This window comes from Schistocerca gregaria, chromosome 5 (genome assembly GCF_023897955.1).
Source record: "Schistocerca gregaria isolate iqSchGreg1 chromosome 5, iqSchGreg1.2, whole genome shotgun sequence".
Lineage (NCBI taxonomy): Eukaryota > Metazoa > Arthropoda > Insecta > Orthoptera > Acrididae > Schistocerca > Schistocerca gregaria.
This window is the reverse complement of record NC_064924.1, coordinates 321,360,669-321,432,757: the sequence shown is the minus strand read 5'-3', so window position 1 is coordinate 321,432,757 and position 72,089 is coordinate 321,360,669. Positions and strand designations below refer to the sequence as shown.

At 43.6% G+C, this 72,089-nt stretch overlaps 1 protein-coding gene across 1 annotated transcript; it reads right to left on the bottom strand.

Moving 5' to 3' along the window:
- Nucleotides 1–20,505: 20,505 nt before the first annotated feature.
- Nucleotides 20,506–55,937, bottom strand: LOC126273329 (survival motor neuron protein-like). Its single transcript, XM_049976876.1, has 2 exons — nucleotides 55,823–55,937; nucleotides 20,506–20,756 (listed from the first exon to the last, which is right to left on the bottom strand). Exons 1-2 carry the CDS (start codon nucleotides 55,935–55,937, stop codon nucleotides 20,506–20,508), a joined length of 366 nt encoding a protein of 121 aa, XP_049832833.1.
- Between the last annotated feature and the right edge of the window lie 16,152 nt (nucleotides 55,938–72,089).

The window sequence follows — 72,089 nt, the reverse complement described above, 5'->3', positions numbered from 1 at the left end:
CCAGTGTGGTATCCTAGGCTAAGGGTCGACATATGTAACGTCCCCTTCGAAAAATTTATACATGACTGTGCTTAAACTGACACACAAAATTTTTTTAGCGCAACGCAATCTGACTTTCAAAAATCCTTACAAAAGAATGGCCCTGGCAAACATTAACCTACACGTTTCACAATTCACTTACCTCACAAAAATCTTAGTTACTCGAACTACTGCAATACAGCGAGCACCACTACTGCCAGCTAAATAAAAGATTCAAACTACGGAAGGCACTAACTACTGATAGGTATAGTTAACAAATGAAAGATTTTAATAGAGAACAAACAATGTATTTACCTTAATAGTCATAATATATATTGCAGTTCATGACATCCAGTCTTACAAATTTCTAAACTAAGCCATCTCTCTCCCCATGTCCACCACTGCTGGCGGCTCACCTCCAACTGCGCAACGCTACGCGCTGTTAACATCCAGGCGCCCGACACTACAATGGCGAGTATTACAACAATGCCAACCAGCCAGTGACTGCACACAACACAGCCAGTGATTTTTCATACAGAGCGCTATGTGTCGTTACCAATAAAAAAAACCTAAACAGCCTATTTACAACATGCATTTGCATGGAAATCTAGTCACATGGAATAATCTTCTGTGGTAGCTCAGCTTTAAGAAAGAAAGTCTTCGTTGCCCGAAAGCGCACTGTAGGAATAACATGTAGTGGTCTATTTTCTAGTAAGGGTACATTCAATTATCTTATGCCTTGAAGAAGCATCGAGAGAGGGATATAGGGCTCATAAGAGTATAGACGATATCAGACGAGTCTTGAACCGCTGGGGGTGCGGAGCGTCAGATCGATATATCTCGTTTCCCCTTGGTGCTTCATGTGAGTACACGATACGTGTCGAAATAGCAGCGAGGAGACGAAAGTCCTGCGAAGCGGACAGCTGAGTGCGACACGGATGTGGCGGCACGTCCGGCCGTAAATTACGGACACTGGTGGACGCGCGAGGCGGCGTTCCTCTCCTCTGGTCGCGGTCGCGGTGTAATTGGCGCGTGTTCACGTGGGACGGCAATTACACGGCCGTACGTGCGCCGCCCTTGTTTGGTGCTCGTGATTTGGCTGCAATCTCATTATTCGGCGCTAGTTGCGCGCCACCTCTCGCTAGCGAGAGACAGTCATTTGGCCAAGGATTGTGTTGCCTGATTAACACTGCACATTCCGCGCCAGACGTGTGCAATGGAAACGGTGTTAATCATGGGCTAAACTGCAGCCTCCCGAATAATGGAGCAGACTGTGTCGCTGACAGCGGCCGTGTGTCCGACTGATGTCCGGTACTGTACCACGAGCACACTTCTTAAAGTTCTCGAGCTGAAATTAGCGGATGGCTCACGTGCGTAAACAGGCGAGTTCGTACAGAGTTGTTTTGTAGAAGGATAGGTCGGAACTCAGGATATTTTGGCTTACTCTTAACCAAACCCTGAAGATGGAGATAGGATTACGTGGGTGCACAAAGTCGGCTCCCTTAGCACCCGCAGAAAATGTGATGGGACGATTTCGATGAAAACAGCTGAAAATCAGTAAGGAACTACACCGTAAAAAAATGAAAAATTGACCAGATGCGAGTAGTACTCGCGCATTCAGGGTTCCGTACAAATTTACTTATTTAAATGGACGGTTCATCCACTCCGGGCTCGAGGTTTTCGATTATTATTTCCTGTAATCAATCGATACCGGGCAGATGTCAGCCCCAGCGATTCCAAAACTTCCGAGAATGTTTTAATTTCAACTTCGAAACTGGATGAAAAACGACGAAAGAAAATTCTTTCATGTGATATAATAACAAACGAACAATTTTTAGATTTTTTCTTTTGGTTTTGATCTATGAATCTTTCTTCCCGCCGAATTTCATAATTCTAGGAAAACGAGATACGGCAGCGCGGTTCCTTCCGTCCCTTTACGACGAACGTGCACCTACCTGTGAACATTGTCTCAGCTGATCATCAGTAGGGAAGCCGAGCGAAACCTACTGTACTTCGACGTGAACCAGGCTGCAATTAAAATCACTAATCTACTTTTCGGGAGAATGTTTTTGCACGAAATGAAAGGTTGGAAATTTTGTCCACAATTAATATATTCTGAAACTTAAGTGAACAAGTATGAATGCCAAGCCAGTGATAGTCTTAACACAGTCACTCAAAATACTTTTCACTCACGTTAGCACGTTTATGGTGTTGCATTTCCCAAAAACGTAATAGCTACAAAAATACGGAATTTTTTTTTATTTTATTTTATTTTATTTTTTTTTTTTTTTGATTGAGAATGCTCGACAAATATTAAGTCTGTCGGTACCTAATTCAGTCACAGTTTTTAGCCACCGACCTGCTCAATACGCCACTTAACGTCACTTCACGACACTTTTGATGCATAAAACACTGCTGGATCCGGCCACTTATCATTTCCATCGGAACTACTACTACACACGTCCGAACAGTTTCATGGCTAGGCTCCGATTCCTCTTTAGAATACTTCAAGTCTTCTCTACCAGCAGAGGAAGGCGCACGAAGAATATTGCTTTACCATTAGTCAGTTTACTCAACAGCCAATAGCAAAACTACGATCTCCCGCGTCAGCCAGCTCTTTTCATCAATAACCAATCGCAAAATAGTAAGCTTAACGACTGCACTTTTTACCGACGTAATTATCTAATGTGATGAGGTTTTCTTTATGCATAAAGTTACTTTGGTTATTTATACTTGCATTAACTTTCCCTTTACCATAAACTTACTTTACAAATCTATTCTACAAAAATCACCTTTGTCCACATCCATACTTCTTGGAAATGTACCCACACGAAATACCACTACATAACTCGTTGAACAATTATCTTCATATTAAACTCAAACCACACTCACGCATCATTCATACTGCTAAAAAACATTTATAACATTTTATATACACAAAGAGACGACATAATAACACTTTATGAAAATACTACAAGAGTTTATGAAAAACATTCTATTACTTTAGTGCACTCCAGTGGGCACAATCGAAACTAAATCACAGTCTCCAATCCAATACTGTCCTCTATCGGCTGATACATAAACTAAGTGCCGTCCAGTCTCGAGTCACCATCGGTCACTATCCAGCTCTGAGACACATCTCCCACTTAACCGCCTCCAAGGCAGGATCGGTATGATTATTGCATTTGCCAGTATCAAAATATGTGCCATAAACGACCTTATCTTTTGATTACATCAATTTAGAAGCTAACATTTATTATAGTACCAAGGGACCATAGACCCTGACTTGATACGTCTATCCGTTTCTCAGAAAATGGGGACTTAACAGATGGCCAAGCAGACAGGCACAAACTTGCAAATAGAAAAAAAATCTTCTGGTATAATTACACATTCACAAGTTTTGATATTTTTTCTTGTATTGTTGTGTCAAACCACCTTGCCAAATATAATGATTCTACATCAACGGGAAGAACAGTACAAGTTATTGTTTACTAGTTTGCAAGGGTCAAAATATGAACACATATGGCCGTTTATTTTCATTGGATTAGAGCCTTCACATTTTTACATCGCCAAGGGGCGTCTACTTGTCACTGAGAAAAACGGTATGAACAGTCAGACAGACATGTGATAAGGGTCCTGTTTTTACGGATTGACATACGGATACCTAAAATTAAGAATTTTTTAAAATATGCTTCGCTCACAAACACACACACACACACACACACACACACACACACACACACACACAGAGAGAGAGAGAGAGAGAGAGAGAGAGAGAGAGAGAGAGAGAGAGAGAGTAAACCTTCTTCTTACGTCATTTCTTGAAAGAGAAGCTGAAGGTATAGATGCAATAAAAAAGTGATTAAGAATCATGTCAGAAATATGTAGCTACACATGTTTGACATCCGTGTGCATGAATGTCTCTACTTGTAAAATTTGACGAGAGGGGTCATCAGATAGCTACCATAAAAACCAATATAAAATGTAGGAATTAACAGCAATGTGATCAAATTTTGAAGTGGTTGGTGCGACGGAATGAATAAGAAAAAGTTATTATGATATGTAACATTTGTTTCAGTATAATATGAAACACAATATTATAAATTATAACTGGTCCTGGCCTTTAATAACTAACCTCAGTTTTTATGGTTCGCACCAGAAGAGTCACTCATAAGAAATAGCTCTCTTCACAAGTAGCTTCACTCTGTTCTTTGCATATATTTTTGTGGATTTGTGGAATGTTCGACCACTTTTTCTGTCTACTCCTTCAGGGCACATTAAGCTCTTCTTTATGGTGATCTATTTTCCGTAATTCTACCCTGCTGGCGACGCATGCAGGGGCTTGTAGAACTTCCTTCTCTCCTTATGAGAAAAATTATCATTTTGTCAGATCTGTCTTCCATGAAGGTTTGAAGCTGCTCTTAAAATAACCACAAGACATTTGTTACTGTTTCATCTGATCATAAGACAAAAGATATCTTTTTGATTGCCACTTTCAAGTTAGTTTACGTGCTTCTGTCCAGAAAACCATCTCCTAATTTACTCTCTTTTTGTGCTTCGTCTACATTATGTGTAAAAAATAAAACAGACTTAGGTAATTATGCCACTTAGAAACTAAACTTATGCTCATCTGTAAGTATTTTTGTAATGACCAATGTACTTAGCTTCAAAAGAATACTCGATTGTAGGTGTTATAGTACTTGGGAAATCTCAACATGGAGTATGTGCAAAACTGATAACTGATCATCAATAACATTAAGTGTGAGGTCATCCACATGAGTGCTTCAAGGAATCCGTTAAAATTCGGTTACACGGTAAATCAGTCAATCTAAAGGCGGTAAATTAAATTTAATACCTAGTAATTACAATTACGAACAACTGAAATTGGAAGGAAAACGTAGAACATGTTGTGGGGAAGGTTAACCAAAGACTGCATTTTATTGGCAAGACACTTAAAAAATGTAACAGATCTACTAAAGAGACTGTCTTCACAACGCTAGTCAGTACCCTTTTAGAAATTGCGGCGTAGTGTGGGATCTTTACCAAACAGAAGTGACGGAGTACATCGAAAATGTTCAAAGAAGGGCAGCACATTTTGTATCGTCGTGAAGTAGGGGAGAGAGCGTCATTGAAATGATACAGGATTTGTGGTGGACATCACTAAAAGAAAAGCGTTTTTCGCTGTGGCGGAAACTTCTCATGAAATTTCAGTCACCATCTTTCTCCTCTGAATGAGAAAATACTTTGTTGATGCCTTCCTACATAGGGAGAAATGATTACCACAATAAAATAAGGTAAATCAGAGCTCGGGCGGAAAGATATACGCGTTTGTTTTATCCGCGCTATACGAGATTGGACTAATAGAAACTTGTGAAGGTGGTTCCATGAACCCTCTGCCAGGCACTTAGATGTGATCTGCAGAGTATCCACGTAGATATTATCAGTAACTTGCTGCTTTAATGTGTCACTCATTTCAACAACAAATTAATTGGCGGCATTACGACTAATTTGCTAAGGGATCAGAAAGACCGCTTTCATGCGTTGCCCCTGTTGGATTACAAAATACGTCAAGTAACGTAACTGACATACAAAAATAATGTCTTGTTCTACAGAAAGACGACTGTATTCCCTTTGATTACACAGGACATTCATAAATTAAGCTAATTTGAGACAATTTCATGAGAAATTGAAAGATTACTGAGTTTAATTTCCTTATTAGGAACCCAAGGATTAATGAAATTACAATTCTTCAAAAAATACAGGGTGATTCAAAAAGAATACCACAACTTTAAAAATGTGTATTTTATTAAAGAAACATAATATAACCTTCTGTTATACATCAGTACAAAGAGTATTTAAAAAGGTTTTTTTTCACTCAAAAACAAGTTCAGAGATGTTCAATATGGCCCCCTCCAGACACTCGAGCAATATCAACCCGATACTCCAACTCGTTCCACACTCTCTGTAGCATATCAGGCGTAACAGTTTGGATAGCTGCTGTTATTTCTCGTTTCAAATCATCAATGGTGGCTGGGAGAGGTGGCCGAAACACCATAAGAAAAAATCGCAAGGGGTAAGATCAGGGCTTCTTGGAGGCCAGTGATGAAGTGCTCTGTCACGGGCTGCCTGGCGGCCGATCCATCGCCTCGGGTAGTTGATGTACAGGTAGTTATGGACAGATAAGTGCCAATGTGGTGGCGCTCCATCCTACTGAAATATGAATTGTTGTGCTTCTTGTTCTAGCTGAGGGAACAGCCAATTCTCTAACATCTCCAGATACTGTAGTCCAGTTACAGTAGCACCTTCGAAGAAAAAGGGACCAAAAACTTTATTGGCTGAAATGGCACAGAAAACGTTCACCTTAGGCGACTCACGTTCATACTGAGTTGTTTCCGCGGATTCTCAGTGCCCCATATACAGACATTGTGACGGTTGACTTTCCCGTTAGTGTGGAAAGTTGCTTCATCACTAAACACAATCTTTGAAACGAAAGATTCATCTGTTTCCATTTGAGCAACGATAAAATCATATAAATCGATTCTTTTAATCTTATCAGCTGCAGACAGTGCTTGAACCAATTTCAGACGATAAGGTTTCATAACTAACCTTTTTCGTAGGACTCTCCATACAGTTGATTGTGGAGTTTGCTGCTCTCTGCGAGTCGATTTTCCTGGGCTGCGAACAAATGCTTTCTGGATGCGTGCTACATTTTCATCACTCGTTCTTGGCCGTCCAGAACTTTTCCCTTTGCACAAACACCAATTCTCTGTAAACTGTTTATACCAACGTTTAATACACCACCTATCAGGAGGTTTAACACCATACTTCGTTCGAAATGCACGCTGAACAACTGTCGTCGATTCACTTCTGCCGTTCTCAATAACACAAAAAGCTCTCTGTTGAGCGGTCGCCATCTTAGCATCAACTGACGCTGACGCCTAGTCAACAGCGCCTCAAACGAACAAATGTACAACTAAATGAAACTTTATAGCTCCCTTAATTCGCCGACAGATAGTGCTTAGCTCTGCCTTTTGTCGTTGCAGAGTTTTAAATTCCTAAAGTTGTGGTATTCTTTTTGAATCACCCTGTATTACAAAATTTTTACTCCAGCCTTGACGTAAAACACAAAAACTTGCCTCGTCCATTTCTAAAAGGGAATTCTTTGCCTCGTTTCTCACCAACTCATGTTAAATATCCGTTTCTGAAGCAGGCGAGTAGCGGAGTTGTATGCAGGTAGGGATGGAGTGCAATGCATTTTGTGCAATTGTCGCAGCATGGGGAGCTGCCGCCGTGTGTGAAGTGGCAGCCCACCAGCGCGGGCACAGCAGATGGCAATGTGACTGATCCGAGACGCCCCAGTAGACAGTTTGTCTGATACCATTCAAAATTTTGTGTACGAATCTCCGGCCGACCCGTACTCCATAAATCCGCATTGAAGCAGGGATCATACAATGGATCGATAAAACTGGACCAGGCGAGTTCTATCAGCTCCCTAAGGCCTGTGACTAACGCATTTCGAAACGTTTAGTGCTCTGAGACAGCTTGGTTTGAAATCATTCAGGTTTGGTAACTAAGTTTCCATCAGAGAACTCACCGATTCTTTAAAGTTTACAATGGTGTCCCCGAATCTTAATTCAGGTACATAACAAGTAGAGTGCGAACCGTTAAATGAACAAATGCAGACATGTCACTGGAAAGTCTACGTCCTTTTCTATTTTACTCATTCATGTAGCATCCTAACTGTCAGTTGCAAACAGTAGTGCTGGTAGAGGAAGTGGAAATACAATAGTCGACCACAAACATAACACTGGACAGGGTTACACGATGCTGACGTAATGCTGTTAACAGCAATTGCAAACATGTCTCTCTAAAAAAAGTTATAAAATGGGAACGAATATTTTCAGCATAACTACTCCATCGGGTGACAGATTTGTCTAGTTATATATTTAAAACCCGTACAGTGATATCCCAATAGCAGACACTATTAGCAATATTAAAACTAACTTTTTTAAACAAGAAATTATGAACTGTGAGGAAATTGCTGAACTTATTTAACTCCCGGACAGAACCTTACATTTGAATAGCTGTTCATTTGGTGACACGACTTGAATATAGAGTGATGACCTAGCCATGGGAAATATTCTTGCTGGCACTATAGCTGGTATTTTGTCAGTCATCTGGAAACCTTATTTTGTAAAAACAACCCACAAAAACTTAATAAAGCGATCTTCTGTAAACGCTATGTAGGTGAAAATTATTATTATACACTCCAGGAAATTGAAATCAGAACACTGTGAATTCATTGTCCCAGGAAGGTGAAACTTTATTGACACATTCCTGGGGTCAGATACATCACATGATCACACTGACAGAACCACAGGCACATAGACAAAGGCAACAGAGCATGCACAATGTCGGCACTAGTACAGTGTATATCCACCTTTCGCAGCAATGCAGGCTGCTATTCTCCCATGGAGACGATCGTAGAGATGCTGGATGTAGTCCTGTGGAACGGCTTGCCATGCCATTTCCTCCTGGCGCCTCAGTTGGACCAGCGTTCGTGCTGGACGTGCAGACCGCGTGAGACGACGCTTCATCCAGTCCCAAACATGCTCAATGGGGGACAGATCCGGAGATCTTGCTGGCCAGGGTAGTTGACTTACACCTTCTAGAGCACGGTGGATGGCACGGGATACATGCGGACGTGCATTGTCCTGTTGTAACAGCAAGTTCCCTTGCCGGTCTAGGAATGGTAGAACGATGGGTTCGATGACGGTTTGGATGTACCGTGCACTGTTCAGTGTCCCCTCGACGATCACCAGAGGTGTACGGCCAGTGTAGGAGATCGCTCCCCACACCAAGATGCCGGGTGTTGGCCCTGTGTGCCTCGGTCGTATGCAGTCCTGATTGTGGCGCCAAACACGCATACGACCATCATTGGCACCAAGGCAGAAGCGGCTCTCATCGCTGAAGACGACACGTCTCCATTCGTCCCTCCATTCACGCCTGTCGCGACACCACTGGAGGCGGGCTGCACGATGTTGGGGCGTGAGCGGAAGACGGCCTAACGGTGTGCGGGACCGTAGCCCAGCTTCATGGAGACGGTTGCGAATGGTCCTCGCCGATACCCCAGGAGCAACAGTGTCCCTAATTTGCTGGGAAGTGGCGGTGCGGTCCCCTACGGCACTGCGTAGGATCCTACGGTCTTGGCGTGCATCCGTGCGTCGCTGCGGTCCGGTCCCAGGTCGACGGGCACGTGCACTTTCCGCCGACCACTGGCGACAACATCGATGTACTGTGGAGACCTCACGCCCCACGTGTTGAGCAATTCGGCGGTACATCCACCCGGCCTCCCGCATGCCCACTATACGCCCTCGCTCAAAGTCCGTCAACTGCACATACGGTTCACGTCCACGCTGTCGCGGCATGCTACCAGTGTTAAAGACTGCGATGGAGCTCCGTATGCCACGGCAAACTGGCTGACACTGACGGCGGCGGTGCACAAATGCTGCGCAGCTAGCGCCATTCGACGGCCAACACTGCGGTTCCTGGTGTGTCCGCTGTGCCGTGCGTGTGATCATTGCTTGTACAGCCCTCTCGCAGTGTCCGGAGCAAGTATGGTGGGTCTGACACACCGGTGTAATTGTGTTCTATTTTCCATTTCCAGGAGTGTATGACTGTCGTGAGCACTCCTTTGAGTAACATACATCCAAACGTGATTTCAGAACTGAATACGACAGTCAGTGGACTTAATATTTTTAGACCTGGAATTGTTACTCTTATATCGTTTCATTTCATTACTTTCAAGTAACAGTAGTTTTGATATCGATAGCTATGTTATCAATAGTCATTTCGTACTTTTCATTGATATATTTCGCCTGGTGAAGGAAAAGCTGGACACTTATTTATTTTGTTTTGCATGTCACATTCCCTAACTCCTTTTCTCATTCTCCATCCTTATATGAGAAATTGTATGACAGTGAGTGTAGGTTGAATTTAGCGGGATAGACACTTTGTCTAAAGTAATGTAGAGGTAATACCAACTTAATCTGATGGGCAAGTTCAGCGGAGGGAAGGAAGCACCAAAGGTAACTTAACTGACAGAGTACGAGTCGTCAGGTTGGACGCAGGGGTGGTCGTCGTACTTTCACCACCGAAGTTTGAACGTGACAGTGGTTGTCGGGGATCACTCTACGGCCCTGTCCATAAGGACCTGGAGGGATGAGCGATCGCAGCTGGGTGCAGCTCTTCATATCTGGGTAACTAAGAAAGGCATCAGAATGTATTATTTCGTCATGGGGAACGCGAATCATGTGAGTTTTAAGCTTAATTCTGACAGTGAAAGTTTTAATTTCAGATTAATTACCACGATTTTGCTGGAATACGTGATAGGAGTACGGACTTACTCGTGAGTGGACGTGGAGTGTGAACCTTCAGTTAACACAGTTATTTCATTTGCTACAAGCATTTATTTGTTGTACATTTCTGCAAACTTTTTTCTGTTGCTGTAGCAGTACATTTTTGGTACGCTAGATAAACAGTTTTACCCCTTTCCTTTGTATGATGTGCTAGGTTTCAGTTGTTCCTTGCCTGCTAAAGTGTGGTTAAACTATAATGTAATGTCTTTCCAATAGTGTTATAAACTCAATTAAAAGCAGTAGTCACAACTATAGTTTTTTGTGCGGTATTTTTATTCAGTGTTCATTGTTTCTATCACTATTGTGACTGAGCACATGTTGGCGCATTCCGCATTACTTGAGCCTCTTTTGTGTGGGATTATGTTTTATTGTTTCCACATTTCATTAAAAGTAACGTAAAATGAAAATGCAAATCAGCAGTTTTGTGGGGGAATATTAGTTTATTTGTGCAGTTTTCTTTGTTTGTTGTGTTCAACTATACAGCACGTGGGTGACCTCTCTTACATTATATAGCATCTACTGTTCTCAGTTTGATGTTAATGCCCATGTAAACTTAATTAAGAGAATACGACCTATGTCAGAGAGATTTTCTGTGTAAATTTTAATCGTTTTTATAGTTTTTTTGTGCCTGGTGTATGACCACATGTTGTTTTTCTCACATTACACGAAAGCTAAGGTCACCTTCTCCAATCCTGTGTACAGGATTGTAGTGTCGATCCATATCCTTTGAGATATAATTACAATCAGTGATTCATTTACGCAGGAAGCTTAGGAATTTTTGAAAATGATACGAGTTTGTTCAACCATTCCACCCAGCTCCAATCTTCCCGAAATTGTGTACTATTTTAATAATTTTTCTGCTTTAAATTGATCTTTCATATCAAATTATGCCTCGATTTTCGTGGTAATATCAGCAGTAATACTTGTTCCACTGCCTAGATTTGGCAGTGTACTCACTAAGTTGCTCCAACGTTAATAACTACTGTATTGTTTACTGCAGAAAGTAAATTCAGTACTTTTTGCTTAAGTAGAGGTTTAACTTTACTGCTAGTGAATCAGACATTTAATTAAAATGCATGCACATGGTGATTTTGCAGAGATTAACTCATCAATTTCAAGTTGATCTCGGTCCACTTCCTATGCTGTTCTAACTGCATGTGGACGTAATTGAATTGGGGTGTACAGTGCAGTTGAGTGAATTGTTCATTTTTCTTTCCATTATTGTCCATCTGAAGGAACGTGTGACCACAATCATGTACTGTGTGGGACCATTACTGGTAAATTCTGCAGTTGTATCGTCAAGGTAATTCATAATGTGTAGGATATGTTGCACAGCAAGCATTATAAATTTTATAATTACTGTTTTGCCACTTTTAGGATAAATAATGACCTGAGTCGGAACAAGGCCCCGGGAGTAGACAACATTCCGTTAGAACTACTGACGGCCTTGGGAGAGCCAGTCGCGACAAAACTCAACCATCTGGTGAGCAAGATGCATGAAACAGGCAAAATACCCACAGACTTCATGAAAGATATAAATATTCCTATCCCAAAGAAAGCAGGGGTTGACAGATGTAAAAATTACCGAACTATCAGTTTAATAAGTCACAGCTGCAAAATACTAACGCGAATTGTTTACAGACAATGGAAATACTGATAGAAGCCGGCCTCGGGGAAGATCAGTTTGGATTCCGTAGACATGTTGGAACACGTGAAGCAATACTGACCCTACGACTCATCTTAGAAGAAAGATTAAGGAAAGGCAAACTTACGTTTCTAGCATTTGTAGACTTAGAGAAACTTTTGACAGTGTTGATTGGAATACTCTCTATCAAATTTTAAAGGTGGCAGGGGTGAAATACAGGGAGCGAAAGGCTATTTACAATTTGTACAGAAATCAGTTGGCAGTTATAACAGTTGAGGAGCATGAAAGGGAAGCAGCGGTTGGGAAAGGAGTGATACAGGGTTGTAGCCTCTCCCCGATGTTATTCAATCTGTATATTGAGCAAGTAGTAAAGCAAACAAAAGAAAAATTCGGAGTAGGTATTAAAATCCATGGAGAAGAAATAAAAACTTTGAGGTTCGCCAACGACATTGTACTTCTGTCAGAGACAGCAAAGGACTTGGAAGAGCCATTGAACGGAATGGACAGTGTCTGGAAGGGAGGATATAAGATGAACATCAACAAAAGCAAAACGAGGATAATGGAATGTAGTCGAATTGAATCGGGTGATGCTGACGGAATTAGATTAGGAAATGAGACACTTAAAGTAGTAAAGGAGTTTGCTATTTGGGGAGCAATATAACTGATGACGGTCGAAGTAGAGAGGATATAAAATGTAGACTAGCAGTGGCAAGGATAGCGTTTCTGAAGAAGAGAAATTTGTTAACATCGAGTATAGATTTAAATGACACGAAGTCGTTTCTGAAAGTATTTGTATGGAGCGTAGCCATGTATGGAAGTGAAACGTGGACGATAAATAGATTAGACAAGAAGAGAATAGAAGCTTTCGAAATGTGGTGCAACAGAAGAATGCTGAAGATTAGATGGGTAGATCACATAACTAATGTAGAGGTATTGAATAGAATTGGGGAGAAGAGGAATTTGTGGCACAAGTTGACAAGAAGAACGGACCGGTTGCTAGGACATGATCTGACGCATCAAGGGATCACAAATTTAGCAGTGGAGGGCAGCGAGGAGGGTGAAAATCGTAGAGGGAGACCAAGAGATGAATACACTAAGCAGATTCAGAAGGATGTAGGTTGCAGTAAGTACTGGGAGATGAAGAAGCTTGCACAGGACAGAGTAGCATGGAGAGCTGCATGAAACCAGTCTCTGGACTGAAGACCACAACGACAACAATATGATAAATAAATGCAAATTGTCTGCAAACTAAATTTCATCGATTGCTCAACCCATACCCCTTTGTCCACTCCTAATAAATCTAATTTCACCTCAGAATGTAAACTATTGGCACAATTAATGAATTAACAGTTGCAACAGAGTTCAATAAATAAGATAATTAAGGAACCTATGCCAGTCCCAATGACACGATTACAAGCTCCTGCTACATTTACATGGTGCTCCATGTTAACTTGTTCCGCACGTAATTAAATTGTTTAGCACATTTGGTAAAATATCGATGTTCACCTCCGTTCATAATGGCTTCCCAAGTGTTTGCCTAAAACAACTGAAGTCGAGTTTTTAACCCTGAGGTAAAACGTGTACCGAGACTAGAAGCGAGCCTAAAATAAATATAGAAGAACCAGGTGATAATATTACAACCTGACCTTTTATCATAATATTGCGAAACCTTTTTTGCTATTTTTAGGAAACCAGCATCGGTAGATGTCATCAGCAACGCTAATTCGTGTCACGTGACAATAAAAGCAAGCCTTTTTCCTGGTAATGCATAATGGAATAGTAAAATTACCTCTGAAACCAAGTCAGGGACTTTAAAGAAAATTGTAATCACAAATGATTATCCCACGATAATTTTTGATGCCTTTTTCGAACAATACAATCAAAAAATCCTCATTTTCCTCAACATCCTTCTGTAAAAAGATTTATGTGTGGACACTAACTGGCAGATCCAACGAACTATTTAGAAATACTGAAAAATACATTGTTTTTGTGACCACAAGTATGTTTTTTAATAAACTGAGGCATACTACTGGGAATGCTAATAAACATTACTGTGGCTCAGCTGTATATATATATTTCCTGGGTATGATTGTGAGACCGGGGCGTCACGTCAATACGCGTTTCAAAGAGCACATTTCAGGTGCCTCGCTTAGCACGTCAGTTTTCGGACAACACCTCACAAACTGTAATCATTCAGAATGTGACATTCTTCATATCACTTGCTGTTTAACGCTTTGTAAGAGCTGGAAATACTTGTTCGCTATAAGAGTAACCCATCAGTTCTTATAAATGAAGTGCGAAACATGAATGTGAAAAAGCTTTTTTCGATATTTTTAAAGGTACTATTTGAAAGAAGAATAGCGGCTTTCTTGTCTCATTTCCTAGCACATCACTCTATATCTTTGCTTTGTAACACTTTCTTGCTGTTGATGTTTATTATACAGTGAATATTTACCAGATTCATTGACCTTAACTTCCTGTTTCATACGTTCATGGAATTTTTATTTCCATACATATTTTGAATTTATGTAAATTTTAATGACAACGTTGGAAGATGGTGACGGACTTCTACCACTCTCAGTAATCTGAAATTCTGACTTTTCATGCTTTCCTACAAAATTTTAAATTGTTGATGTCTTTGCTCAGGTTTAATTTCAAGTATTTTAGGCGTTTGAGAGTTCGGGCAATATGTGTGCATCCACACAGAAGGAGAAGGACATGGCTGGTATTGCCAGAACTATATACTTACGTGTCCGAACGTACAGACGCCATACCCATGTGAGTATATAGTTCTGGCAATACCGGCCATGCCCTTCTCCTTCTGTGCGGATGCACACATATTGCCCGAACTCTTACGGGACTTGGTAGAATGTCTTCCACGAGTAATGAGTGTGTTGGGGTGGGACACTACGAAAGTAGTGTATGGACGTACAAGGTGAGAATGTGGGTCTCGCTGGAGGCAGTCGCATAATCCTCTTGTGCCGTCGGTGGCTCAGATGACTAGAGCGTCTGCCATGTAAGCAGGAGATCCCGGGTTCGAGTCCCGGTCGGAGCACACATTTTCACCTGACCCTGTTGATATATATCAACGCACGTCAGCAGCTGAAGGTGTTAATATAATTCCAATTTCGTTCGAAATGGCTGCAGGGCATCAGTGGTGTCTGTGCGTTCCGACATGTCCGAACGAACAGGCACCACATTCATGTGAGTGTAATAACAGATGTTAACAGCTCCTGCTGAAGATAGCCACACAAACAAATGAATTAATTTTATCTTCACTTATTAGCGAGACATTTTTAACAATTAAATCCTGTCTATGTCCTCCAGGACGTCTGCGTCCCTCTCGCCTTCGGTTGAACCCCAATAGCGCCCGGTACACCCGCTGCCGCGTCGGCAGAGCGGCACTGGCGCACCTTGCCCAACTCGACTGTCGATCATGAAACAAATACAAATCAAACATTTTCATCACATTAAATCATATCAAATCTGTAATATCAAAATTACACAATATATCCCCTCTTGCTTGGCGTCGCTCTTCGGAACATATCAGTGTTTGTCACGATATATCGAAAACACTACAAAACTCAGCATGCGTCGTGGTGCCGATGACAACCTATCGACACCCTGCGGCAAATACAGTCTGCGGTGCCTCACTTATTCATACTTGCGGTTCATTCTGATAACCACCCGCCACCATAAAAAGCAATATATTGCGTCCTCCTGGTACATCTTTGTTCCCATCAGCCATCTTGATGACGTCTCTATGGAAACAGCGTCACTGAAGGTACCAACCATTGCCACGAAGCGACGACCGATCACCATTATTACACCCCATCACACTGGCTCCCTTAATTTGAAATGTTCTTAAAGCTCACGATTATTATCATCGAATTGATGTATTTATTTGTAATCTACTTTTCGTATAATGTTACACAAAATTCCAGAATGAGCTTTTGAGTCTGCAGCGGAGTGTGCGCTGATATGAAACTTCCTGGCAGATTACAACTGTGTGCCCGACCGAGACTCGAATTCGGGACCTTTGCCTTTCGCGGGCAAGTGCTCTACCATTTTTATTTTTTTTATTTTTGTTTGTTTGTAATCTCATTTTGTTCGTTATTGTTCGTTTCAATTGTTCGTGGCGGACGTCACCTGACGCCCATTGAAGTTCGTTATTGATCCATTCACTCAGTTTTTTTATTACAGAGGGCAGCTAACCCTCTGACCGAACTCGCTGAGCTACCGTGCCGGCTCCATCTGAGCTATCGAAGCACGACTCACGCCCGGTACTCACAGCTTTATTTCTGCCAGTATCTCGTCTCCCACCTTCCAAACTTAGGAAGGTGGGAGACGAGATACTGGCAGAAGTAAAGCTGTGAGTACCGGGCGTGAGTCGGGCTTCGATAGCTCAGATGGTAGAGCACTTGCCCGCGAAAGGCCAAGGTCCCGAGTTCGAGTCTCGGTCGGGCACACAGTTTTAATCTACCAGGAAGTTTCTTATACAAAATTGTTTACCATTTTCTTTCATACTTTATTCGCTCACTGGAACACATCTTACGTAAGTCACTGCCCTCTGGCTACGACACACTATTTAACCTGTGCCATATTAGCCATCCTCGGCAGTGAACAACTGTCATATCACGGTACTGTTCTCTGCACAGTAGGCTGCAACACATGGCTAAATGCTACGGTATTTTAACTCTTGTTGGTTTTCCTTTACCTTCTTTTTTCGTACACTATATTATTTCCTGACTTCCCTATTTTACATGCACACTTCACATATTTACAGTGTGGAGGATCTGAAGATGGCCAGCATGAAGTTTAAAACTGATCACTATCTTTGAATAAATATTTATTGTGATATTGTCTGTTATATTAATTTATAAATTCACTGTTAAACGCAGAGGAGAGAGGGCATGGGTGGAAAGAGTACCTTGAAAGCCTCTATGAGTGGGAAGAACTTGCGTGATGACTTGATAGAAGAACAGATAGGATTTTGCAGGGAAGAGATAGGGGATCCAGTGTTAGAGCCAGAATTTAATAGAGATTTGGGGCACTTAAAAGCAAGTAAAGCAGAAAGGATGGATAACATTCCACCAGAACTTCTACAATCATTGGAGAAAACGGCAACAAAACGACTATTCACGTTTGTGTCTACTATACGTAATTGGCGATATAACATCTGGCTTTAGGATAAACATCATTCACCCAATCACCAACATTTTAAGAGTCGACAAGTTCAAGAAATATACCACTATTCCCAAGATTAATAGAGCCGAAAGTCCAATAATTATCGCACGGCCAGATTAACACCACTTGCATCCAATTTGTTCACTAGAATAAGATACAGATGAGAGGAAAAGAAAAATGAAGATCTGTTAGATGATAAGCAGTTTGGCTTTTGGAAAGATTAAGGCACCAGAGAGGCAGTTCTGATGTTGCGCTTGATAATGAAAGGAAGATTAGAGAAAAATCAAGACACGTACGTAGGACTTGTACACCTGTAAAAAGCGTTCGCCAACCTCAAACGGTACAAGAATTCTGAGGAAAATAGGGGCAAGGTACCAGGAAAGACAGGAAACATACAATATGTACAAGAACCTTGAGGGAACAAGAAGAGTGGAGGCCATGAACGAAGTGTACGGATTAAAAATGGTGTAGTCCCTCGCTCCTACAGTTCAATCTATACATCAAAGAAGCAAAGAAGTGAAAGAAAGGTTCAAGGGTAGAATTAAAATTCTGGATGAAAGAATATCAATGACAAGGTTAGACGATGACATTATTACCCTCAGTGAAAGTCAACAAGGATTACAGGATCTGTTGAATAGCATGAACGGTCGAATGAGTACAGAATATGGATTAAGTGTAAATCGAAGAAAGACGGAAGTAATGAGAAGACGTGCAAATGAGAACAGAGAGAATCTTAGCGCCAGGTTTGGTGATTACGAAGTAGGTGAATTTAAGGATTCTGCTAGCAAGGTAACAAAACAATCCATGACGGACGAGGTGAGGAACAGGTAAAAAGCAGACTAGCTCTGGCAAAAAGGGAATTCCTCGTCAAGAGAGGTCTACTAGTATCAAATATAGACTTTAGTTTGAGAAAAAATTCTAAACATGGACGTTTGGCGCGTATATAGTAGTGAAACGTAGGCTGTGGAAAAACCGGAACAGACGAGAACCGAAGCATTGGATACTACAGAAGAATGTTAATAATTAGGTGAACTGATAAGGTAAGGAATGAGGAGAGACTCCACAGAACTGGAGAGGAAAGAAATATTTGGAAACACTGAAAAGAAGAAGGGTCAAGACGGCAGATCACCTGTTAAGGCATTGTACCAGAACTAATAAGTGGAAGGGCTAGGAGGAAGTGGGTCAGACATTCTGTGAACAATTTCTATTTATTACAATTATGAACACAACAAAGAATATAATATCCCAAGATCGTCAGTAAGGGAAATCGTTAATATAATCCTGGACGCAATAAATTATAATACTACTAATAATGACACCGATTTTCGAACAGCTGATTCCAATGACTTAGGTCAGTTGAAAGTATAATTGAATGAGTTGAACGCCCGAGTTAGTATATAGATAAATGATTTAGAGAATGTACCACTTTCAATCACGAGAAATTTAACACTCCATTCATGAACAAGGACAACGGCCTTGCCGCATTGATAATGCCGGTTCCCGCCAGACCGTCGAAGTTAAGCGCTGTCGGGCTGAGCACTTGGACGGATGTCCATCCTGTCTGCCGAGCGCTGTTGGCAAGCGGTGTGCACTCAGCCCTTGTGAGGCAAACTGAGGAGCTACTTGATTGAGAAGTAGCGGCTCCGGTCTCGGAAACTGACATACGGCCGAGAGAACAGTGAGCTAACCACACGTCCCTCCATACGCTCATCCAGTGACGCCTGTGTACTGAGGATGACAAGGCGGCCGGTCGGTACCGTTGGGCCTTCCAAGGCCTGTACGGGAGGTTTTTTAATTATTCATGAACAAGACTTCCACAAAAGTTCTATACCCAAGGCAGCCCACATTGCGTGTCCGTTTGGTAAATAAATTCGCATGCATCAAATAGCACCGGTACAATAACCAGCTCCCGCTAAAGAACATCGGTGAAGTCTTTCAGCAGCGCCCAAAAGGTTCCATTACCATCACGAAGTCTTTCTCACCCACTTTACACATAGTTTAATGGCAGCAGCACTGACAGCGAAACCCATCAAAATGTTAAAAAGACGCGACGACCGGCGTGCTGCAAGGAAGGCAAGCCGGCTCAGTGACCCGGAGAGGGACAGCTGAATCACAAGAGAGGTCGCCATGTGGCGGGCAAGGACCGGCTGCCAGCAGACCGCGCCACTGCAAGTCCCGACGAGTCGGCGCTGGAATTCAAGCCGCCGCAACTGTTGACGACTTAATATCACCACAGACATCATGGAATAGCCTACGTGGTATTAGAGGCAGCTGTAGAGGGTAGAAACGGCAAAGGAAGTCAGAGACTGGAATATATCCAGCAAACAAGTGAGGACGTAGGTATCCTGAGATGATGAGGTTGGCAGAGGCGAGGAATTCGTGGTACTCCACATGAAACCAGTCATAACACTGATCGCTCAAAAAAGGCAGAGTTTGTAATAATTTGTATTAATTACTGCACAAAACAAGTACAACTTTTTAAGAGTTTCATTTTTATTTTGATAAAAGACAAAAACACACTTAAAATTACAGAAGAATATTAGAACCACACTGTGTTTGTCTACATAACTCTGGAAAAATTTGAATATCGCAGTTCAAATAAATGGCTCTGAGGACTATGGGACTTAACTGCTGAGGTCATCAGTCCCCTAGAACTTAGATCTACTTAAACCTAACTAACCTATGGACATCACACACATTCATGCCCGAGGCAGGATTCGAACCGGCGACTGTAGCGATCGCGCGGTTCCAGACTGTAGCGCCTAGAACCGATCGGCCACTCCAGCTGGCTAATAACTCAGTTCTTCCAGTTTCTGTAGTAATGCGTTCAATGAATTCGGGTAGTCACTGAGGTATCTTCAGTACACTCCAAGCTAAAATTATTGTCTTTAATATTGCATTTCCTATAAGCCCTCGTACTGTCACCAACTATGCAGGGGCGATATGACAGCATAGTCTGAAGTAATCCACCTTTGTATATCAAGAAGCTAATAGTATGAACGTTGCATGTGGTTTTTTATTGATTCTGCTGCTAGAAATGACTACTTATTTGAGAAATCTGATCTTTTCCTCTGTGTCACTCGATAATTGGATTCCTACGGCAATGCGCGAAGCAACAGATAAGAACAAGTACCATTCCCAGGTTCAGAAGGGGTCAAAAGACGGCGACGCAGCATTCCAAACGTATACGCCCGTCATACGAAGAGTCTCTGGGAGCAGTAAGGTGGGCAGGAGAGGCTAGTGACTGGGCCGGAACTCCGGCGGAAACTGGTATCCTGTGTCATGTGAGGGGTCGGCCGACGGTAGAAAGGGCGAGAGGGCGGGCAGGGAGGGAGGAAGGGAGGCAGGTCTGTGGCACGAAAGCAGAGCGGGTCGGGCAGGGGGTGGTGGAGGCAGGAATGCCAGCCAGCAGTCTGGGGCCGTGGAACGCGCGCCCACCTCCGTCCGCCAGCCGCGGGCTCCGGCGCTAAACGGCGCAGGGGAGAGTCCTGAGGGAAAAAGACCGCGAAAAGTAGAAGAGAGAAAAAAATCAGAGGAAAGGCGAGCACATGTATTGGATTCCGGAGATTCGCCTCTCTAACCAACGGGCTGCATATGTGCTGCGTTTCGTTCCACGTAGGATTTGAAAACCTTTATTCTTTGCGGTTGATTACGCAAACTTGAGATGATATATGACTCTAGGGTTATGTGGGATCTTCGCTGCTCGGTCCACAAATCATTACATGATTTACAGAATACAGACGAAAATTTGAAAACTTAAGTAACTAAAAATATTAAATAATTCTTAGATATATGATTTGCGATAATGTTGTTGGGCTGCTCTGGTTGTTGTTGTCGTATCGGTCCCCAGATTGGTTTAATGCAGTTGTTCACGCCAGTCTATGCTGTACAAACCTCTTGATCTGTGCAGAACTACTCCAACTTACATTCATTTGACCTGCTTGCTTTAGTACTTACTTTAATGGTGGTGGAGGTAAATTCCTGTGGAACCAAACTGCTGAGGTCATCGGTCCCTAACTACTTAATCTAACTTAAACTAGAATAAAAGTTTCAATCTACAGCGGAGTGTGCACTGCTATGAAACTTCCTGGCAGATTAAAACTGTGTGTCGGACCGAGACTCGAACTCGAGACCTTTGCCTTTCGCGCGCAAGTGGTCTACCAACTGAGCTACCCAAGCACGACTCACGCACCGTCCTAACAACTTTGATTCCGTCAGTCCCTCATCTCCTGCCTTCCATACTTCACAGAAGCTATCCTGCGAACCTTGTCTCCTGCGAAAGGCAAAGGTCCCGAATTCGAGGATCGGTGCGGCACACAGTTTTAATCTGCCAGGAAGTAACTTAAACTAACTTACCCCAAGTACAACTCACACACTCATGTCGAAGGGAGGACTCGAACCTCCGACAGGAGAAGCCGCACGAGCTGTGGCAAGGCTCCCCTGACATCACGGCTTGCTTTAGTATATCCTTGGTCATCCTACACTATTTTTAGCCCCACAACTTTTTCCATAAAGCATGGCACTTTCAAAATCAATTAGCATGTAACCCATCAACAATCCATTCTGTTAGTTAGGTTGTGGTGTAAGGTGTCAGGCAAATCCAACACCTTCCATGAAAACCCTGACATGATAAGCAAATAAGTAGTATGTCACATAGTTCCTAATAAATCGTGACATTAAATTAACCAAAGTAATACGTGTAACGAGTGAGCAAATGGAATACCACAGACTAACACAAGAATGCCTAAATGCATGTCGTACCTTCCCACCGTGAGACCGACGCAGTTCCGAGGGGAGAAACGAGAACAGGAGCCGAGAGCAGAACCGTGTTAAGCTAGAAGGCCCTACGATAAGGGACGGACTGGACACCCACGTCGGCAGCCTACCTCTAAGACTACCACCCGCACGTTTTAGCGTGATACTTTTTCGCGCCCTGTTACGTCAAGGACCACCCCCCAGCCCATGTTAAAAGCTAGAGCCCTCCAGAAAAACAGTATAGATCTTACGATAACACAAAAAGGGCCACTACCACCCGCAAGCTTTAGCGTGAGACTTTTTCGCGTCTCAGGTACGTCAAGGACCACCCCCCAACCCATGTTAAAAGATAGAGCCCTCCAGAAGAACAGTATAGATCTTACAATAACGCTAAAAGGACCACACCAGCTGCAGGTTTTAGCGTGAGACTTTTTAGCGTCTCTGCTACGTTGCAAACTTTTAAAACATTGCCCCACCACGAAAAGTATAACGTTTCTCATTGGATAGACAGAATTTTTGTAGGCGGAGCTTAAGGTTAACGTTCAGACCCTGATTGGTCAGATGAAAACACAGCCAGATAGCTTTTTTAAATCTACTTCGGTAAATTGTAGTCAGGAGAAGTTAGGAGAGTTAGTTCCGAGACGGCGAGCTGGATGGCTGCTGCGCCGGCCGCTGTCGCCCTGACGCTGCCTGAACACCGACAAGGTAATGAACGCGCGCGATGCCTCATTTTTGAGCGCATCAGGCTTCACTCAGAACTGCAGAAGTCTCATCTGTTACACCCCTTTTTTGCGTAATACTAGTGTCGATCGTTAATTAAAACTCGTGGTGTTCACATTTGTCACTTGAAGAACAGATCTGAAACGCGATGATTTTTCTTTTATATAGTTATTGAGAAGCCACATCAGCCACTGTAATTTACGACAGGTTAGATAAGTAATTAAAGATACCTGAGGGTCAATGTAGACCATTTTGATAGTTTTCTCTTTTGTGAAACTTAATTTAAACCTAGATTATAGATGTGATATGGCATAGGTCATCCTTCGATCCATTGTAGAACTTGGAAAACCACTCAGGGAATATTCGTTCACATTTTTGTTGAACGCAGTTGGTTTTTACAATCCTGTATTGAAACATTTCCTTTTATCAATATTGCAATTTATAAACGATGTTTTGTGAATAGAATAAAATTATCAATGGTAAACTTAACTGCTTTTTCTTCGTTATTTTACCAGCTAACTAAAAATAGGAAAGCCTTGAACCCTTTCCACTATATTTAGTTAGTATTAAGATTCTTTTACAGGGAGAGCAGTGGAGCAGACGCTGAGATCATTTAGTATTTGGTTATATCATCGCTAATCTCACTGAACTCTTCTGAATTCTACATGTCATGTGTGGTCTGGCGTCTCCTTACCAGCAACAGGTCCCAGGTTGAAACTAGTTAATTCCCTAAAAAACATGCTCAGAGCGTCGTTGCGTGAATGTGGTAGGGAGACACGATATGGAACAACCAGACACCACCATGAATGTTTAGAGTGGAATATACGGGAAAAGTAAGGTCCGCTCAGGAGCAAAATGGAAAACATGGAGACAATTCGATGAAGCTTTGCACGTATGTGTTGGACACATCGAGCGCGTCAAGTCAGTCTTTCAGTTCTGAACGCATAGAGAGCATGGAAAGATGCCTAGAAAATAGCGTGTCCCGCCAAGAATGGCGCCCTGGTGAGAGATTTCACCTTATGCCATACAACCTGCAAAACATAACTGTCATGCGTTTCCTCCTTTCTGACAAATTTGGACCGCACTCTGCAGGAATAATGAAGATGTTCCTGCAGCATTTTCGATGGGAAGCGTTCGGTTGGTTGGTTGTTTTGGGGAAGGAGACGAGACAGCGAGGTCATCGGTCTCATCAGATTAGGGAAGGACGGAAAAGGAAGTCGGCCGTGCCCTTTGAAAGGAACCATTCCGGCATTTGCCTGGAGCGATTTAGGGACATCACGGAAAACCTAAATCAGGATGGCCGGACGCGGTATTGAACCGTCGTCCTCCCGAATGCGAATCCAGTGTCTAACCACTGCGCCACCTTGCTCGGTGGGAAGCGGTCGAACACCCACTATACAGCCCATAATTGGCTCTCCCTGAGTTCCCATCTCTGCTCACTTGATTCGCTGCCCATGAAGACAACATTTTGGCACGGATATGAGCTGCAGACAGAGTAGAGAATTGGCGGAATGCATTGTGGCTTCCTTCTATCACGAGGGAATTGGGAAGCTGGTTCAACGCTACGAGAAATGTCTAAGTCGGAGCAACGACTGTATAGAGAAATGTGCAGCTAACCGTTGCAAATAAAACATTCATTATTTTCACAGCCCTCGTATTTCTTAAATCTCAGCAGATCAATAGACGTTTATGGGAAGAGCGGTGGGGCTAAAAATAGTGGAAGATGACCGAGGGTATACTAAAGCCTTCAGTATTCTTCTGTATCGCCACATTTCAAAAAATTCTTCATGTCTAAACCGTATCTTGTCCGCGTTTCACTTCTGCACACTCTAGACGAATACCTACAGAAAACAAGACACACTAGACAAATACCTACAGAAAACCTTGAAATTATGCTCAATGTTGTCAAATTACCGTCTTTCGAAACTCTTTTTTTATACAAGGCGTTCGAAAATTCCTGTTACAAACTTCTGGGACTCGTAGAGGAGAATGAGTTCATAATATTTTGAACAGTAACCCAAGACCAGAAACGTACTGTGTAGCACACAACAGTTTTAAAATATGTTTTCTAGGCAGGTGTGCAACACAGTAGTTACAGAAGGGGGGAGGGGGCTTGGTGGTTGGTACGTCAGATCAGTTGATACCATTTGACGTCTGTCATAGCTCTCTGACCTGGTCCGAGCCTCATTCACGTGTCTGAATATTACAGCAACATGTTTGAGTACACCTTAGCAGATTAGACCGATATGGTCCTTCTGAAAGCAAAGCTGACGTTAATGGAAGAGCTCATCGTCGCCTTTATCAAGATCGCCATCCACAACGTCCGACTCCATCGCATATCCTTTTCGCCACCATCGACATTGCGAATGGGTGCTTGTAGCGTCAGCATGCGTGAAGCTAGTGCTCCAACGAGACGCCGCATATCCGTATAAGAAGAGGCCCGTACTGTATCACATTTAAAAGAACCCTTCAACGATTACCCGAGAAATTTCTTTGACTGTCAGTGAGTGGAATTGCAAAACAAGTGATGAACTGGATAACGCCAAATCAGTTACTTGTAAAAGTGGTTGCGTTACCAACATGTTTCCAAATAGTTGCAGCAGGAAAACGGCACGTTTCGTATACGAGTTCCAATTCAGAATATTATCTACTTACTCCCATCTACAAGGCCTGGAAGTCTGTATCGGGAATTTCCGATCACTCCATAGGCAATATCTGATCATAAGTAACAGGATCTTGTACGTAATGTAGAACTGACCACTAGGCTTCACAACAAGCGATCGTGACATTTAAAAAAAGAACGGAAGCAGTGTGTTGTCAACAGAGAAGCAGTAATAGCAGAAAGTGTCCGATCAAGAAACCTCTGCGACATCGAAGGTGGAGTAGTCATCGGATATCATATGGAACATTTAAACCCTCTTAAAGACGCAGAGTCAACTTTTGGCGAAATCACTGAAGTGGAAAGGCGACGGAACAACCACACCTAATTCAAGAGCAGGCAGACTTCATGCACTGATGGACGGGAACTGTCACAGGCGCATCAAGGTCGTTATTACGGCCAGAGCTGGTTCGGTTGTTCTGGGTACTGATTTCTCAGGATCTATGCACCCAAATTGAGTGAAAATGTAATCACATTTCAGTTCTAGTATAATACACTCCTGGAAATTGAAATAAGAACACCGTGAATTCATTGTCCCAGGAAGGGGAAACTTTATTGACACATTCCTGGGGTCAGATACATCACATGATCACACTGACAGAACCACAGGCACATAGACACAGGCAACAGAGCATGCACAATGTCGGCACTAGTACAGTGTATATCCACCTTTCGCAGCAATGCAGGCTGCTATTCTCCCATGGAGACGATCGTAGAGATGCTGGATGTAGTCCTGTGGAACGGCTTGCCATGCCATTTCCACCTGGCGCCTCAGTTGGACCAGCGTTCGTGCTGGACGTGCAGACCGCGTGAGACGACGCTTCATCCAGTCCCAAACATGCTCAATGGGGGACAGATCTGGAGATCTTGCTGGCCAGGGTAGTTGACTTACACCTTCTAGAGCACGTTGGGTGGCACGGGTTACATGCGGACGTGCATTGTCCTGTTGGAACAGCAAGTTCCCTTGCCGGTCTAGGAATGGTAGAACGATGGGTTCGATGACGGTTTGGATGTACCGTGCACTATTCAGTGTCCCCTCGACGATCACCACAGGTGTACGGCCAGTGTAGGAGATCGCTCCCCACACCATGATGCCGGGTGTTGGCCCTGTGTGCCTCGGTCGTATGCAGCCCTAATTGTGGCGCTCACCTACACGGCGCCAAACACGCATACGACCATCATTGGCACCAAGGCAGAAGCGACTCTCATCGCTGAAGATGACACGTCTCCATTCGTCCCTCCATTCACGCCTGTCGCGACACCACTGGAGGCGGGCTGCACGATGTTGGGGCGTGAGCGGAAGACGGCCCAACGGTGTGCGGGACCGTAGCTCAGCTTCATGGAGACAGTTGCGAATGGTCCTCGCCGATACCCCAGGAGCAACAGTGTCCCTAATTTGCTGGGAAGTGGCGGTGCGGTCCCCTACGGCACTGCGTAGGATCCTACGGTCTTGGCGTGCATCCAAGGGTTGCTGCGGTCCGGTCCCAGGTCGACGGGCACGTGCACCTTCCGCCGACGACAGACGACAACATCGATGTACTGTGGAGACCTCACGCCCCACGTGTTGAGCAATTCGGCGGTACGTCCACCCGGCCTCCCGCATGGCCACTATACGCCCTCGCTCAAAGTCCGTCAACTGCACATACGGTTCACGTCCACGCTGTCGCGGCATGCTACCAGTGTTAAAGACTGCGATGGAGCTCCGTATGCCACGGCAAACTGGCTGACACTGACGGCGGCGGTGCACAAATGCTGCGCAGCTAGCGCCATTCGACGGCCAACACCGCGGTTCCTGGTGTGTCCGCTGTGCTGTGCGTGTGATCATTGCTTGTACAGCCCTCTCGCAGTGTCCGGAGCAAGTATGGTGGGTCTTACACACCGGTGTCAATGTGTTCTTTTTTCCATTTCCAGGAGTGTATATTTGTCCAATGAATACCCGTTTATCATCTGCATTTCTTCTTGGTGTAGCGATTTTAATGGCCAATAGTGTATTTCAGTGAGGTTTGTGTTCATTCAAATACTTGCTCCCATCTGTTCAATATTCATTAATCGGAATATGAAGTATGAAAGTTTAAATTTACAACAAATTCTATCCAAAAATATACAAATCTTGTGTGACACTGGTTACTATTGTTGAAATATTTACGACCAACTTCAGTAAGAGAATCAAGATAATATTTCACCAATTGAAGTTACGTAACAATCTCTTCAAACGTTCTAAGAAAACAGTCTCGAAATAGGAAGGACACAAACATCATTAAAATGTGTGTGAGTGAAACAAAACGAATCACTTAGGTTTACCTTAAAAGTAGTTCACTTAAACCTGCTTGGTATGAAACCATCGGATGTCGGGCAGTGTGGTCCGGACGAAAGTCCCCCAAAATTACTTAGAGTAGACCCGATACCCTGCTCACCACTCTCCACCTTTTCTAAACAACCAGTGGAAACAAGCCCCTAGTCACGAACATTCTGGTGAACAGAGAAATAATTCTTAAGTAAAACAAGTAAAGCTTACGTCATCAGATTACTCGCAGGCAGCATATACGAAACATTTTGGAAAATTCGCTAAAATATAGTTAAGTGGGGAAGGTAACTACCAACCCTTACATCTAATAGTGAAAAAGTTCAGCGTCACGGGACGGAAACGGTAAATACTTAACCGTTGCGCCGGACGGCAAACGTAGGTGGAAGAAAGACGCGGAAGGTTCGCTGATGAACATCAGCTACGTAAACACAAGCGAGGCTTGGAAGTATAATTTACCAATATACATGCAACAAGATTTGCCCGAGTGAGAAGCATAAGCTTGCGGTCTCCAAATAACTAGAGGAAATAACTTTTAGTGCCCAAGGTACGAGGTGAGAGAAATATTATGGTATGAACATAAAAGAAATTTACGAAACACCAACAATTTGCAAAACGCAATCAAATCATAACTCTACGATAATTACAAAAAGGTAAGCAAATATGTTTTTATACCAGTGACACGCTCCTCAAATCGCCTGACCAGACACAGGAACAGTGAACAACAATGACAGGAGTCTGAAACGAATCCCTTTTAGAAGCAGAAGAGCGCAAACACTCGCAGGAAGCGAACCTCTCACAATTACCGTGCTCACGGCGGGGAGGAAATCGGCCTTTACGAAGCAACGAACTACAAGTAGTTCGCTGATCATCCAATGCCGATGTGCGGCGAAAAACAGCCGCCGGGGGAAATGAGGATGACAACGACCCACCGCTCCCCTCCAGACGTGGTCGGCCGAAGGAATTTATTTGTCCACTGCTGTTCCCGTGCACGTACCTCTTGTCTTGAAGATGCTCAGCAACGCCAACTTGGATGGTGAACAAACAGGCGGCCCTTTGCCCCGCAGACTTGCGCAGTCCGCGCTGCTTCACTGACTGCCTCTCCCCGGAAAAGGCCTCTAGGCCACTCACGGCAAACGTGCCACGCCCACTTCGCGCCAAAGATTGTTTTACAGGAGACGTCTCGCGAGCTGGCGACAGCACAACGGTCAGTAACAGTACCCTACCTCGGTATTCCAGAGTTGTGCTTAAAACATCACCTTACCGGCTGTTAAGAACTGATTTAACTTCCACTATTTGGTTCATTGAATATTCTCGGATGAAGGATGTCTAGAACACGATGGACTGCTTTGGAACACATGCTCTATGCACCAAAGAACATCTCTAGATCGTAGGCATCTGTCAACTGAATGTATTCAATGAACGTAACCAGCAGTGTAAAACAAAAACATTTTGTAAAGCATCTAAGAAGTTCTTTTAGATACACCTTGAAGAGAGTGAAACATACCACTGAAAAGCCATCCCGATTTTATTACCAAAAAAGTACAGAATGGGCAGAAATTTACAGCAGATTTCTTGAAATCTATTCAAATGCTTCGTAACGGCACTATCTTCACTGAAACGGCCACAACACATTAGATAACAAAGTTATTTAATGTCAATGAAAGCAAGTGACTGTGGCAAGTACGCCATACAGCCTCAAAAATTACAGTTACAATAAAACTGACAACATCTTCAAGATACATAGGAGGTGGTTTGAGAGAGAAATGATAAGAAGCGCAACAAACGCAAAGAACAGACACATTCATACTTACTTTTAATTCTGCATGGAAAGGGTTCTCTGCATTCTACTGCTGCCTGAGGAAGACCAAAAAATGTGAGTGACACTGCTTCCTTCGCTGTCCACCTAACTTCCGCAATATACTTATAAGCAGTGTTTCAATGCTGCTATTGCTTACATCCTTCACGTATTCTACGAGTCGTCTGACGCACATTACTCCCTTACCCCGCTCTCTTTCGCAGTGTTGGGTAACGCTATATGCTTCCTCGCTCATGTCGAGTATTTCACAATAGTTCGTGTTTATGCTTGGAATCATTAATTATGAGAACATAAACAGCATCGATTGACGCTAAGGTCGTCTGAAGTCTGAAGTGGCCGAAACGCATAACGAGAAGTGTCTTGAAGAAATGACTGTCGCCAAGACAATGTGATGTACCAACGTTTTATAAACGCTAATAAAAACACGTGGGGAAAATAACGTGCAAGTCAGTTGGTTTCTGTTTTGTTAAAATTCGTGCTGACAGACCCAGAAGGGTTTATAAAATTGTGAACCATTAATTTCCTAAACGCTGCTCGAAAATGAACCAAACGCACACCGTTTAAAAATTTCAAATGGTAAAAATTAATAGCATTGCGAAAAGATCTCAAAACCGAAAATCTATTCGTTTAAAAGTTTTGCATTTCGCGTCTTTGTGACATATCATCAAAAAATTCCATCTAGAGAGACAATTGTAACAATAGCACACGTCGTCTACAAACTGCCTTAGGCAGTGGCGCGTTTCGGACTGTTGTCCCGTGTTTACGCAGCTGATACTCTCGAGTGTTGCTGCCTTAGCAGATCGCATGGCACATAATTTCAGAAAGACTACGATCCAGTTTATGTTTGACATCGCATCTGCCAGATGAACTTTTTTGAGGTATGAAGTTCGTTTACCTATTCTTCATCTCTTTGGGATACACATGTCCATCGTAAGATGCGCATTATAGATCAAGATGGGGTGAAGCTTCATGAGAAAGAACCATCGCCGCCGCTCAAAGCGGATTTTAATTTTGACACTCTGTTGGCTATATGAGTGGTGTGTCTCCTTCAGGCTTGGGAGTGAGGGTCATTCCGATCTCTGAACTGTAGTTTCTGATACCGGAATCGCTGCGACCGTATGGGTCAGTGCTCAGTCATATACCTGAACACTGGGCGAGTTTTGGCATGCATCTCCTGCTAAATGGCGTGCGACAGGTGCGGATCGTCCTTAAAAAACGTATCCCTTCATACTTATATACTTGAGGACATCGACGTGTGACGTACGACGGGCTTGTTCTGGCTGTGGTGGAGAGGGACATATCCCGTCGGAAAGTGTACAACGTCGCATTAATGCGACTGCCACGTGGAGCAGAGTCGCAGCGAGAATTTCCCACGCAGCTGTCGATGGCATACGTGTCGGAAGCCCACCGGGAGGTGTTACCAAGTTCGGAGCATGACACGGACATTGTCATGCAAGAGCGGACAGAGTTAAGGGAGCAGGGAGGTGATGGGGAGGACGCGCCTACACCCCCCATCACGGCAGATGAGGGAGGGACCTGATGCAGCCTCAATAGCAGTGGAAGATGCAGCGTGGAAGAGAAGGTCGAAAAGGCGGCGCTGCTAAGGATCAACGAGTGGCGGTGAACAATGTAAGACACCACCTACGTCGGCACAGGGCAGTGCGCCAAAACAACGCTCGCCGAAGCCTCGCAAGAAGCGCTACCATATTTCGGGCGACAAATTCTCACGTAGCCTAGGGGACACGATGGACCATTGACTCGAAGAGACATCGGACGTGATACATGTGAATCGAAGAGATATTTGACTTTATAAATGTGCCTTTAGAGGACGTCGAAAGGATTCCATCGGAAGTAACCGGATGTCCTGCCTTTCAGATGTTACTTCTTCATTGACAACGATTGAAATGGTACTATCGATGGCGGAGTCAGTGACAGCGTTCCCGCAATTGCATCAATAAGCAGAAAATGAGCAATAATCAATGTGACAGGGCAGAGTAAGTCTAAGAGTACCGGAGTTGGCAGCCACAATTTTAAGATTACAGTGGCATGACATGAAGCTGACGACGACAACGAACCGAGCATATAAAGTGGTTTCAGAATCTGACAGTAGAAGGGCGCGTGCACAGTTCTACTTGGATCACATCTTGGTAAGAGCGGATTTTAATTGTATTCTCGCCTCGAAGGATCAAACTCCGAATTTTAGCTCCTGCTACGCACTGCGCTCGATCTGTCGGGACATGACAGTAATGGACACATGGGAAAAGATCCATGGTAATCATGAAGGCTTCATATCTTGTACTAGCCACTCGGCGACCAGACTGGATAGGATTTATGTTTCTGACGGACTGAGATCAAGCGCTGGTTGCTGAACTTTGGACCACAGCTTTTACGTTTCACCTTCCGTATATATGCACGCTGACCTTCACTCGACAACAGGTCTGGGGAAGACGTAGTTCGTGGAAACTTAATTCATGCTTATTGGTGGATCCTGAACGTTGCCTGCGGATTGCAGATATATGGCAAATATTCACTCATCGTATCCCAGTGCATCGTACAGTTCTTCAATGGTTGCTACAATATGCAGAACCACTGTTGCGGACCGAAGGGAAAATCCGGATGGCTCGGAGATACACTTCAGTATTACCGCATGGTACTTCATGACCTCTCCTTCAGAACTCCACTGCCGAGCGTTGAGCCGAAGTCCACCACCATAGCCGTGCATTTTATCGATCACGAGACGCCGGTTGAGAGGATTTTTCATCCGTATTAGGTACTTGGACTATGTCGATGGAGAACGTATTTCCATGCATCATGTGTCCAGGGGACATGCACGCCATCACAGTGCTCCGTAATGCCAATGATCGGCCTTCGAAGTGACAACAGGACATTGCTGCTGGGTTTCTAGATAAGTGCCGCATCCTTTTCGCCGGAACGCCAACGTACGATCGGATGGGAAATGATATTTCCTGAAAGAGGAACATGGGGGGTACATGGTTCGGATGCAGTGGCGTTACTGGAATCCCTAACGGAAGATGACGTGAGGACACCAGTTAAGGTGAGATGAGACTTTAATTTTATGAACTTGCGGATGTAATAATATCCCAGTGGGTATTGAGGTATAATGTTTTACTGCGCCCTGACACGGATGTACCGTCGCAATTCATGGCGCTAATGTTTATAATGGAATCGACAGGGTGCTCATGAATTTCGACCACTAACTATCGTCAATAATGACTATAAAATCTTTGCGGGAATGTTGGCGCCAAGGCTGAAGACTCTAATATACAAGTCGGAGCAACATCCACTCTGTCCCAGGTGAATACCGTGAATCATTACCATAATGTTCGCCCCGATAATTGCATGGTCAGCGTGACGCACTGCCGGGGTGCGATTCCCGGCTGGATCGGGGATTTTCTCCGCTCAGGGACTGGGTGTTGTGTTGTCTTCATCATCATTTCATCCCCATCCGGCTAGCAGGTCGTCCAATGTGGCGTCGAATGTAATACGGCCTACACCAAGGAGGCCGGACCTGTCCCGTAAGGGGCCTCCCGGCCGATGACGCCAAATGCTCAGCGCGTGAGCGCGTGACTATCGGTCAGTGTTACTAATTGCAATTTGTGTTTCAGGCCATATGCCATGAAAGTGCAAGATTATACTTATATTATTATAAGTCCCGCGAAGAAAATCAGCTGTTACATGATCTGTGTGGGAGGCAAGGCAATCTTGGTATATGTGTATGCCTGAGTTATTGCATCGGCAGGCGCTGATATTTTCACTTCTCAATAATAGTAACTTTAAGGAGTGGCAAATTTAACGTGTATCGGTAGCTGCTTTTTCATTTAGTTCAAATTTTTTACTCCTTGGCCATTCTTTCTTGAAGTTTTATTCGCGGAGATTAATGTTCACTTTTGGTGTGTGCTAGCTGGGTAGCTTTGGCGGAAAACGACGCGCTCCTGTTCCCTGGGCGTGCTGCAGAGGCTTGGTTGTTTCTCGACGTGGCAGGACTTCCTTCACGGCGTCTGAGTTGACTGGAAGTCTGCTGCCCCTAGCAGTCGCGCCGTTGTGGGTCAAGTTAAGTAAAGTTGATCGCTTGATACGTGCCATGGTGGAGTGTCGCCGTTTGAGCACAAACTATTACTTGAATTTATTTGGTGAATTTAAAGAGGTCAGAAGGTTAAGTCGTGTTTGCGAAGCCTGAGGTTGTACCTCCTTATATCTCTGCAGCTATTCGTTTAAATCCGGCATTCATATTACCACTTCTTAGCGCGTTAGCTTTAAGACCTCTTACTTATCAATATAAATTGCCGAACCTGACCTTGACCCACAGTCATTACCAACTACAGTTGCGAAATTTGCCTGCTCGTTCCTTGTTTGTTGTGATAGCTGTCTGCCGTAGCTCTCAGCGTACTCTGAATTTTGGGCAATTGTATATTTATTGAAGGTTGTTGTTAATGTTTAGTTGGAATATACGGGTGGGAAGTTATATTTAAATTTTATACGTTTCTTGTTTATCTGCATGAGGGATTTTTTTAAGTTAAGGTTTATACATTGCTAAACGGCCTTCCAACAGCTACAATCAGCAACGTGTCTTGTGATCATTCCTGTATTTGCATGAATGTTGTCCAATTGTGTAACGGTTACCTAAACTTGCATATTGTTAGCATGTTTAATAGCGGTTATTGTAAGCCATTGGGATCATAAATTGTTTTTGAACCTGATTGTACACTAGGCCATCTGGCTGATAATATTGTTTCTTGAACCTGCTTGTACCGAAGCCCAGTTGGTGCGACTTTTCTTCTTTTTGGAGCTGTGTACTTCCGATTTTCATGCCCTGCTCTTGATGATATAGTTGTTAAAATTGGTTTTCAATGAACTGAACCTGTTCAAATTTTGCTGAGATTTTTGATTCTTTTAATACGTTTTTAAATTGTGATGATAATGTTGTTGTTAAGTAATAAAGTCTTTTACGTAAAACAACAAACACCTTTCATGTGTTTCCCTTAAAGTTTATCGCAACCCTAGAGTGAAGTATCAGGAAGCATGTTTCGTTCGAGCATCGTTCATCTTAATGGATTTTGATTGTGCCTTTGATAGGACAACAATGATTTCCCAGACTCGGCCATACGACTCATGACAGTACCTTAGAATTGTATTACAGTCATTACGTGGCCCGCTTTCCAGCGCTCCTTCGGCAGTGAGAGTCAGAGGAAAGAAGGAAGGCACGATTCTCGTTTACACCTCAGTTAGTCAAGGAATTCCTTTGTCGGTGCAGAATATCCCCCGGCTCCGTGCGAGTTCGTTTCTGTGTCGCGCATATGTAGATGACTTCATGACGCTCGTCTGATCGGTGAACACACACGGTACGGCGGAAGGTAGCGGGATGAGAATGAACGGAACCAAGATTATGTACATCGAACAGCGGTTGGACGCTCTGGAAATTCAGATTACGACAGTGGCGAGGTAACGACGTCTGCTCCTGCACATCCGATTGCACATATGCTCCGAAGGGTGGAATATACTGCTGTTCATCTTGCCTTACGACTGCCACACCAGGCACAGGTAATACCAATGCCAAATGGTTGTACTGACAGGCTAATAGCGGCCTTTGGATACTGTATCAAACAAGGGATGCTGTTTCAGGTCAAACTCGGGACTTCGACAATTCCAAACCATTATGAAGGATTGAATTCCACGATTGAGACGAATAACGCTCCCTCTCTAAACATGCAAGCGATGATACGGACCTGGGACCAACGGCAGCCTACCATCACGCCGGCAATCCTTGACGTTCTTCTTCTCCTGTCCTTTGAACCACTGTGGCCGTGGGCACTTTGTCGCCTTCCTTTTCCCACGTCCAGCGATTCTTTGTTGATTTCAGTTATGTTCGGTTACGAATACTTTTTACGAGTATTCCCACCACCGATACGTAAGGCTTCATCCAGGCAGCAATGTTGTCGCATTTAAATACCCAACGAAGCGACAGATTTGGTGAGTTATACATACGCTTGTCCTCACCATGGCGGCAAGATCGTCTGGTATACATTTAACAACCTCAAGACAGTCACACGCCGACGGTTGTACGACTTTCGCAGGGTCGATCGCCCACTCTGACTAAATGTGGACTGCTGGACACCGACGAACTCTGTCTGCGGTGCGGTGAAGCGAAGGACGCTTGATGGCTGACGTAACGCATATGGCACAACCGTAACACACCGACGACTCCACGGTTGCGACTGACACTTTATTCTCCCCAGTCACGGTCTTTTTCCCCTACAGGAAACGTCGGCATTCCTCTATATTGCAGGACGCGCATGAAACTACCTGCTCTCGCAGTCTGTGATGTCGGGCATGCGTTATAGATCCATCCACTTCAACAACATGAGATCATCCGATACACTCGAAATACAAAACCTACTTTACGAACTTCCTGGGCAGCATGTTTCATTACCCTCCGGAGCGGTGGGGCGTCCTAGGCCTGCAGGTCTGCGCAGTTTCACAGACCCCCCCCCCCCCCCCACCACCACCGCATTCTTTCGTTTTTCAGATGCTGTTGGGATTTTACCCAGGACTCGCACATTGCGTTCATCCTGAAACGGACGATGGTTTATATTAACCGTTATTTTACAAGAAAGGACTTTTTTTTACTTGGGATATAAAAAATAAAAGAAGAAAGAATTAAATAAAGGCCCGATGATTCCTTCTTGTTGGCTCTTCCTTATCCTGTCAGGAGACACGGACACCTTGGGGATGCATATGATAATGCACGTGCTTTTTATTTTTGTAGTGCGAGGAAAAACTTTTTCTTACGCATTTAACTCCGAGCAAACTTTATTTTCACTTTAGAAAATAACTTCAGATTATTAGAAAATATTGTTTCATTTCGGTTTACGATAACAGCTGCTGAACAACTTTCCGCCTTCGTCCACACACAGTTCAGCGCGTCTTTGTGCGCTTCGAGTACTTTGAAGCGTTTCTGTATCTGAGAGTGATCGACATGCTTTGTTCATTCCATTTCTCACATCATAGAGAATTTCAGGACGCTATTGATACATAGTGCTTAGATGCGATCCTCTGAAAAATTAATCGAGGGTGTTAAATCTGGAAATTATGGAGGCTAAGTCACAGGATTCAAATGGCTCTGAGCACTATGGGACTTAACATCTGAGGTCATCAGATGCCCGAGGCAGGATTCGAACCTGCGACCGTAGGTGTCGCGCTGTTCCAGACTGAAGCGCCTAGAACCGCTCGGCAACTCTGGCCGGCCGCTAAGTCACAGGACCCTCTGCCAACCCACCGACCTGGAATAATTTGATTTAAGGTACATCTGGTCATCAAGAAAACAACTCCTGGACACCTATCTTGCTGGAATCACTTTAACTACTGCCTTCTAACTCTGTCTGTGCATACTGAAGATACTGAGAGCGCCACTGTCCATTTAATCGTTAATGAAATGAGGTCTGCAACCTTATTAGGGATGAATAAGTCATAAAATAAGAGAAATTACAATGTGTGGCTAGGCCATCATTAAAGAAAGACTCAGAAACGTATGATCTCGTTTTTAGTTGATTTAAAGTAAATAATAGTTTAATAGCACAATATATTACTGGAATAGACTCATCTGCGCACCATGTATCGTAAGACTTTTAGATGTAATGAATTATTTAAAAATTCAAAATTAGTTTCACGCCATAGTACTACTGTCAAGTTTAATACCAATTCAGATCTGTAATACATTCCCTGTAAGAGCACGAACTTCCAGTGTCATCTACAACTGTTTCCGCGGTCTTAATATTGCTGTGAGGTTCCTATCGATGCAAAGCTGGGTTCAACCAGAATTTTCATTATTAGTTTGTTAGGACTGGCTAACTCGTTCGATTGCAAATTCCGTGAGAGAAATGAAATACAAGGCCAGCGGTTTGAAAGTATTGTTGAATGGAACTGTGGAATTCCACGAAGTATGTACTAAATGTTTTAGAACCAAATAAATAATTCGTGAGAAGGTGTAATAGGATCTAGAATAACGTGCCAGAGGTCATACCACCATAAAGTTGTATCAAAAATTTAAATTTGATCTTCAAATCCTGTAGATGACCTGAGGATCGAAACAAATGATACGATACTACTGTATGGGGAAACTGACAGAGGCACATGAATAATATGAGCTTGGAATCGTATCACTGTTTTTGATAGTATTGGGATAAGTCTACGGCAGAGTGAACAATACTGAATTCAGAAATGCAGAACAGTGCGCTGGTGATGCACAAATTGTAGATCGCAGTGAAAATACACATTGCTTTTCAGAAACAGGAGCGGACTACCTAAAAAAACAAGATTGACTGCAGAGATAGTTTCCTCGGTAGTAGAGCCTATGCGAACGAGTAACGCGCTATTGTCTTCCTTTCCCATGAAAGTAAGTAGAAAATAAACAACTGGGCCGCATGCTATAGACGGCCAATGCCCTAATACCTCAGTAGAAAAGGGCAGGCCTTGTCTAGTGGCGTATCCTATTCTTTATGGCAACAGACTGTATAATCCAGTCAGTAGTCTCAGCAGTGACTACGTCAAATTCACAGAAGACAAAAACTTCAGAGAAATACAATTCAAGGAAAACCCGTTTTGGGACCAGAACTGTTTTAATACACAGCATGAAGTCACAATTAAAGTAGTAACAATGAAAGAAGTTTGCAGCAAGAGTGCTGTACAGAGAAAACAATAATAAATAAAATGTGTAATTGTTCGTTTGCGTGCGCTTCCAAGGCAGTTTAAAATTCACTTCCTCCACGACATTTTGAATATGCCAAACGTTGCCACCCTCTAGATTCTGTGACTGCCCACGTCGTGCCAAAGTGCCGTCGAAAAGTGGGATGTGTTCTATCAGACCAATCCAGATGACCACCTTATCACCACAGACGAATGCTACATTGTGAACGTGCAACAAAGAAACAAAGCATGCAGTGGAAACATACGGATTTACCAACGCTAAAAAAAAAAAAAAAACGCTGATAAAGCCTAAGACAGAACCATTATAGGACAAGGTTGAAAGATCCTACACTAGTGGTTAAATTGTGAACTACCGACAGCCCACATCCAACTTACACTACTGGCAACTAAAATTGCTACACCAAGAAGAAATGCATATGATAAAGTAGTATTAATTGGACAAATATTTTATACTAGATCTGACATGTGATTACATTTTCACGCAATTTAGGTGCATAGACCTTGAGAAATCAGTACCCAGAACAACCACCTCTGGCTATAATAACAGCCTGGATACGCCTGGGCATTGAGTCAAACAGAGCTTGGATGGCGTGTGCAGGTGCAGCTGCCCATGCAGCTTCAACACGGTACCACAGTTCATCACGAGTAGTGACTGGCGTATTGTGACGAGCCAGTTGCTCGGCCACAATTGACCAGACGTTTTCAGTGGTTGAGAGGAGAATGTGCTGGCCAGGGCAGCAGTCGAACATTTTCTGTGTCCAGAAAGGCCCGTACAGGACCTGCAACATGCGGTCGTACATTTTCCTGCTGAAATGTAGGGTTTCGCAGGGATTGAACGAAGGGTAGAACCACGGGCCGTAACACATCTCAAATGTAACGTCCATTGTTCAAACTGCCGTCAATGCGAACAAGAGGTGACCGAGACGTATAATCAGTGGCATCCCACACCACCACGCCGGGTGATACGCCAGTATGGCGATGACGAATACACGCTTCCAATGTGCGTACACCGCGATGTCGCCAAACACGGATTCATCCGAAAAAATGACGTTTTCCCATTCGTGCACCCAGGTTCGTAGTTGACGCCGGATGCGGCGTCAAGGGTAACCGCAGCCATAGTCTCCGAGCTGATACTCCATGCTGCTGAAAACGGCGTCGAACTGTTCGTGCAGATGGTTGTTGTCTTGCAAAAGTCCCCATCTGCTGACTCAGGGATCGAGACGTGGCTGCACGATCCGTTACAGCCATGCGGATAAAATGCCTGTCATCTCGACTGCTAGTGATACGATGCCATTGGGATCCAGCACGGCGTTCCGTATTACCCTCCTGAACCCACTGATTCCATATTCTGCTAACAGTCATTGGATCTCAACCAACGCGAGCAGCAGCGTCGCGATACGATGAACCGCAATCGCAGTAGGCTACAATCCGACCTTTATCAAAGCCGGAAACGTGATGGTACGCATTTCTCCTCCTTACACGAGGCATCAAAACAATATTTCACCAGGCAAGGCCGGTCAACTGCTGTTTGTGTATGAGAAATCGGTTGGAAACTTTCCTCATGGCAGCGCGTTGTAGGTGTCGCCACAGGCGCCAACCTTGTGTGAATGCTCTGAAAAGCTAATCATTTGCATATCACCGCATCTTCTTCCTGTCGTTTAAATTTCGCGTTTGTAGCACGTCAACTTCGTAGTGTAGCAATTTTAATGGCCAGTAGTGTGTATATAATTCTTGTGGAAGTCCAATCTTCTCTTCCTAGTTAACACAACTTACCCGCAATAATAGAAGACGAGCGGGAGCAACGTTCGTTGCCGTCACTAATAACAAGCAAAACGAAATCTTACTGATGCCAGACGAGTGCAATGGTCGTTGCTTTCACAATATAATATGTAAATTTTACTTGAGCGCTGTACACGCTGCAACACTGACAAAATGAAGTTAACGAATTATGTATACAAGGAGTTATATTCATTTTTAATGGGTCAGCTCAGCAGGAAATATTGTAGGAGAATTTTCACGATCTTGAAACATAAGTCAAATCTGCGTATAACAGGAGTTTATTTACTCTGTATGTTTCATGAAATTAACAGCAAACTGACGGAGGATGAAGATATCTCAATCTTCAGTAAAATTGAACAATAATGTCGCTAACACCAAAATTTACCCACAGACCGCATGGAGAAAAAAACATCAAGATTCATTTTATCTGTGCGCGAATTATAAGTTAGAGCTAAAACAGTTTACAATAAATTGGCAGGATAAGTTACGTATGAGAAAAACTAACTTAAGCGAGCTGCTCAGAATATCGACTTCCGTGAAAACTGTCCGTATCGCCAAAGAAAGTGCTCTTCACCTAATGAGATCCACATACTGCCATCTGCCGACAAAAGAGTGCGTAGAGAGGTTTCCAGCGACATACCGTCCCAGTGAGGAAGACGAAGGACAGTTTTCAAGCACAAATCTCCAGTATCTTTATTAGAGTGTCACTGAAATGATACAGGGTTTGGGGTGGACATCATTAAAACAAAGGCGTTTTTCGGCAGATTCTTCTCATGAAATTTCAAACACCAGCTACCTCCTCGGAATGCGAAAATATTTAATTGGCGCCTACCAAAATAGGGAGAAATGGTCTTCATAATAAAATGATGGAAATCAGAGCTCGCACGCAAAGATATAGGTGTTCATTTTTTCCGCGCGCTGTTCGAGACTGGAATAACAGAGAATTACTGTGAAGGTGGTTCAAAAAATGGCTCTGAGCACTATCGGATTCAACTGCTGTGGTCATTAGTCCCCTAGAACTTAGAACTACTTAAACCTAACTAACCTAAGGACATCGCACACATCCATGCCCGGGGCAGGATTCGAACCTGCGACCGTAGCAGTCGCACTGATCTGGACTGCGCGCCTAGAACCGCGAGACCACCGCGGCCGGCGAAGGTGGTTCCATGAACCTTCCGCCAAGTACTTAAGTGTGATTTGATGAGTATCCATTCCGATATGGAAATAACCACGAAATGGCAGCAGAAAATGACGTGGTGCTATGTGCCAGGACATCGCAAGGTGTTTTTGCACTCGTTCTATTTAGCGACGAAGCGTCATTCACCAACAGCGGTAACGTAAACCGGCATAATATGAACTAGTGGAACATCAGCGACCTCGGCAGGTTAATGTATGGTGCGGCATTATGGGAGGAAGAATAATTGGCCCCATTTTTATCGATGGCAATCTAAATGGTGCAATGTATGCTGATTCCCTACTTAATGTTCTACCCATCTTACTACAAGATCTTTCACTGCATGACAGAATGGCGATGTACTTCTAACATGATGGATTTCCGGCACATAGCTTCCGTGCGGTTGAAGCGGTATTGAATAGCATATTTCATGACAGGTGGATTGCTTCTGTCTTGGTGTGATGTTAACACATTATGCTCATAGGCTGAAAATTGTCACAAGAGGAAATCAGCAAAACATTTGTATGGCAGGCATCACGACGACTAAGTGATATTTCGAGGTGGAACTTTTCAGAGCCGGCTGGAGTGGTCAAGCGGTTCCACCGCTAGAGTCTGCAGCCGCACGACCGCTATGGTCGCAGGTTCGAATCCTGCCTCGGACGTGGATGTGTGCGATGTCTTTAGGTTAGTTAGGTTTAAGTAGTTCTAAGTTCTAGGGGACTGATGACCTCAGAAATTAAGTCCCATAGTGCTCAGAGCCATTTTGAACTTTTCAGGAATAGTCAAAATGCAGATTTATACAACTGAAGACTCCTCAAAGTCATCCGTTGTTGGGAGAAATATGTCTCACAGAAAAATTAATATGCAGAGTAGGACCAACACCGTGACCACATTTCATGGTCGCAGCTTGATGGTTTCGAGGGGGTAATAAAAACTTTATGAGCACCTCTCGTGTTTGGGAACAGCTTCAGATGGAAGAGGGGACTCAAGCACAGGAAAGGCATGCTAAATTTGGTGCTATTAGGGTTTCTTTCCTCCAGATATCTTCGCAAACAGCAGCAACGTATAACTTCCCGCTGTGTCGAACGTCCTCGTGGAGTTTCTTTTTGGCCGCAGACACGGTAGCTGTTATATTCAAAGCCGGGACCGGCGTTTATCTGCCGGTGTAGGAAATTGCCCGTGTCGAGCCCGGCGCAGCACGGCCCAGTCGCACCGAGCCACACAACTTCCTCGTAAAAGGAGGCTTCGGGGCGCAGACGGAGACCAGGCAAGGAGAGGCGAGGCGTGGCTCCGGGTTGGCTGTTAGCCGATCTGCGGCCGGGCCGCGCTACCGAAAGGGAAGCAGACATCCCAACCTGCCCCCCCCCCCCCCACCAACATTTCCAACTCAACAGGTGCTCACCGCAAGAACTGCGCCCGGAATTCGGTGTTCGGCAAACAAATGCGCAGCTTTAGCAGAATGAGAACTGATTTTCCTGCTACGGCTCTGTTAGGGTGAAAGAAGAACTTACCACCTCCTTCGGCGTTTGATTCTACGGACACTGAGGCTCAGATTCAGAGATACTCGTCGATACGGTAAGTTGGAAAAACACACTTAAGTAACAACGCTTATCACAGGCTGTCGTACAACACGCGTCATAATCTATGTATACCTTTTCTTCTTTAATAACACTGAGGTGCCAAAGAAACTGGTATGAGCATGCATATTCAAATATGTAGGTATGCAAATACGCAGAATACGGCGCTGCGGTCGGCAAAGCCTATGTAAGACAACAAGTGTCTGGCGCAGTTGTTAGATAAATTACTCAATTACTGCTGCTACAGTGACGGGGTATCATGATTTAAATGAGTTTCAACGCGGTGTTATAGCCGGTTCACGAGCGACGGAACGCAGCATCTCCGCGGTAGCGATGAAGTTGAGGTTTTCCCATACGACAATTTCACGAGTGTACCGTGATTATCACGAATTCGGTGAAACGTCCAATATTCGACATCGCTGCGGCCGGAAAAAGGCCTTGTAAGTACGACGACTGAAGAGAATCGTTCAACGTGACAGACGTGCAACCCTTCCTCAAAATTGCTGCAAATTTCAATGCTCGGCCATCAACAAGTGTCAGCGTGCGAATAGTCGGAGCCGAAGGCCCTCGCGTGTACCCTTGATGACCGCAGCACGCAAAGCTTTACGCCTCGCCTGGGCCCGTCTCATCGAGATTGGACTGTTGATGACTGGAAACATTTTGCCTGGTCGGACGAGTATCGTTCAAATTGAATCGAGCGGATGGACGTGTACGGGTATGGAAACAAACTCATGAATCCATAGCCCGTGCATATCAGCAGAGGATTATTCAAGCTGGTGGAGGCTCTGTAGCTGTATGGGGCGTGTGCAGTTGGAGTTATAAGGTACCCCTGATTCGCCTAGATAGAGCTCTAGACAGGTGACACGAATGTAAAGCATTCGGTCTGATCACCGGTATCCATTCCTATCCATTGTGCATTCGGACGGAATTGGGCAACTCCAGCAGGACAATGCGACATCCCACATGTCCAGAATTGCTACAGAGTGGCTCTAGGAACACTCTTCTGAGTTTAAACACTTGCGCTGGGCACCAAACCCACCGAACATGAACATTATTCTGGATATCTGTGATGCCTTGCAACGTGCTGTTCACAAAAGATCTCCATTCCCTCGTACTCCTAATGATTTATGGACAGCCCTGAGAGATTCATGATGTCAGTTCCCTCCAGCACTACTTCACGCATTAGTCGAGACTCTGCCACGTCTTGTTGCTCCACTTCCGCGTACTCCCGGGGCCTTAAACGATATTAGGCAGGTGTACAAGTTTCTGTGGCTCTTCAGTGTAGTCTGTGTTCGTAGAAAACGCTGTAGCACGAGTCTTGACCCAAAAACCCACTTGTATCTCCCAAACCAGTTTCAACAACAGTTTGCTATCATCAGTGAATTCTTAATAAGTACACAAATACATACCGTGAACTATGTATTTTCGGCATTATGATTCGTAAACAAATATAGACTCGACGACGTTGTACTGCCTATGTTGCTAAGAAAAAGAACCATACTATGTTCCTTCAGCGTATGCGTGCATGTAGGAAGAAACTTTTCAGTTTTCGTATTAAAAACACATCCATTGCAATACTATATTTATCTGCCGATACCATGCTATGACTGAAACCTGGTTGCTAGGTATCCAGAGGACGCACAGGATAAGTCTAAGGTTGGGATGGGGCGGTAAACACTTACTGTTGGTTGTTCAGTCAAACATACAACTTTATTTTCTAAGAACCGCTTATTTACACATTGGCTTAAAATATCACAATTAAACATTACAGCTGAAGAGCTAGTTAAAGAAAACTTGAGATGCTATCTGGGCTGAAGGCCCCAAAACCAAAGGAAACACAAGAACGGCTGAAGGCCTGGCTTAGAAATCAAAAGCAACTAAAAGTAAACAATTAGTGGCTGATGGCCTACACTAGGAGTCTGAAAGATAACTTTAATTGAAGCACATTAATAAACAATTTTTCTAACCAAGAAATTTCCTTTGGAACTTAAACAGAACGGCCAGAGCCTGATTAAGGAAATGTTAACTTATTGCATAGCTGACAGCCAGAAAGAAATTTGAAACAACGGCTAAAGGCCTCGACAACAAGTCAGATAAATAGTTTTTAGTTATTAAAAAATTTCATTTAAGGAATACACATGGCTGATGGCCTTTTTAAGGGGTTCATGCAAATGCTCGGCTGAAGGCCACACATAACACATGGAACAACTAACGGCTTACGGCCTGGATTAAATACAATTTCAGATAGAGTGAATCCTTGCTTCCAGGAGTGCTGGTTCTGCAAGGTTCGCAGGAGAGTTTCTGTGAAGTTTGGAAGGTTAGGAGACGAGGTACTGGCGGAATTAAAGCTGTGACGACGGGGCGTGAGTCGTGTTTCGGTAGCTCAGTTGGGCATTCTGGCTTTCGCAGGTTGCTCCGCTTCGTCGGTGTCCTTACCCGTGTTTACTGCTTGCCGTTGTGTGTTCCTGTGATCCGAGTGATTCACGTGTATTGTACTTTTTTAAGGTCGTCCTTTTCGTTAGCAACTTGCCGATTATGTACGGGATTCGGGCTTGACCGGATTCCCTACAGCTGCAGCGCCATGTCTACCACCATCCGGAAAAACATCCTGGTTTTTTGCTTTGACAAGGATACCCGCCGAGTGCAACCGACCGCCCTCGAGATTCATAACTGGCTAACCGAGGTAATAGGCATCAATTCTGATTCTGTGCACACCACCCAGCTAGATTCTGATGGTTATTACGTGTTTGTCAAGCTTCTCAGTCCAGTAGCAGTAGATCGACTTATTGAAAAACCTGGCAAACAAGTCCCTTTTGTTCATCGTGACGGCACCACTAGCATGATTACAGTAACACGTGCCGATACCTCTATTCCGACTGTTCGAGTACTTAACTTTCCAATAGAAATTGACAATGCTAAAATTAAAGATGCACTTTCTAGGTTTGGTGAGGTTAAAGAAATTGTCAACGAAAAGTGGTCGTCTCGATACAAATTGCAATGTAACAATGAGATTAGATCTGTGGACATGGAAGTAAAAATGAACATTCCTTCTCACATCACGGTAGATGGTTATAAGGCTCTCATTATATATTCTGGTCAGGCCCCCACCTGCCATATCTACAATGAATTAGGCCATCTTCGCCAGAACTGCCCCCCCCCCCCCCCCCCGAGTTTTTGTCTTGAAAAATAGTCTCCAACCGCGGCGTAGATTGACACTTAGCGAGTTAATGGCACTAGATACTTCTGGCTGTTCTGCACACCCTGATGTTTATGCTCCCCAGGCAACTACCTCCGCGGCCCCGCCCATAACCTCTGATGCCTTTCCACCACTCATAGGACGGCAAACAGCTGCTCCAGGTTGTCTTGAAAGTGAATCTCAGTAAGAGAAAAGGCCGCTGGAACATAGTGATGAGCATTCAGATGAGGAATTACCTCACACGACTCCTGCAGCTCAGAAACCAAAACCATCAATCGTGGAGGAATTAGTACCAGATGACGTTATGCGGGTCGACTTTGAAGCCAGTGCGGATGGACTTGAGGGGATGCCGAATTCTGAGGCTCCATGTCATGAACAGGAACCTCCAACTTTGCGCGCCGCGCCCGAAGGACAACAGCCGCTACAACGCGCACACAGGGAGGAAGTGTTGTGTCAACAACGCTCTACGACCGACAACAAGTTCCGTGCGGAAGTACACAGGCGAAAGTGTTTACCGACCTGCCAGCTGCCGACGGCAGTGCTGCGACAACGACACCACCCCGTCTCAAAGAATCCACAAAAATTCCGAGACCTCAAATCGCCCCACGACGAAGCTCAATCCACAGCAAATTCTCTCCGTTCCTCGCAACAAGGGAAATTCCACTTCGTCGCAAGCTGATGTAGTACCCCGAAATATTAGTTATGAAATTGTGAGCGAAGGATTCGGTGATGACATCAGCAAAGAACTCGGCGAAGCCCACCCCTCACAATAGTAATTCCGTTCGTACAAGGTTTATTCCGTGTTGTCGCCTAAGGTTGCAAAGCTTTTTCGTGTTTCTTTCCGTCCTCTTATCCGGTTATGGTTCGCAGCATTCACTGTGTCGTTTTTGCTTCACACCGGCCTATGCTTCTCAGTGTATCACTTATGGTCTTTATTTAGCTTCCTCATCCAATAATCCTCCCATGGCTGCTCACATTATTCCGTTTTTAATCTTGCAGACGGCCTTCTTGAGCTCCATTTCATCGTTTTGTTATATTTTTGCATCCAATTATCTATATGCTACAGGCCTACACTATCACCTCCCTTAATATCAATAAGAGTACGTTAGAGTTAGAACTTGCTTTATTAAAAAAATTGTTGTTTGGCTGTGGTATGGATATTGCCTTCTTACAAGAGGTCACAACATGGCAAATTAACATTCCTGACTATGTTGCAATAATCAATTTCGCTCCAGAATTGAGTGCTGGCACAGCGATTTTAGTCAGGGAAGGAATACGTCTAACCGATGTCGAAAAGTTAGACTCTGGATGGAGGATAGGCGTGAATATCATGGGCGTCAGTGTAATTAATCTGTATGCACCGTCTGGAAGTGCACGGTGCGCTGACGGATCAAAGTTTATTTAAGGAGGATATCATTTACTTATTTCGGAGAGACTCTCCGAAGTTGATCATTGCAGATGATTTTAATGGTGTATTACACCATAAAGATCAATCCCCCAATTTTAATTATTCCCATGCATTAAACTTTCTTGTCTCCCAAATGAAATTGAGCGGCGCGTGGGAAGTTAAGTATCCCATGCTTGTGAAATACACGTACATTTCACATAATTCCAGCAGCAGGATTGATAGAATCTATATGCCGAGCCACATAGTGAGGAATTTGCTACAAGTGGAAATAACTCCAGTCAGCTTTTATGACCACTGTAGTGTGAGTGCCTGCATAAACGTAGACCGGCAACCAACCCACTGGTTTAGGAATCAGTGGAGCATGAATGTCGGCCTTTTAACAGACGACGAGCTCGAGGCTGAATTAAAAAAAGGTTGGGTATTTTGCTTGCGGTCTGTACACAAGTTTCCGAGTGTTTTGGAGTGGTGGACCCGCAAGGCGAAGCCCAAATTACGGAAAGTAGTTATATCTTATAGTATAGAGAGATCTCAGGCAGTTCACGGTACAATGGAACTTTATGGTTTTACGAGACTTGTATGATCAGGCAGATGGCTCACACATGCGATTGTCCGACATCAAGAAAATTAAGGCGACATTACTAAGCTTAAAGAGAAAACAACTGGGGGGTCTTAAAATTAAGTCAAAAGCCAGATCTGTCAGCGAGGACGAAACGGCTGCGTTACATCATCTGATTAAACACTGCAAGAACCGACGACGGATATTCATTGACGAACTTAGATTAGAAAACGGTACTGTCCTCACTGTGCAAAACGAGATAATCAGAGAAATCCACAGGTACTACAGTGCCCTGTGTGAGACAGAAGCAACGCAAGATGACGATTCGGATGAACTATTTGAGTTTACAACCTCCACAATTACGGCCGACGACAACACCAGCTTATTTTCGGCTTTTAGTCCAGATGACGTCTTTGGAATAATTCGTGGCTCCCCTAAAAAGTAATCGCCGGGCCCTGATGGCCTTCCGGTCGAATTCTATCAACGATATTCTAGTATCATAGGTGATAAGTTGACACAAGCCTGCGAAGAAAGTTTGTACCACCAGAACTTAAAGAATATGAAATCGTTTTATTTGACCGCAAACATAATTGGGCAACAGCAAACTTGTGCTAATAAGCTATCAATATAGAGATACAGCCGCTCTGACGTTTGGCAGCTCCATTAATTGCGGCCTCCTTTTTGTCGATTTTTATAAAGCATTTGATCTTGTCAGCCATAAATACCTCTTAGAAACGATGCCGAGAATGGGCTTCCGGCAGGACTCCATCGCTATCGTGCGCAATATGATCACTGGCCTGGCCGCCACGATCTCCGTCGACTGCCAGCTCACAAGACCGATTACCATCGCAAGGGGTGTCCCCCAAGGAAGCCCCCTTTCCATGTTGCTCTTCGTCATCCCACTAGAACCATTTCTGCGGCTGGTACAAGAGCACATAACGGGCATAAAGATCGCCGGGAAGAAAACTGCAGTTGGTGCATATACTGATGATGTCGGCATCGTCGTGAGGAGCAGGGAAGATATGATTCAACTGCAGGCGGACCTCAGAAGCTATTGTTCCGCTCCTGACGCAAAAATAAATGAAACTAAAAGCGAAGTTCTACGTACAAGGGGACTTGACGATGTCGGCCTAAAATGGGCTAACCATGTTACGGAACACAAATCTCTTGGGGCGACACTGACGTTCCCCCCACAAAAGATTATAACGGCAAATTGGCAGGATGTCTCGCTCAAAGTCAAGGGTGCTTTAATAGATAACGTCCATCGCAGCATGGACCAATTTCAGAGGGTAAAACTTATAAATTCATGTATCCTGTCAAGAGTATATTATGTGGCACATGTCTTTCCACTCCCCACCGTCATAGCCAAACAGATAATGCGCAAGTTGACCAATTCTCTGTGGCGGGGGAAATATTTAGAGTTCACATGAAGACTGTGACCATCGACCTTCTGCATCGTGGTATGGGTCTGACCGATCTGAAGGCCAAAGCAATGGCTTTGTACATTAAAAGGATGACATATTCCATCGAAAGCTACTCTGACACCCTTACGGCTAAGTTGTTTGAGGCAGAGGCGCCGAAAAGCGTAGAACCGCCGATCAATGTGCAGAAGATCGATTACCAGCTCTCCCACATCTGCACATATTATCTGGAAAAGAGCTACTTGAGCGAAGCGAGGTCCTTCTACAACATCGTCCCTTAACTGCCAAAGACATTCTGGAAACAATGTGAAGGCAAGAACAAAATCGAGCAAAACCATACTGGTGTCAATTGGGATGCCCTGTGGGCGAACATCAGCAGCATTGTTCTTCCGTCCTTGGTCAGGTCGACGTGGTACAAAACGATCAGCCACCGGGGTGGCCGAGCGGTTCTAGGGGCTACAATCTGGAACCGCGCGACCGCTACAGTCGCAGGTTCGAAGCCTGCCTCGTGCATAGATGTGTGTGATGCCCTTAGGTTAGTTAGGTTCAAGTAGTTCTAAGTTCTAGGGGACTGATGACCTCAGAAGTTAAGTCCCATAGTGCCCAGAGCCATTTGAACCATTTTTGAACAAAACGGTCAACAACATTATCTGCACAAATGAGGGCCTAAATGCGATTGGGCTAAGCGGCACAGCCCATTGTCCAGACTGTCACCAAGTGGATACTGTTCTTCACAGATAGCCGGCCGAAGTGGCCGAACCGTTCTAGGCGCTTCACTTTGGAACCGCGCGACCGCTACGGTCGCACGTTCGAATCCTGCTTCGGGCATGGATGTGTGTGATGTACTTAGGTTAGTTAGGTTTAAGTAGTTTTAAGTTCTAGGGGACTGATGACCTAAGATGTTAAGTCCCATAGTGCACTGAGCTATTTGAACCATCTCTACAGATATTGTTGCAGTCACCGCATGCGCAATTGGCAATGGGTGCGTCATAAAGTCGTCATTATAACTAGGACTTCTGAAAATAACATAGTCACGAACTTACTGCACACACAAGACGTCAAATATTTTCCGCCAACTGAAACTAATGCCTTCATGTGGCTGTTGGGCCACTATGCAAGGCATGTATTCAATCGGCTGACAGGCGACGATTACAGCGAATTTCTGTCACACATCGAAACAGAATATATTAAAATTAGAAACTACGCGGTTCACCGTCGCAAGTACGGTAATTTGCTGCATACTGCATTCAATAGAACAGGTATTAGATAGTTGTTCGAGCTCTAAAACCTTCACCCGCTTAGGTATCAAGCGAATAGTCTGACTCAAATCCCATATTGACGCTTTGCCCCCCCCCCCCCCCCCCAAAAAAAAAGAGACTATGTTCCTTTAGAGGTCAATGTGAGTGGTGACGGGTATGGGGGCGATACCGTGGCCAGACCTCGGACTAATTGACCCGTGACCTCCTTGGACCTCCTTGCCGCCACCTGCCTGCCACGCTCATATCTATCTATATATATATATATATATATATATATATATATATATATATATATATATATATATATATATATATATAAAAGTTGGACTGATGATAGGATTCTGTAATGATGGTCTGGGTTCGATTCCAACTTTTCTTTAAATAGTAAAAAAGAAAGATAAAACGCGAGATAAAAAAAAAGTAGTTCAGAGCTAAAAAAATAGTTGGTAGAGCACTTGCCCGCGAAAGGCAAAGGTCCCGAGTTCGAGTCTCGATCCGGCACACAGTTTTAATTTGCCGGGATGTTTCAATTTCAGACAGAACAATTTTTAAGAAAAAAATTTTTGGTTAATCAATGCTCAATATTTTAATTTAACATGGTTGAAGGCTTTTATATAAAATTTAAAAAAACTGAATTAATATACGGCGGAAGGCTTCGGACAATACTTCAACTAAAATGAAAATCATAATTTAAACCAAACGGAACAAGTGGTGCTCAGAAGTGTTCCAAGGGTCGGCCTGGGAAGGTAGCTCAAACGTAACGTGAGGTGAGACAGGCAGCCAATGGTTGAAGTTAGGTAATGGGCTGGCAACCCAAACTAGGGACTGCCCTAGGACCAACCAAGAATTTAACCAATTCCCTTCCGTCCGAACAACGGCACGACGATGGAGAATATCGGCCGAGGAAGAGAATACGAACAGCACTACGCCTACAGAAATTGGCGTCTGAAAACAGCCACGGGAACAATAACCACTCTAAGCAAAATATGAACCAAACTACTTAAAAGGCTGTCAAACTACACGCCGTGCTGAACAGCAACAATACGACGAGGAAAAGGCACACTGCCAACACACTACGCTAACGAGCAGGGCAGGTAGCTGGAGTATTGACGGCCACATTGCAGAAAATACCACTGGTTACGCAATTTCAGCGTCCAGCTTCAGTGGGAAACGAACCTGTCGCTCTCACAGTAGTGCCTCACGACCCGACAGCACGTGCATGCGGCCAGTGGCACCGGCCTGGCATCGCGACGTCGCGACTTGCTTTCTGCTCCGTCCCAACCGACTCCTTAATCCAGCATGCACACAGCATTAAAATAACTGCTCAGTCAAACCACAAGCCACACACGGTTCGGCGAAAACACTTCCACAAACAACTCGAACAATCCTAAAAACCAGTCACTGTGGAACGACAAGAACGAATCACTAGTTGACACACACAGAGACCCCAGAAGAGGTCGGCGACTAAGTACACGTCGTCCGATGAGACGACCGACCGAACGACCAACCAAGGTCGTTCACACTGAAAATCAGGCAAGTCATGGCTGTCCGGAATTCACTGCTGCTCCATCCCCACTCCCTTCGGACGGACGACATCCCGGAGACACTGGCTTGGACCCATCCATGCAGAGGGAACACTTGGTAATTGGTCACCTGACATCTCCGCACAAGCAAGAAACCAACCCACGTCCCGCAAGATGACCAACTGAAGGGGGCCAGAAACGGTCGGGCGAGTACTGGCTGTCCGGACCTGACTGGAACTCCGTCCCCCGACTGAACTCACCGTACACCATAACCCGGAAATACTAGCGGTCTCTACAAACACAGTACAACAGTGATCGAAAGCGCTGCTGCTGCCACTCCTGGGCAGAAAGGACGGCAACTTAGTGACGCCAGTAAATCGAATAAGAAACGTGACGGCAGTACCGCCAAGACAAGACGTGCCGTAATAAACGGCACGAACGCGAGTCGCGCACGGATAAATGACTTTCAATGACTTTCAATTAGAATGACGTCCACTGGAAGAGAATTACATAATGTGAGTAAGAGAACAGACTGTGATGTAGGAACGACAACATATGGAAGTTTTTATCTGGACGTGAGTCGTGCACGGTCTGTCAAAGCGGTTAAGATGACTGCTCGCGTATAGCACGAAATTCGGGTTCAGTCCCAGTGTAGCACAACTTTTCACTGTCGTCATTCCTTTATGCAGCTGATGGTTGTTCACGTTCGCAAATGCAAATACACTCCTGGATATTGAAATAAGAACACCGTGAATTCATTGTCCCAGGAAGGGGAAACTTTATTGACACATTCCTGGGGTCAGATACATCACATGAACACACTGACAGAACCACAGGCACATAGACACAGGCAGCAGAGCATGCACAATGTCGGCACTAGTACAGTGTATATCCACCTTTCGCAGCAATGCACGCTGCTATTCTCCCATGGAGACGATCGTAGAGATGCTGGATGTAGTCCTGTGGAACGGCTTGCCATGCCATTTCCACCTGGCGCCTCAGTTGGAGCAGCGTTCGTGCTGGACGTGCAGACCGCGTGAGACGACGCTTCATCCAGTCCCAAACATGCTCAATCGGTGGACAGATCCGGAGATCTTGCTGGCCAGGGTAGTTGACTTACAGCTTCTAGAGCACGTTGGGTGGCATGGGATACATGCGGACGTGCATTGTCCTGTTGGAACAGCAAGTTCCCTTGCCGGTCTAGGAATGGTAGAACGATGCGTTCGATGACGGTTTGGATGTACCGTGCACTATTCAGTGTCCCCTCGACGATCACCAGAGGTGTACGGGAAGTGTAGGAGATCGCTCCCCACACCATGATGCCGGGTGTTGGCCCTGTGTGCCTCGGTCGTATGCAGTCCTGATTGTGGCGCTCACCTGCACGGCGCCAAACACGCATACGACCATCATTAGCACCAAGGCAGAAGCGACTCTCATCACTGAAGACGACACGTCTCCATTCGTCCCTCCATTCACGCCTATCGCGACACCACTGGAGGCGGGCTGCACGATGTTGGGGCGTGAGCGGAAGACGGCCTAACGGTGTGCGGGACCCCTAGCCCAGCTTCATGGAGACGGTTGCGAATGGTCCTCGCCGATACCCCAGGAGCAACAGTGTCCCTAATTTGCTGCGAAGTGGCGGTGCGGTCCCCTACGGCACTGCGTAGGATCCTACGGTCTTGGCGTGCATCCGTGCGTCGCTGCGGTCCGGTCCCAGGTCGACGGGCACGTGCACCTTCCGCCGACCACTGGCGACAACATCGATGTACTGTGGAGACCTCACGCCCCACGTGTTGAGCAATTCGGCGGTACGTCCACCCGGCCTCCCGCATGCCCACTATACGCCCTCGCTCAAAGTCCGTCAACTGCACATACGGTTCACGTCCACGCTGTCGCGGCATGCTACCAGTGTTAAAGACTGCGATGGAGCTCCGTATGCCACGGCAAACTGGCTGACACTGACGGCGGCGGTTCACAAATGCTGCGCAGCTAGCGCCATTCGACGGCCAATACCGCGGTTCCTGGTGTGTCCGCTGTGCCGTGCGTGTGATCATTGCTTGTACAGCCCTCTCGCAGTGTCCGGAGCAAGTATGGTGGGTCTGACACACCGGTGTCAATGTGTTCTTTTTTCCATTTCCAGGAGTGTAATATTTCACGCAGAAAATAGGTACAGTTGTGGTCTTAGTGAGAAGACTGTATTGATGCATCTCCAAGCTAATCTACCCTATGTGAGCCTGTTCATCTCTGTGTAACTGGCGTAACGTACATGTATTTGAAGTTGTTTACTGTAGCCATGTTTAGGTCTCCCTCTATTAGCTTTACTCTCCACGCTCTCCTCCATTACCGCATTGCCTATCCTTTGATGCCTCAGGATGTGTCCCGTCGCACAAATTTCTTTTGTCATTAGTTCTATTCATTTCCTCCTCTTTAGTCACTCGATCTACTCATCTAATCTTCAATATTCTCGTGCAGCAGCACATTCCAGGAGCTTCTGTTCACTTCTTGTCGAACTGCATACTACCCACATTTCAGTTCTGTACGAGGCTACAGTTCAGACAAACACCTTCAGAAAACGCTTCCTAGCACTTACATTTTTATTAAACGGTATCAAATATTCTTCCTCAGAAATACTTTTCTTTTTATATTATGGTCCCATGGTGAAACTAACCACTTTTCAGGAGTGATGTACAACGTAAATGTAACATTGTTGTGATATAAAGTCCCAAAGGATGTATATTACCATTTTGAAAAATATGTGTAGTCTGCACAATGCTGAAGACGGGGCTGAGGAAAATGTCATTGACTTTAAGCGAGCTGACTTTATTAGTACAATAATCCGATTTGCGGACATTGCTATCATCAGATATCTGCCGAAAATAAAATGAAAATTCATAATCATATATTAAATAAAAATGGTCCCTAAAACCATCATAATCGGACAATCGAAATTATTACAAATTGTTAGAAGACACGTATCCCGGAATATCACGTTTCACATGGATAATTTGCTGGTACGTTCCGATGAGACCAAACTGCTGTGGTCATAACTCACTAGGCTTACACCCAACTTAATCTGACTTAAACTAACTTACGCTATGGACAACACACACACGCTTGCCCGAGGGAGGACTCGAACCTCCAATGGAGGCAGCCGCGCCAACCGTGGTAAGGCGCCCAAAGACCGCGTGGCTACCCGGCGCGGACCGCGTGGCTACCCGGCGCGGCGCACATGGATACCAAAGTTACAACTTGTAACTTTTATACCCATGGGTAACATGACGCACCAGCGTACGTGTCACCTAATGATTTGTAATAATTTTGATCATTAGATTAGATTTGTTTTATAACCATTTTTTTATTTCATATATGTATGCCGCGGCGGCTCATCTCGAGTCGATCCTCCGAAGCGTGCCTATCTTTGGTTCGGCGTCTCGCGGTGTGGTTAGGTGGCTGAAGCGGCTGAAGCCGAGCGAAGCCGAATTGGCGCAGCAGCGGTGAGGCGAGCGCAGCGAGACTGGTCAGACCGTTGCCAGGGAAGTGTGAGGTTTTCGGTCTGTTGTACGTCGGTGATAGCTCCGCTAGCTGTCGGACCTGGCAGCATTCTGGTTTTCGTGCCTTATTTTGGTCCTGTTCTGGCCGACGAGGGAGGGGGGGGGGGACTTCGTTTTGTCCCTTAAGGTCATACTTGCGGAGAATGAAGCCGATCTCCTTGAAGCAAAAGTATTACTGTCCCGAACTCTGGGTCCCAGCATTTTAGTAGCTTTCTGCTGCTCATTTATTGCCTGTGTGCTGACGGCCATCTTGAGATTCTATTTTAAAAGACTGCCTTCACCTACTTTGGCTCTGGATACGCTGATTGTGACAGGGTTAAACTTGCATGTGAGCGATTTGTTTTTAATTCATGTGTTTATTTGTACTGAAACTGATGGAAATCTTGGTGTGTTCTAGTATTGCCCGCTTGGACTGCTAAGTTCAAACTAAGGTTATGTCACCGACCAGTCGTTCTGCTGGGTTTGTCTGACCTGTTGTTTACTCATGGGTTCACTGCAGGAAATGTGGTAAACTGTAAGCTATTGAAGCCTAATTTGCTTTCTTTTAAATTTTGTATCTTTACGTATATGTGTCTGGCTGGTGATATAAATTTGTAACCTAGTTAACATTCTATTGCAAATGATATATTTAAGATTTCTGGAAATTTATTGTGCTCTCTAGTAAATAGATTGATTGCATTTTATTGAGTATGTGAGCTCTTTGGTGTTATTGATGTTTCAAGATAGTAAGCTCCAGATGTATCGGGCTTGTTTAAATTTGTGTCAGTCTCAAGGGTAGTGCCTTGTTGCAAGGTTTTGCTAATGACAATTTAATATTTTACCATGATTCAAATTTGGTAGTTAACCCTAGTTTTTCCTCTAGCACATCGACTAATAAAAATTTGTGTCCTAGATCTGTCTCCCTCCTAGCTGTATGAACTTGCTTGTCTGGAGCTACCTTCGTTCCGTTGACAGTCCACGCTTGGCTCACTGAGAGGGTCGCGCTACGCAGACCGCACACCTGCGATCCGCAAGGACACCTACACATCGGGCTAAGTACCTTGTCGTGTGTTATCATCTCAGGAGGGGCTCCGTCTGCTCATTGTGCATGTTGCAACTAGTCTATGCAACTAATGTGCAAAGTTAAGTTCTTCTTCTATGTGATTTGGAACTGGATCGGGGTCTTTAATATTTCATGTAATAACTAAAACCTTAGTTTTGATGTTCCATCAAGTTGCTTACTGCATTGGTTCACGTTCTTGTATTAGGTCTGCTACTGCGTTTATTAATAGTTTCAACACCTAGTCCTTCCGTGATAATACGTTGTTCTGGTTCATACTTTTCTAAGGAAATATTATTGGTCAAATTTTAATAATTATTGAAAATTTGGTCCAATTAAAGTTTTTAAAATGTACAGCTTTTTGTGCATTTAGTTGTGCCTGAGGGGTTGTTTCCCCGTGGTAAATGAATTTCATTTGTGTTCTAATATTATTAGAAAAAGGAGGAAATTTTAATATACAGCTTTAGTTTAGCAATTAACCAACCTGTGAATCTTGATGTTGATGTTATTAATTAGTCACATTACATTTTTGAGGTTGGTGAAACAAATTCTAGATTGATGGATAGCTTAAAGTGACTTCCTCCAATTTATTGATTGTTTAACTAAATTGGTTGTTTTCTGAACAACTGTAATAAAGATACATTAATGTGAAATTAAACGGTGAATGTTGTGGAAGAAACTTGGTGTCAAGCCCTTTCAAGTAAGAGTTTCTCCTAGAAAGTCCCTAGGCCGTAATTTGGCTATTCCAATGTCATTACATATTTTTATTTCATTTTCTACAGATATCTGGTGATGGCATTGTTCGTAACGCGTAATATTGGAATAATAGTCTTTCTTCCAGTCAACCACTTTTTCCTCAGCGACCTATTCAGCATTTTTCAGATTACATAAGAGGATAAATCAGTTTGAGATAAGGAATCCTGACCCTGAAACAACCGAGTCGAAAATTATAAATAAAGATCGTTCTGATATGTCTGTCAGTGGACCTCTTCTACTGCAGCTCTTAGATGTCCATATTTAGGTAGGAGGTAGTATTGACCAAAACAAGAAAACATTGTCTAATGATGCATACCATAAGGCCTACGGGCACTTCGTCTGTAAAAGGGATGTGTTTCACAATAGTAAAGAAGAGAAAGAGCCTAAACCTCTTACGGTATGCACTTTTACAATTGACCTCTACTGAGTGCTATTTTCTTTCTTTGGTCCGTATTACCAACTCTCAAAATATGACAAGAAAGATCTTGCAGCAGAAGGGGTCCACTGACTGAGGTATCAGAACAAGTTTCTCTTATAATTTTTAACTCGGTCGTATCTGGACTAGGATCCCATTCCTCAAATTTATACTTTTACCCTTTTCCATTATTCTTGAAACTTTGTAACACAATCTCAGAATCTTCCCTACGTACCCAGCGTGCATTCTGTATCCTATATACTTTTGCCATTGAAAACTACTGGAGATAGGCTACAACTGTATCTCACTTCCATCTCAATCCATGCTTCCCTTTCATATGTGTCAAGTCTTAGAAGTGCAGTCTGATTTCTGAACAGTTTGTAAATAACCCTTCGCTTCCTGTATTTTCTCCCTTTCTTTTGTCCCGCATGCTTATTTGGTAAGTGTTTGATAAAGAAGATATAACAGTAGTATGCTAGAGTAATTCCATAGATTTTATTTTCATCGTACATCATCAGACGGTTACAAGGTAAGCTAATACACCGCTTCTGACCGATTTATAAGTTTCCTCAGCTATACATTAATTGCCTATCCCCCTTACAGCTACCAAATAACGGTATTGTTGATTGCTAACGTTCACCTACTATTCTACACGCAACTAGACATTTCCAAAGGGATAAGATACGGTGACAGGAAGTGACCACAGCATCCTCATGATGAAGATGCAAAAAAAAAGGTTGACACATTTCAATATACTATAGAAACTACCATTCATATTCACGGTAACGTGAATGAGTAGACATAAGTCACGGTACGTAAAACCAAAATTACAACAGACTAATCTTGAAAATGTAGAAGAAAAGTTAACAAGACACAAAAAAGTCAAAACTTAATCACTGAGTGGGTTGGATGTACCGTCCTTGTTCATTTTCACGATAACTTGACTGAGTGGGCCTAACTCACGAGCAACACTCCCGTAACATCATAGAATTACCTCCGGCCAGAACTATACCCTCTGCACACTGCACGAAGCGTGTTAAACGTGTCATTGGGCGCATGTAAAAGGGACGCATTGCAGCTTTCAGAAGAGGTGAAAGTGTGACTCACCACACCACACCCCACGCCTCCAGTACCCACTGCACAGTTCCTGTGTTGTTTGGCCCTTTTAAGAAACGCTGCTGTAATGAACAGTTAGCTTTACGTGAAGTCTCAACTCCAAAAGTCGATTGCGTGCACTTGCCTTCGCAATGTTTACTCGGAAACTGATTGAGACTGACCTGCGTTGACTGACAGCAGCAATTCATGTCCAGCTTGAAACCTGTCATCAAGGCATGACATTAGCAATGTGTCGCTGTCGGTTACGATTTCTTTACGTCCAGTTTTCTTAGACAATGTTACTAGGCAGTGAGTGGTACACCATTCCTCGTAGACACTCCAGACACTCGCGTGTTCATCCACCATCACGTCAGACAAGACCTACCATTGTTTAGTCATGGCCACGTTCAGATACGACAGCTTCCTTCGTCATTCTGTTATATCTCCAAGACGACCCGTTTACTGCGCCAATTCCAGACAGCGATTGGCACCTACATTCCACTTCACTGGCGCGACGTACATCAGCGTTGTCGGGTCACATGACCGCATGGTGCCAGTTCTAAGCCATCGCTTAGGCAAACACGGTGCTCTTCTAAGGGCGCCACTAATAGTTTGCTCGGCGAGATTATTGTTACAGATCGTTCGCAGTGTCAATAGAGTGTGCCACAAAAAAGAATCGGCATCGTCAAGATCAGTTATTCATTGCAAAAAACGACAATTTTAGGAAATAGCCACAAATACAGTTCAAATACACTCAACGAATAATTCAGTTCTTCGGTACGGAAAGCCATTCTTATCTTAAACTTCAAACTAACTAATACCCAATTGGTCAGCTTCACAGGCATGGAAACTCGGCAGCGTTTTTAAATATGGTTTGAGGCTTCTTGCTGTTATTTGATTATTTTTTTATTATTCGGACAATACTGATAACCATCACAGCTATGATAATTTCTTTAAAAAAACGTTACTAGGGCATAATAATAATATGGCAGGCAACTCTTATAGTTTCTAGATATTCTTGAATACTTCTACTTTTTTTCGTCCCGTTAACATTCCCCCCAATCGTTACTGTTCTGTTGGAGTATTGTTTACATATTACTTCATAACAGCTTTTAGCAATCTCTTTCAATATTTCCACAGTTTGTTGGTGGGTGCATTATCATATGCTTCCTCTAGGTCAGTAAAAGCAACATGCGTCCCCAGTCGAAACTCTCTGCATTTTTCACATATTAGTTTCACTTTGAAATATTATCGATTAGCGATCTTCCTGCTCGGAATCCTAATTGCTCTTCTTGCTGCTTATGACTTGTCTATTTCTCTACCAGATCTTTCAGTACCTTCCAGTACAGTCTCCCAACGAAAGCGATCACAACCAGTTACCTATAATTATTTGGTTCATTACGTTACCCTTTCTTATGCACCAGTCTAATGTAATAAGTTTCCCATCTTCTCCATTTAATACTTTTTGAAACAGACTCGTTACCATCTCCAAAATTTCAGTAAACCTAAGTTCACCAGCTCTCGGTATACCGATCGTGGCGCCTTCTTCATCTTACAGCTCCTCACAACCAGCGTTCTGTATGAACGCCATGGATCCTCCTCTTAAATCCTTGCCTCATATCTATTTGAAAATTCTGTTCGACTTTCCTGGAATAAATCCTCAAAATTTGTCGTCCATTGACCTTGAATAATATTATTTTGATGTAACTTGTCATTAGCTGACACTCACTGACATGATTGTTCCCATGCCTCAACACTACGAGGCCCACCAATCATCCTCTCATCATATTCACATCTTTCTTTCCAGGCATTGTTTTTACTTTTAACATGTCCCTTTTTTACTTCTCTGCTCAGTGTCCTATATCTGTCTCAACTTTCACTGTCATTCACATTCAGAAATGATATATAAGCTTCTTTCTTCCTTTCGCTCATCTCTGATATTTCAGCATCACAGCAAACTGCTTTTGTCTTTTCATATTCTTCATGTCCTTCTTTCGTTGATTCTTCTGTGGTCTTCTTCATATGTTCATTCTCCCCTCATGCTGTTCTATCTGCACTCTCCAGTTTGTTTGCCAGCTGGTATAAGTTCTTAGTACTATTTTTCATTAAACTGCCCAGGTCATATCTTATGATCTCAAGCAGGTAAGCGTGTTGAGACATTTTCTACCCACCACTAATCCTGAAAGTATAAGGGACATAAATTTTAAATTATCCACATCCAAATAACCTTACTATTCCCCACCTTCCCTATTCTGCTACAGAATCTCCTGTCAGTATCAGATCGTGGCCACTTGGAACGGCTTCTATAGTCTCTATCAGTCTGCTCAAATTCTTGTTTTCCCTCAATGGCGAGTCTTTAGGAGGGGCATACACTCTCAGTATCCCTATCACTATCACTATATTCATGGCTCTAGCTCTCACACTGAGCTTTATCAACCTGCTTCCCACTAGTTTACGTATTTTGACCAGTGTTTGTTTAGAATGATGTATACTCCTGCTCTCTCCATATTACTTTTTTCCACTCCACTAAAATAGCGCGCGAACTTCAGCAGATATTCACAAGTACTTTTCTCTTTTGTTTCAGAAAGTATAGCACAGTACAACAAGAATGTGGATAAGGAATAGTTGGACAGGTGATGTAGGTTGTCACCGAGTCTCTTTAAACTATATCTAGGAGCGGTATAGAAGATCCCAGGTTATGGGAGTGACACAGAGGACAGAAAGGTACGTAGCCTGTATTTTGCAGATGACTACATTGTTCTATCAGATGATCAAGATGATCTGAGCTAAATAATAAGAAAACTTAAAGAGGATTGTAGTAAGGTGGGCCTAGAAATGCACATGAAGAAATATAAGTACTTGGCTGTTGGAACGGAAAAAGTAAAGGATTTGGAGGTAGACATCAATTGCAGGTGTGGAACAGGCAAAATATACTGACGTATTACTCCAAACAGGGTACAAGCAATGATGAAATCACTATTTGCATCAATAAAGGACGAGCTGTAACAAGGTCAGCGAACAAAAACTAAGAAGATGAGCGAACAAAATAATACATTAGACTGCAGTCCAGAGGGTAGTTTTATACGGAGCAGAGACATGGGGAAACTGCTTTCCACTGAAGTGGATTACTTAAGACGAAGCTCAGGCTGTAGTACGATAGCAAACGAAATGACGCAATTCGACAAAGGATGAAAATGGATAGGGATATCTGTGACGACATCCATCAAAAACAGCTGATGGGATTTGGCTGTGTGAATGAAGAAAGGATAGCAAATAGTTTACTACGATGGATAGCATTCCAGTTCGTCCACGACGTCGCTGGAAAAATGATGTGGAGGAGGCGATGAAACCAAGGAATACGAACATTGAGACAGTCAAGACAGCAGGCGCCAGCCATACATAATTCTCAAAAAAGAAGGAAAGGGTCTTGACTTTTCATGAACTGTGATCATGAATTATCACCACCATCTGCGTAGCCGACTGGGGCCGACACGGTAGCTCAGCGTGTTCGGACAGAGGGCTGCTACCCTCTGTAATAAAGTAAACTGAGCACAATTTTCATGCAAAGTCTTTGAGATGTGACATGCAACATCCGCACAGAACTCCAGTCGAAAAAGAGAAGAAGGAAAATGGTCCACGTAGCTGCCTCCCGTGCGGAAGAGCTCGGGTTTGATTTCTAGTACCTATTCAGTATTATTTTTTTTGGGGGAGGGGGGGTGGGCGGGGGTAGGCAAAATTACTGACAATATATATTTGGAGCAAAGCATCGTATGTTAGTGTATTACTGCAGGAAAGCCCCGGAACAGAAGAGAAACGAAGGGTTTGACGTGTTCTACTGCAGAAGAATGTAGAAAATTGGGTGGGCTGATACAAGAAATCAGGATATTCTCCACAAAATCGGCGAAGAAAGGAACATCGGAAAGTCTGGCGGGAAGAAGAAACAGGATGATAGGATATCAGTGTATATCTCCATGGTACTAGAGGGAGCAGTTAAGGGTAAAACTTGTCGAGGAAGACCGAAATTTTCTTAGATCTTACAAGTAAAAGGGGATGTAGGGCGCAATCTATAGTTTGAGATTGAAAAAAATAATGAGAATAACGGCTGTAGGACTGGTGTCATGCTGGCAATGTTGATCACGATTGTATGCCGCTCCTCGTACTGCCATGCTCCAGCGGTCGGAAGAGCTTGAGCACGCTTCAGGCCTAATCCTTAAGTGGTGTTTGCTGTCACCATTAATTTGTTTTCTCATATCATCAGCTAAACTCAGATTACGCTATCCATGGTTTCATGCACACTGCTTTCAACATCAATAAAAACAGTCCCCTAGTTATAAATTGTTTTGGCATTCACGTCAGTAAACAAAATTGAAAATATTTACATAATTTTTACAGATCAGAAACAATTCTTTGAATACTTTGTTTACTTTACACACAAGTGTTGGTATCTGAATCCGTGCTTGCTAAGCCAGTACTTATCGATACGTTTCTCACTACTACTTGTTCATGACAGTTTTCTTTACTTCTTATCGATACCAGTCGCGAAAACGCGAAATTATAAATTTTCGCCGCGCGATAACAAATTTAATCAGTCATCGGAAATTATTTAGTAGAGTTCGAAGACGTTACAGACAAACGGGGAAGGGAAATTTAAGAACTGTCACGCTGTATCTGTTACCAATCGCATGTCCCTGTTTCGATCTTTTGATACAGATCGCAACACTTTTACATTGAAATTTAATAGATAATGCAGGGTTATTGATAAGTCCGTCGGGGGTCTGAGAAGAAGACTACACGAAAACTACAAGACATCCAGGTACAAATGGTTCAAATGGCCCTGAGCACTATGGGACTTAACTGCTGAGGTCATCAGTCCCCTAGAACTTAGAACTACTTAAACCTAAGTAACCTAAGGACATCACACACATCCGTGCCGGAGGCAGGATTCGAACCTGCGACCGTAGCGGTGGCGCGGTTCCAGACTGTAGCGCCTACAACCGCTCGGCCACACCGGCCTGCAAGACATCCAGAAAAATGATTAGTCATCTGTCCAAGTTTTGATTAAATAATGCGCGCCGTGGCGTAGTTAGAGAGTGTACCAGTAGGTGGCAGGCGTACCAGAACTTATAGGCAGTTCATTCGCTCAATATTTTCACACCGAATTAGCCCGCGCTTGTAGATAAGCAAAGCAGTGAACAGATTTTCCAAGCTAGCAGATGCATTGTGCTTTCTCGACGGCAATGAGCTGCACGCCCCGTGCTCTTCCCCCAGTATTAACGATTGCCGCATCATAAATGGTGTCCATATTCAATACGTGCAATGTACGTTAAGATGTTGGAGAGTTGCTGTATCTATTGATATGTGTCTGTTGTCTGTATGACTCGTAGATTTTATACAATCGTCTTCTGGAAACCTGGAGGCACTTGTCAATTACCCTGTATAGTATTCTTGGTTTTAGTTAATAATTAAAAACAAGTAGTACAATTTACGGCAATTTGCACCTAACAAACTTCTTACTCAAACTTCGATGTCTTTACGATATTAGTTTCACTCTGGTTATCGCCACTCAGGAATAATTCTTATGAAATTTACTGAATCTTATATCAGATGCTATTTCGGCCAAGTTCCGTTGCCTATCATGGCCACGTGTTTGCTAACCTTGAACACTTGACTCATAAAACTACCGATGCATTTTCATCAATAAGTTGTCATTACATTTCTTTCCGTTGAATTCTTTGAATAATACGTTTGATTTTTTATCGTGCTTCGACGACTTCCATCGACATTTCACACTTAAGAGTCACAAGGTCCAATACTGCTCTTATCACCCTGGTTCGTTTCTGTCTCCCGTGTAACTACGCTTTCGCACTTAATCCTCGGTTGCTAGTCTGTGACTACTGCTTACTAAATGAAAACGTGCTTAGTTCGACAAACACGCTTGGTCCAGATTACAATTATTATCAGATATCCGTCTCCCCCAAAGGTTGATATGGGGATACAAGTTCCCGTGTCTCCGAACACTGGACAGGAAATGTATCTGTTACTAATAGGCATGTGAAGTACCTTCAAAGAAGACGAGAGTGCAATGACACACTGGTTTGTGGACAAACCTTAGTTCTACCTGGAAAATTTTGATACCACTCCCAGTAATTATCTGACTTCATCGAACTGCATTGCACACAAATCTTTCGTTTGAACCACTCATTTTTCAAGGCTGACGATGTGCGTCATGTTTCGCTGTAGCCTCTGCAGCCACCTTATGAAACCTCCTTCAATTTCTTCACATGGATTGAAAGGAAATTTGGCATCGAAATGCACGGTTTTGGTACAAAAACCTCGATCGATGGGCTAAACTCTGCCTTTGCTGCAGCGGAAATGCATGCCAAAGGAAATAGAAGAACGGTCACTACAAGCCAACTGTACCTGGTCCTGTGAAGGCGCCCGTATCAGACACTGCTTCATCGGGTCATACATATACCTCGGGACAATGCCTTTCTTGCAGGAAGGATCAAATCGTAAATACAAAGCGTGTTCAAAAGTTCTCGAGATTTGTGGCTTCACTTACTAGGGCGTCGTTACTGTACACAAAACTGGAGTCGAATAATAGAAAGCAAATGAGGTTAGGAGATAAAGAGACCCTAATTCGACCCACAAGGATTACTCGTATGAATCACTTGAAAGAACACTGCCGACAAACGGTTGCTACCATGGCTGTAGCCTAAATCCGACCCATATTTATCTTAAGATTGTTCCACTCTATCACTGTTTGTCCTAATGTAAAATATTTCTCTCCACTCACAAAAGAACTGAAAAGTCAGTCTACTCTAAAGTCTGTCTGAATAACGTTTAGTTTTATTGGACAGCCTACACCAGAATATGTGAACGACATGTTCTTCACGGACAGCAGTCCGAGATCATCGATACTGCCACACGCGTAACAGGTTTTGCACAGGACTGAGAGACTAACCACTATTGCTGGAACGCAACCTACAAACAGCAACACAGGCGCTTTTCATGTCTCATTAACGACCATATTTAAAGGAAAAACACGTTTCAGTATCTTCGTTAACATTAAAACTATTAATGACATACAGTGTACTGCACATTGTATGTAAAACGTATTATTTATCTCTGCAGGTACTGGGAATTTAGGTAATAAGTAACGTTCAACGTTCTCGTTACTTCTACGTCTCATTTAGTTTGTGAATTCATTAGTACTGTTGGGTTTCTGACGTGGAATCAACGAGTTACTTTTTTTTCGCGTCTCAGTTTCGTGACGAGAAGAGGTATTTATTTCTAGGACTGAATCGAGTCTTTTAGTCACTCCAACAGAATACAACGTATCAGACTACGTTACTGTGGCGTTCGAAAAATTATGTGGGTACGTTCGCAGTTCGGACTAATTATCCAGTCATTTTCAATTCTCATTATAATGTCATATTTAGCTAAGTATAGCTATGAATACGGAGTAGGCTTCATATTGAGGAAAGAAATCTACTAAATAATCAAGACACTAATCCGAACTGTCGCTTGAGCACGCAAATTGTTTAGAAAGTAGTAAAAGAAATTATAAATGCAATCAAATAAATTTTTCAATCATTTATTCATGACGGTAATAGTTTTGTGATTTAATAACGTCTTATCTCCTTTAACGCTACCATGGATTACAAATCACTGTGGTCATATAACTAATCTTGACCTCTATAATGGCTGTATTTATGTTAAATGAGCGTAAATACGATTTTCTGTTATAAAGGAATGCTTCTTGTGTTACAGTCGTTCGTGGCATATTTCATCTGTTTTCAGGTAGAGTAGATACAGTTAACTTTACACGTCATTTCACATGTCAATATGTTGTTGTTGTTGTGGTCTTCAGTTCTGAGACTGGTTTGATGCAACTCTCCATGATACTCTATCCGGTGCAACCTTCTTCATCTCCCAGTACATACTGCAACCTACATCCTTCTGAATCTGCTCAGTATATTCATCTCTTGGTCTCCATCTACGATTTTTACCCTCCTCGCTGCCCTCCAATTCTAAATTGGTGATCCCTCGATGTCTCAGAACATGTCCTACCAACCGATGCCTTCTTCTAGTCAAGCTGTGCCACAAGCTCCTCTTCTCCCCAATTCTATTCAATACCTCCTCTTTAGTTATGTGGTCTACTCTTCAGCATTCTTCTGTAGCACCACATTTCGAAAACTTCTATTCTCTTCTTGTCTAATCTATTTATCGTCCACGTTTCACTTCCATACATGGCTAGACTCCATACAAATACTTTCAGAAACGACTTCGTGTCATTTAAATCTATACTCGATGTTAACAAATTTCTCTTCTTCAGAAACGCTTTCCTTGCCACTGCTAGTCTACGTTTTTATTCTCTACTTCGACCATCATCACTTATTTTGCTCCCCAAATAGCGAACTCCGTTACTACTTTAAGTGTCTCATTTCTTAATCTAATTCCGTCAGCAACACCCGATTTAATTCGACTACATTCCATTATCCTCGTTTTGCTTTTGTTGATGTTCATCGTATATCCTCCTTTCAAGTCATTGGCCATTCCGTTCAACTGCTCTTCCAACTCCTTTTCTGTCTTTGACAGAACTACAATGTCATCGGCAAACCTCAAAGTTTTTATTTCTTCTCCGTGGATATTAATACGTACTACGAACTTTCCATCTGTTTCCTTTATTGCTTGCTCAATATACAGATTGAATAACATCGGGGATAGGCTATAGGCTACAACCTTGTCTCACTCCCTTCCCAACCACTGCTTCTCTTTTATACCTCTCGACTCTTATAACTGCCATCTGGTTTCTGTACAAATTGTAAATAGCCTTTCGCTCCCTGTATTATACCCCTGCCACCTTCAGAATTTTAAAGAGAGTACTCCAATCAACATTGTCAAAAGCTTTCTCTAAGTCTACAAATGCTAGAGACGTAGGTTTGCCTTTCCTTAACTTTCTTCTAAGATAAGTCGTAGGGTCAGTATTGCCTCACATGTTCCAACATTTCTACGGAATCCAAACTGATCTTCCACGAGGCCGGCTTCTATCAGTTTTTCCATTCGTCTGTAAAGAATTCGCGTTAGTATTTCGCAGCTGTGACTTATCAAACTGATAGTTCCGTAATTTTCACATCTAGCAAACACCTGCTTTCGTTGGGATTGGAATTATTATATTCTTCTTGAAGTCTGAGGGTATTTCGACTGTCTCATACATCTTGCTCACTAATAGGTAGAGTTTTGTCAGGACTGGCTCTCCCAAGGCTGTCAGTAATTCTAATGGAATGATGTCTACTCCGTGGGTCTTGTTTCAGCTCGAGGCCTTTCAGGGCTCTGTCAAACGCTTCACGCAGTATCATATCTACATCCTCTTCTATTTCCATAATATTGTCCTCAAGTACATCGCCCTTGTATAGACCCTCTATATACTCTTCCTTCTTTCCGCTTTCCCTTCTTTGCTTAGAATTGGGTTTCCATCAAAACTCTTGATATTCATTCCATCGGTTCTCCTTTCTCCAAAGGTCTCTTTAATTTTCCTGTATGCAGTATCTATCTTACGCCTAGTGAGATAAGCCTCTACATCCTTACATTTGTCCTCTAGCCATGCCTGCTTAACCATTTCGCACTTCCGTCGATCTTATTTTTGAGACGTTTTTATTCCTTTTTGCCTGTTTCACTTACTGCACTTTTGTATTTTCTCCTTTCATCAGTTAAATTCAATATTTCTTCTGTTCCCCAAGTGTTTCTACTAGCCCTCGTCTTTTTACCTATTTGATCCTCTGCTGCCTTCACTATTTCATCCGTCAAAGCTACCCATTCTTCTTCTACTGTATTTCTTTCCCCCATTCCTGTCAATTGTTCCCTTATGTTCTCCCTGAAACTCTGTACAACCTCTGGTCCTTTCAGTTTATCCACGTCCCATCTCTTTAAATTCCGACCTTTTTGCGGTTTCTTCTGTTTTAATCTACAGTTCATAACCAATAGATTGTGGTCAGAGTCCACATCTGTCCCTGGAAATGTCTTGCAATTTAAAACCTGGTTCCTAAATCTCTGTCTTACCGTTAATAATCTATCTGATACCTTTTAGTGGCTTGGTTCAAATGGCTGTGAGCACTATGGGACATAACATCTATGGTCATCAGTCCCCTAGAACTTAGAACTACTTAAACGTAACTAACCTAAGGACATCACACAACACCCAGTCATCACGAGGCAGAGAAAATGCCCGACCCCGCCGCGAATCGAACCTGGGAACACGGGCGTGGGAAGCGAGAACGCTACCGCACGACCACGAGCTGCGGACAATATACATTTTAGTATCTTCCATGTATATAACCTTCTTTCATGTTTCTTAAACCAAGTGTTAGCTATGATTAAGTTATGTTCTGAGCAAAATTCAACCAGGCGGCTTCCTCTTTCATTTCTTAGCCCCAATCCATATTAACCTACTATGTTTCCTTCTCTCCCTTTTCCTACTCTCGAATTCCAGTCACCCATGACTATTAAATTTTCATCTCCTTTAACTGCCTGAGTAATTTCTTTTATCTCATCATACATTTCATCAATTTCTTCGTCATCTGCCTGAGTAATTTCTTTTATCTCGTCATACATTTCATCAATTTCTTCGTCATCTGCAGAGCTAGTTGGCATATGAACTTGTACTTCTGTAGTAGGCGTGGGCTTCGTGTCTCTCTTGGCCACAATAATGGGTTCACTATGCTGTTTGTAGTAGCTTACCGGTACTCCTATTTTTTATGCATTATTAAACCTACTCCTGCATAACCCCTATTTGATTTTGTATTTATAACCCTGTATACACCTGACCTAAAGTCTTGTTCCTCCTGCCACCGAACGTCACTAATTCCCACTATATCTAACTCCAACCTATCCATTTCACTTTTTAAATTTTCTAACCTACCTGCCCGATTTAGGGATCTGACATTCCGCGCTCCGATCCGTAGAACGCCAGTTTTCTTTCTCCCGATAACAACGTCCTCCTGAGTAGTCCCCGCCCGGTGATCCGAGTGGGGGACTATTTTACCTCCGGAATATTTTACCCAAGAGGACGCCATCATCATTTAATCATACAGTAAGGCTGCATGACCTCGGGAAAAATTACGGCTGTAGTTTCCTCTTGCTTTCCTTGCTTTCAGCCGTTCGCAGTACCAGAACAGCAAGGCCATTTTGGTTAATGTTACAAGGCCAGGTCAGCCAATCATCCAGACTGTTGCTCCTGCAACTACTGAAAAGGCTGCTACCCCTCTTCGGGTACCACACGTTTGTCTGGCCTCTCAACAAATACTCCTCCGTTGTGGTTGCACCTACAGTACGGCTATCTGTATCGTTGAGGCTCGCAAGCCTCCCCACCAACGGCAAGGTCCATGGTTCATGTATTATATTGAAATGGCGATAGTTCGTTGTCCATGTCAGCTCTGTAGCCAATAAATCACGGATAAAGAACAGAATAGTTGCTTCATTTGGTTCTTTGATTACCTTATGGTGACACAAGCTGTGACATTGTCGCGAATAAAACAATGACCCGTATATACAATAAGTTTCCTTTAATTTACGTCTATGGTCACGAATGTTTTGTTAACAGATTACTAATTTCGGTCTATAATGACCATCATCAGATCTGTTTCATAAAAACCAAGTCCTAATGTATTGCAGGCATTTGACGATGCCACTATGGCTGCAACACATTAGGACTTTGTTTTTATTAAACAGATCTGATGATGTTCATTATAGACCGAAACCGGTAATCTGTTAACAAAAAGTTTGTGATCATAGACGTAAATTAAAGGACACGTATGGTCTATCGGCGTTTTCTTCTGTCTAAGATCTTCTCAAAAGATGCGCAATTAAAGCTGAGTTCGAAATGGCTTCATCTGGTTACTTTGTGTCTGACAGAACAAAAGGTAACCAATCCATCATTTGCCGAACTAGACAATTGGACGCAGAGCAACAGTGCGTCACGACTGGCTGACCTTGGGGTGTATGCGTATACCTGTCGTTAAAACCACAAGTGAATCTCATTATTCGATTGCTTACCTTCCTGCTTCAATAGCCTTCTCTTCTTGCACTACTTCTGTCGGTTGCTACTCGGTGCATATAGTCCTCCTCCGTAGCCCGCGATTAACCTGACTGACTGCTATGCCCAGGACCCGTTTTCTATTCCTGGTACTGCCAGGGATTTTTCCTAGGTAGGCGAACTGGATCGGGATGCACCCAGCCCATCGAGGAGCTACTTGAACTAGAAGAAGCGGCTCCAAAGTCTAGAAAGACGACAACGGCCGGTAAAGTGATGTGGTACCTCACGCCCGTCCAACGCGACATCCCAAGACGTCATGGGCAGAAGTTGACGCATAGCTCGTTCGGACCACACTGGCCCATATGGCCCAGAACGCGGAGCTTTGCTTTTGCCGTGTGTATACATAAATATTGTATTCCTCTCAGTGTACTATTCCTGATAAAACACTGTATTCTGTCTCATGTTCTGTAATACGAGGGCATTGCCAGTCGATTTTTAATGAAAAATTACTTATGGTGTCTGCTATATGTGTATCGTCTTGTATAAAAATAACTAGGCTCACGCAAATGGATATTTGATGGTACTTACAGTTCGACACCAGCAGTGAATTCATGATTTTGTCACAGTTTTGCTATATCAGTGCATTCAATTTATTGCATTATTTTTATTTGCTCTAACGTCACTTATTATATGATTAGAATGAAATGGTCCTGATTACATTGAGCTCCACTGCCAACTCTCTTCATTAGAATTACTCACCGTGTTGTGTTAGATCATGATATTCACACAGCTCTGTGGGTATTACTTATGAAGAGTGATGCCAGATTAACCTAACGATGCCCTTTCGAACCAAACCGCTAGTGATATAATAAACATACAGTTGTTGTGGTTTCTTATTAATATTTACATCCACATTTACATAGCCACTCCGCGAATCACAAAAAAATGGTTCAAATGCCTATGAGCGCTATGGGACTTAACATCTGTGGTTATCAGTCCCCTATAACTTAGAACTACTTAAACCTAATTAACCTAAGGACATCACACACATCCATGTCCGAG

Bases quoted from the DNA above. Each gene is read 5' to 3' on its own strand.
- LOC126273329 (XM_049976876.1), bottom strand. From the start codon at position 55,937: ATGGCCGTCAGCACACAGGCAATAAATGAGCAGCAGAAAGCTACTAAA. The intron at 20,757-55,822 runs GTATGACCTTAA...TTTTTCCCTCAG, and splicing joins ATCGGCTTCATTCTCCGCAA to GACTCTCCCCTGCGCCGTTT.